Raw genomic sequence first — 72,089 nt, 5'->3', positions numbered from 1 at the left:
TATACTGTTCAACTGGTAACATGTCCCGTATATATTAAACCATCAGGGGAAAGCCCTCTCCTCACTGATACTGTTCAACTGGTAACATGTCCCGTATATATTAAACCATCAGGGGAAAGCCCTCTCCTCACTTATACTGTTCAGCTGGTAACATGTCCCGTCTATATTATACCATCAGGGGAACAACACTCTCCTCACTTATACTGTTCAGCTGGTAACATGTCCCGTCTATATTATACCATCAGGGGAACACACTCTCCTCACTTATACTGTTCACCTGGTAACATGTCCCGTGTATATTAATCCATCAGGGGAACACACCCTCCTCACTTATACTGTTCACCTGGTAACATGTCCCGTGTATATTAAACCATCAGGGGAATTCATTCTCCTCACTTATACTGTTCACCTGGTAACATGTCCTGTTTGTATTAAACCATCAGGGGAACTCACTCTCCTCACCTACACTGTTTACCTGGTAACATGTCCCGTGTGTATTAAACCGTCAGGGGAACACACTCTCTTCACTTATACTCTTCACCTGGTAACATGTCCTGTGTATATTAATCCATCAGGGGAAAGCCCTCTCCTCACTGATACTGTTCAACTGGTAACATGTCCCGTATATATTAAACCATCAGGGGAAAGCCCTCTCCTCACTTATACTGTTCAGCTGGTAACATGTCCCGTCTATATTATACCATCAGGGGAACAACACTCTCCTCACTTATACTGTTCAGCTGGTAACATGTCCCGTCTATATTATACCATCAGGGGAACACACTCTCCTCACTTATACTGTTCACCTGGTAACATGTCCCGTGTATATTAATCCATCAGGGGAACACACCCTCCTCACTTATACTGTTCACCTGGTAACATGTCCCGTGTATATTAAACCATCAGGGGAATTCATTCTCCTCACTTATACTGTTCACCTGGTAACATGTCCTGTTTGTATTAAACCATCAGGGGAACTCACTCTCCTCACCTACACTGTTTACCTGGTAACATGTCCCGTGTGTATTAAACCATCAGGGGAACACACTCTCTTCACTTATACTCTTCACCTGGTAACATGTCCTGTGTATATTAATCCATCAGGGGAACACACTCTCCTCACTTAGACTATTCACCAGCTAACATGTCCCGTGTATATTGAACCATCAGGGGAATACAGTATCCTCACTTATACTCTTCACCTGGTAACATGTCCCGTGTATATTAAACCATCAGGGGAAAGCCCTCTCCTCACTTCCTCTGTTCACCTGGTAATAAGTCCCGTGTATATTAAACCATCAGGGGAAAGCCCTCTCCTCACTTACTCTGTTCACCTGCTAATAAGTCCCGTGTATATTATACCATCAGGGGAACACACTCTCCTCACTTATACTGTTCACCTGGTAACATGTCCCGTGTATATTAAACCATCTGGGGAACACACTCTCCTCACTTATACTGTTCACCTGGTAACATGTCCCGTGTATTTTTAACAATCAGGGGAACACACTCTGCTCACTTATACTGTTCACCTGGTAACATGTCCCGTATATATTGAACCATCAGGGGAATACAGTATCCTCACTTATACTGTTCACCTGGTAACATGTCCCGTATATATTAAACCATCAGGGGAAAGCCCTCTCCTCACTTATACTGTTCAACTGGTAACATGTCCCGTATATATTAAAGCATCAGGGGAAAGCCCTCTCCTCACTGATACTGTTCAACTGGTAACATGTCCCGTATATATTAAACCATCAGGGGAAAGCCCTCTCCTCACTTTTTCTGTTCACCAGCTAACATGTCCCGTGTATATTGAACCATCAGGGGAATACAGTATCCTCACTTATACTGTTCACCTGGTAACATGTCCCGTATATATTAAACCATCAGGGGAAAGCCCTCTCCTCACTTATACTGTTCAACTGGAAACATGTCCCATGTTTATTATACCATCAGGGGAACACACTGTCCTCACTTATACTGTTCACCTGGTAACATGTCCCTTGTATATTAAAACATCAGGGGAAAGCACTCACATCACTTATACTGTTCACCTGGTAACATGTCCCGTGTATATTATACCATCAGGGGAACACTCTCTCCTCACTTATACTGTTCACCTGGTAACATGTCCCGTGCATATTATACCATCATGGGTAAGCCCTCTCCTCACTTATACTGTTCACCTGGTAACATGTCCCGTGTATATTATACCATCAGGGGAACACACTCTCCTCACTTTTGCTGTTCACCTGGTAACATGTCCCGTGTTTATTAAACCATCAGGGGAAAGCACTCTCCTCACTTATACGGTTCACCTGGTAACATGTCCCGTGTATATTTAACCATCAGGGGAACACACTCTCCTCACTTATGCTGTTCACCTGGTATCATGTCCTGTGTATAGTAAACCATCAGGGGAACACACTCTCTTCACTTATACTCTTCACCTGGCAACATGTCCCGTGTGTATTAAACAATCAGGGGAAAGCACTCTCCTCACTTTTACTGTTCACCTGGTAACATGTCCCGTGTATATTAAACCATCAGGGGAACTCACTCTCCTCACTTATACTGTTCACCTGGTAACATGTCCCGTGTATATTATACCATCAGGGGAACACACTCTCCTCACTTTTGCTGTTCACCTGGTAACATGTCCCGTGTTTATTAAACCATCAGGGGAAAGCCCTCTCCTCACTTATGCTGTTCAGCTGGGAACATGTCCCTTGTATATTATACCATCAGGGGAACAAACTCTCCTCCCTTATACTGTTCACCTGGTAACATGTCCCGTGTATATTAAACCATCAGGGGAAGACACTTTCCTCACTTATACTGTTCACCTGGGAACATGTCCCGTGTATATTATACCATCAAGGGAACAAACTCTCCTCACTCATACTGTTCACCTGGTAACATGTCCCGTGTATATTAAACCATCTGGGGAACACACTCTCCTCACTTATACTGTTCACCAGCTAACATGTCCCGTGTATATTGAACCATCAGGGGAATACAGTATCCTCACTTTTGCTGTTCACCTGGTAACATGTCCCGTGTTTATTAAACCATCAGGGGAAAGCACTCTCCTCACTTATACTGTTCACCTGGTAACATGTCCCGGGTATATTAAACAATCAGGGGAACACACTCTCCTCACTTATACTGTTCACCTGTTGACATGTCCTGTTTGTATTAAACCATCAGGGGATCACACTCTCCTCACTTATACTGTTCACCTGGTGACATGTCCCGGGTGTATTAAACCATCAGGGGAGCACACTCGTCTCACTGATACTGTTGACCTGGAAACATGTCCCGTGCATGTTAAACCATCAGGGGAACACACTCTCCTCACTTATACTGTTCACCTGGTAACATGTCCCATGTATATTAAACCATCAGGGGAACACATTCTCCTCACTTATACTGTTCACCTGGTAACATGTCCCGTGTATATTAAACCATCAGGGGAAAGCCCTCTCCGCACTTATTCTGTTCACCTGGTAATAAGTCCCGTGTATATTACACCATCAGGGGAATACATTCTCCTCACTTATACTGTTCACCAGCTAACATGTCCCGTGTATATTGAACCATCAGGGGAATACAGTCTCATCACTTATACTGTTCACCTGGTTACATGTCCCGTGTATATTAAACCATCAGGGGAACACACTCTTCTCACTTATACTGTTCACCTGGTAACATGTCCCGTGTATATTAAACCATCAGGGGAACACACTCTCCTCACTGATACTGTTCACCTGGTAACATGTCCCGTGTATATTAAACCATCAGGGGAACACACTCTCCTCACTTATACTCTTCACCTGGTGACACGTCCCGTGCGTGTTAAACCATCAGGGGAACACACTCTCCTCACTTATACTGTTCACCTGGTAACTTGTCCCGTGTATATTAAACCATCAGGGGAACACACTCTCCTCCCTTATACTGTTCACCTGCTAACATGTCCCGTGTATATTAAACAATCAGGGGAACACACTCTCCTCACTTATACATTTTACCTGGTAACATGTCCCGTGTATATTAAACCATCAGGGGAACACATTCTCCTCACTTATACTGTTCACCTGGTAACATGTCCCGTGTATATTAAACCATCAGGGGAACACACTCTCCTCACTTATACTGTTCACCTGGTAACATGTCCCGTGTATATTAAACCATCAGGGGAACACACTCTCCTCACTAACACTGTTCACCTGGTAACATGTCCCGTGTATATTAAACCATCAGGGGAAAGCCCTCTCCTCACTTATTCTGTTCACCTGGTAATAAGTCCCGTGTATATTAAACCATCAGGGGAACACACTCTCCTCACTTATCCTTTTCACCTGGCAACATGTCCCGTGCATATTAAACCATCAGGGGAACACATTCTCCTCACTTATACTGTTTCCCTGGTAACATGTCCTGTGTATATTAAACCATCAATGGAACACACTCTCCTCACTTATACTGTTCACCTGGTAACATGTCCCGTGTATATTAAACCATCAGGGGAATACATTCGCCTCACTTATACTGTTCACCTGCTACCATGTCCCGTGTATATTAAACCATCAGGGGAACACACTCTCCTCACTTATACTGTTCACCTGCTAACATGTCCCGTGTATATTAAACCATCAGGGGAAAGCCCTCTCCTCACTTATACTGTTCAGCTGGTAACATGTCCCGTCTATATTATACCATCAGGGGAACACACTCTCCTCACTTATACTGTTCACCTGGTAACATGTCCCGTGTATATTAAACCATCAGGGGAAAGCCCTCTCCTCACTTATACTGTTCAGCTGGTAACATGTCCCGTGTATATTAAACCATCAGGGGAATACATTCTCCTCACTTCTACTGTTCACCTGCTAACATGTCCCGTGTATATTAAACCATCAGGGGAATACATTCTCCTCACTTATACTGTTCACCTGCTAACATGTCCTGTTTGTATTAAACCTTCAGGGGAACTCACTGTCCTCACTTACACTGTTTACCTGGTAACATGTCCCGTGTGTATTAAACCATCAGGGGATCACACTCTCTTCACTTATACTCTTCACCTGGTAACATGTCCTGTGTATATTAATCCATCAGGGGAGCACACTCTCCTCACTTATACTGTTCACCTGGTAACATGTCCCGTGTATATTAAACCATCAGGGGAATACATTCTCCTCACTTATACTGTTCACCTGGTAACATGTCCTGTTTGTATTAAACCATCAGGGGAACACACTCTCTTCACTTATACTCTTCACCTGGTAACATGTCCTGTGTATATTAATCCATCAGGGGAACACACTCTCCTCACTTCTACTCTTCACCAGCTAACATGTCCCGTGTATATTGAATCATCTGGGGCATACAGTATCCTCACTTATACTCTTCACCTGGTAACATGTCCCGTGTATATTAAATCATCAGGGGAACACACTCTCCTCACTTATACTGTTCACCTGGTATCATGCCCCGTGTATATTAAACCATCAGGGGAATACATTCTCCTCACTTATACTGTTCACCTGCTAACATGTCCTGTTTGTATTAAACCATCAGGGGAACTCACTCTCCTCACTTACACAGTTTACCTGGTAACATGTCCTGTGTGTATTAAACCATCAGGGGATCACACTCTCTTCACTTATACTCTTCACCTGGTAACATGTCCTGTGTATATTAATCCATCAGGGGAACACACTCTCCTCACTTAGACTGTTCACCAGCTAACATGTCCCGTGTATATTGAACCATCAGGGGAATACAGCATCCTCACTTATACTCTTCACCTGGTAACATGTCCCGTGTATATTAAACCATCAGGGGAACACACTCTCCTCACTTCTACTTTGCACCTGGTAACATGTCCCCTGCCTGTTAAACCATCATGGGAACACACTCTCCTCACTTATACTGTTCACCTGGTAACATGTCCCGTGTATATTAAACAATCATTGGATCACACTCTCCTCACTTATACTGTTCACCTGGTAACATGTCCCGGGTGTATTAAACCATCAGGGGAACACACTCTCCTCACTTATACTGTTCACCCGCTAACATGTCCCGTGTATATTGAACCATCAGGGGAATACAGTCTCATCACTTATAGTGTTCACCTGATAACATGTCCCGTGTATATTAAACCATCAGGGGAAAGCCCTCACCTCACTTATTCTGTTCACCTGGTAATAGGTCCCATGTATATTAAACCATCAGGGGAACACACTCTCCTCACTTATACTGATCACATGGTAACATGTCCCGTGTATATTACACCATCTGGGGAACACACTCTCTTCACTTATACTGTTCACCTGGTAACATCTCCCGTGTATATTAAACCATCAGTGTACACATTCTCCTCACTGATGCTGTTCACCTGCTAACATGTCCCGTGTATATTAAACAATCAGGGGAACTCACTCTCCTAACTTATACTTTTCACCTGGTAACATGTCCTGTGTATATTAAACAATGAGGGGAACACAATTTCCTCACTTATACTCTTCACCTGGTGACACGTCCCGTGCGTGTTAAACCATCAGGGGAACACACTCTCCTCACTTATACTGTTCACCTGGTAACTTGTCCCGTGTATATTAAACCATCAGGGGAACACATTCTCCTCACTTATACTGTTCACCTGGTAACATGTCCCGTGTATATTAAACCATCAGGGGAACACATTCTCCTCACTTATACTGTTCACCTGCTAACATGTCCCGTGTATATTAAACAATCAGGGGAACTCACTCTCCTAACTTATACTTTTCACCTGGTAACATGTCCCGTGTATATTAAACCATCAGGGGAACACATTCTCCTCACTCATACTGTTCACCTGGTAACATGTCCCACGTATATTAAGCAATCAGGGGAACACACTATCCTCACTTATACTGTTCACTTGGTATCATGTCCCGTGTATATTAAACGATTAGGGGAACACACTCTCTTCACATATAATGTTCACCTGGTAACATGTCCCGTGTATATTAGACCATCAGGGGAACACACTCTCCTCACTTCTACTCTTCACCTGGTGACACGTCCCGTGCGTGTTAAACCATCAGGGGAACACACTCTCCTCACTTATACTGTTCACCTGGGAACTTGTCCCGTGTATATTAAACCATCAGGGTAACACATTCTCCTCACTGATACTGTTCACCTGCTAACATGTCCCGTGTATATTAAACAATCAGGGGAACACACTCTCCAAACTTATACTTTTCACCTGGTAACATGTCCCGTGTATATTAAACCATCAGGGGAACACATTCTCCTCACTTATACTGTTCACCTGGTAACATGTCCTGTGTATATTAAACCATCAGGGGAACACAGTCTCCTCACTTATACTGTTCACCTGGTAACATGTCCCGTGTATATTAAACCATCAGGGGAATACATTCTCCTCACTTATACTGTTCACCTGCTAACATGTCCCGTGTATATTAAACCATCAGGGGAACACACTCTCCTCACTTATTCTGTTCACCTGCTAACATGTCCCGTGTCTATTAAACCATCAGGGGAATACATTCTCCTCACTTATACTGTTGACCTGGTAACATGTCCCGTCAGTATTAAACAATCATTGGATCACACTCTCCTCACTTATACTGTTCACCTGGTAACATGTCCCGTGTGTATTAAACCATCAGGGGAACACACTCTCCTCACTTATACTGTTGACCTGGTAACATGTCCCCTGCCTGTTAAACCATCATGGGAACACACTCTCCTCACTTATACTGTTCACCTGGTAACATGTCCCATGTGTATTAAACCATGAGGGGAACACATTCTCCTCACTTATACTGTTCACCTGCTAACATGTCCCGTGTATATTAAACCATCAGGGGAACACATTCTCCTCACTTACACTGTTTCCCTGGTAACATGTCCTGTGTATATTAAACCATCAGGGGAACACATTCTCCTCACTTATACTGTTCACCTGGTAACATGTCCCGTGTATATTAAACCATCAGGGGAATACATTCGCCTCACTTATACTGTTCACCTGCTACCATGTCCCGTGTATATTAAACCATCAGGGGAACAACACTCTCCTCACTTATACTGTTCAGCTGGTAACATGTCCCGTCTATATTATACCATCAGGGGAACACACTCTCCTCACTTATACTGTTCACCTGGTAACATGTCCCGTTTATATTAATCCATCAGGGGAACACACTCTCCTCACTTATACTGTTCACCTGGTAACATGTCCCGTGTATATTAAACCATCATGGGAATACATTCTCCTCACTTATACTGTTCACCTGGTAACATGTCCTGTTTGTATTAAACCATCAGGGGAACTCACTCTCCTCACCTACACTGCTAACCTGGTAACATGTCCCGTGTGTATTAAACCATCAGGGGAACACACTCTCTTCACTTATACTCTTCACCTAGTAACATGTCCTGTGTATATTAATCCATCAGGGGAACACACTCTCCTCACTTAGACTGTTCACCAGCTAACATGTCCCGTGTATATTGAACCATCAGGGGAATACAGTATCCTCACTTATACTCTTCACCTGGTAACATGTCCCGTGTATATTAAACCATCAGGGGAACACACTCTCCTCACTTATACTGTTCACCCGCTAACATGTCCCGTGTATATTGAACCATCAGGGGAATACAGTCTCATCACTTATACTGTTCACCTGGTAACATGTCCCGTGAATATTAAACCATCAGGGGAACAACACTCTCCTCACTTATACTGTTCAGCTGGTAACATGTCCCGTCTATATTATACCATCAGGGGAACACACTCTCCTCACTTATACTGTTCACCTGGTAACATGTCCCGTTTATATTAATCCATCAGGGGAACACACTCTCCTCACTTATACTGTTCACCTGGTAACATGTCCCGTGTATATTAAACCATCATGGGAATACATTCTCCTCACTTATACTGTTCACCTGGTAACATGTCCTGTTTGTATTAAACCATCAGGGGAACTCACTCTCCTCACCTACACTGCTAACCTGGTAACATGTCCCGTGTGTATTAAACCATCAGGGGAACACACTCTCTTCACTTATACTCTTCACCTAGTAACATGTCCTGTGTATATTAATCCATCAGGGGAACACACTCTCCTCACTTAGACTGTTCACCAGCTAACATGTCCCGTGTATATTGAACCATCAGGGGAATACAGTATCCTCACTTATACTCTTCACCTGGTAACATGTCCCGTGTATATTAAACCATCAGGGGAACACACTCTCCTCACTTATACTGTTCACCTGATAACATGTCCCGTGTATATTAAACCATCAGGGGAAAGCCCTCACCTCACTTATTCTGATCACATGGTAACATGTCCCGTGTATATTACACCATCTGGGGAACACACTCTCTTCACTTATACTGTTCACCTGGTAACATCTCCCGTGTATATTAAACCATCAGGGTACACATTCTCCTCACTGATACTGTTCACCTGCTAACATGTCCCATGCATATTAAACAATGAGGGGAACACAATCTCCTCACTTATACTCTTCACCTGGTGACACGTCCCGTGCGTGTTAAATCATCAGGGGAACACACTCTCCTCACTTATACTGTTCACCTGGTAACTTGTCCCGTGTATATTAAACCATCAGGGGAACACATTCTCCTCACTGATACTGTTCACCTGCTAACATGTCCCGTGTTTATTAAACAATCAGGGGAACACACTCTCCTAACTTATACTGTTCACCTGGTAACATGTCCCGTGCATGTTAAACCATCAGGGGAACACACTCTCCTCACTTATACTGTTGACCTGGTAACATGTCCCCTGCCTGTTAAACCATCATGGGAACACACTCTCCTCACTTATACTGTTCACCTGGTAACATGTCCCATGTGCATTAAACCATGAGGGGAACACATTCTCCTCACTTATACTGTTCACCTGCTAACATGTCCCGTGTATATTAAACCATCAGGGGAAAGCCCTCTCCTCACTTATTCTGTTCACCTGGTAATAAGTCCCGTGTATATTAAACCATCAGGGGAACACACTCTCCTCACTTATACTTTTCACCTGGTAACATGTCCCGTGTATATTAAACCATCAGGGGAACACATTCTCCTCACTTATACTGTTTCCCTGGTAACATGTCCTGTGTATATTAAACCATCAGGGGAACACATTCTCCTCACTGATACTGTTCACCTGGTAACATGTCCCGTGTATATTAAACCATCAGGGGAATACATTCGCCTCACTTATACTGTTCACCTGCTACCATGTCCCGTGTATATTAAACCATCAGGGGAACAACACTCCTCACTTATACTGTTCAGCTGGTAACATGTCCCGTCTATATTATACCATCAGGGGAACACACTCTCCTCACTTATACTGTTCACCTGGTAACATGTCCCGTGTATATTAATCCATCAGGGGAACACACTCTCCTCACTTATACTGTTCACCTGGTAACATGTCCCGTGTATATTAAACCATCAGGGGAATACATTCTCCTCACTTATACTGTTCACCTGGTAACATGTCCTGTTTGTATTAAACCATCAGGGGAACTCACTCTCCTCACCTACACTGTTTACCTGGTAACATGTCCCGTGTGTATTAAACCATCAGAGGAACACACTCTCTTCACTTATACTCTTCACCTGGTAACATGTCCTGTGTATATTAATCCATCAGGGGAACACACTCTCCTCACTTAGACTGTTCACCAGCTAACATGTCCCGTGTATATTGAACCATCAGGGGAATACAGTATCCTCACTTATACTCTTCACCTGGTAACATGTCCCGTGTATATTAAACCATCAGGGGAACACACTCTCCTCACTTCTACTTTGCACCTGGTAACATGTCCCCTGCCTGTTAAACCATCATGGGAACACACTCTCCTCACTTATACTGTACACGTGGTAACATGTCCCGTGTATATTAAACAATCATTGGATCACACTCTCCTCACATATACTGTTCACCTGGTAACATGTCCCGGGTGTATTAAACCATCAGGGGAACACACTCTCCTCACTTATACTGTTCACCTGATAAGATGTCCCGTGTATATTAAACCATCAGGGGAAAGCCCTCACCTCACTTATTCTGTTCACCTGGTAATAGGTCCCGTGTATATTACACCATCTGGGGAACACACTCTCTTCACTTATACTGTTCACCTGGTAACATCTCCCGTGTATATTAAACCATCAGGGTACACATTCTCCTCACTGATACTGTTCACCTGCTAACATGTCCCGTGCATATTAAACAATGAGGGGAACACAATCTCCTCACTTATACTCTTCACCTGGTGACACGTCCCGTGCGTGTTAAACCATCAGGGGAACACACTCTCCTCACTTATACTGTTCACCTGGTAACTTGTCCCGTGTATATTAAACCATCAGGGGAACACATTCTCCTCACTGATACTGTTCACCTGCTAACATGTCCCGTGTATATTAAACAATCAGGGGAACACACTCTCCTAACTTATACTTTTCACCTGGTAACATGTCCCGTGTATATTAAACCATCAGGGGAACACATTCTCCTCACTTATACTGTTCACCTGGTAACATGTCCCACGTATATTAAGCAATCAGGGGAACACACTATCCTCACTTATACTGTTCACTTGGTATCATGTCCCGTGTATATTAAACGATTAGGGGAACACACTCTCTTCACATATAATGTTCACCTGGTAACATGTCCCGTGTATATTAGACCATCAGGGGAACACACTCTCCTCACTTCTACTCATCACCTGGTGACACGTCCCGTGCGTGTTAAACCATCAGGGGAACACACTCTCCTCACTTATACTGTTCACCTGGGAACTTGTCCCGTGTATATTAAACCATCAGGGTAACACATTCTCCTCACTGATACTGTTCACCTGCTAACATGTCCCGTGTATATTAAACAATCAGGGGAACACACTCTCCTAACTTATACTTTTCACCTGGTAACATGTCCCGTGTATATTAAACCATCAGGGGAACACATTCTCCTCACTTATACTGTTCACCTGGTAACATGTCCTGTGTATATTAAACCATCAGGGGAACACAGTCTCCTCACTTATACTGTTCACCTGGTAACATGTCCCGTGTATATTAAACCATCAGGGGAATCCATTCTCCTCACTTATACTGTTCACCTGCTAACATGTCCCGTGTATATTAAACCATCAGGGGAACACACTCTCCTCACTTATTCTGTTCACCTGCTAACATGTCCCGTGTCTATTAAACCATCAGGGGAATACATTCTCCTCACTTATACTGTTCACCTGGTAACATGTCCCCTGCCTGTTAATCCATCAGGGGAATACATTCTCCTCACTTATACTGTTGACCTGGTAACATGTCCCGTCAGTATTAAACAATCATTGGATCACACTCTCCTCACTTATACTGTTCACCTGGTAAGATGTCCCGTGTGTATTAAACCATCATGGGAACACACTCTCCTCACTTATACTGTTCACCTGGTAACATGTCCCGTGCATGTTAAACCATCAGGGGAACACACTCTCCTCACTTATACTGTTGACCTGGTAACATGTCCCGTCAGTATTAAACAATCATTGGATCACACTCTCCTCACTTATACTGTTCACCTGGTAACATGTCCCGTGTGTATTTAACCATCATGGGAACACACTCTCCTCACTTATACTGTTCACCTGGCAACATGTCCCGTGTATATTAAACAATGAGGGGAACACACTCTCCTCACTTATACTCGTCACCTTGTAACATGTCCCACGTATATTAAGCAATCAGGGGAACAGGCTCTCCTCACTTCTACCCTTCACCTGGTAACATGTCTTGTGTATATTAAACCATCAGGGGAAAACAGTCTCCTCACTTATACTGTTCACCTGGTAACATGTCCCGTGTATATTAAACCATCAGGGGAACACATTCTCCTCACTTATACTGTTCACCTGCTAACATGTCCCGTGTATATTAAGTCATCAGGGGAACACACTCTCCTCACTTATACTGTTCACCTGCTAAAATGTCCCGTGTATATTAAACCATCAGGGGAAAGCCCTCTCCTTACTTACACTGTTCAGCTGGTAACATGACCCGTGGAGATTATACCATCAGGGGAACACACTCTCCTCACTTATACTGTTCACCTGCTAAAATGTCCCGTGTATATTAAACCATCAGGGGAAAGCCCTCTCCTCACTTACACTGTTCAGCTGGTAACATGTCCCGTGGATATTATACCATCAGAGGAACACACTCTCCTCACTTATACTGTTCACCTGGTAACATGTCCCGTGTATATTAAACCATCAGGGGAAAGCCCTCTCCTCACTTATCCTGTTCAGCTGGGAACATGTCCCGTGTATATTAAACCATCAGGGGAAAGCCCTCTCCTCACTTATACTGTTCACCAGCTAACATGTCCCGTGTATATTGAACCATCAGGGGAATACAGCATCCTCACTTATAGTGTTCACCTGGTAACATGTCCCGTATATATTAAACCATCAGGGGAACACATTACCCTCACTTATATTGTTCACCTGGTAACATGTCCCTTGCTTTTTAAAAAATCATGGGAATACACTCTCCTCACTTATACTTTTCTGCTGGTAACATGTCCCATGTTTATTACACCATCAGGGGAACACACTGTCCTCACTTATACTGTTCACCTGGTAACATGTCCCGTGTATATTAAAACATCAGGGGAAAGCACTCTCATCACTTATACTGTTCTCCTGGTAACATGTCCCGTGTATATTAAACCATCAGGGGAACTCACTCTCCTCACTTATACTGTTCACCTGGTAACAAGTCCCGTGAATATTAAAACATCATGGGTAAGCCCTCTCCTCACTTATACTGTTCACCTGGTAACATGTCCCGTGCATATTAAAACATCATGGGTAAGCCCTCTCCTCACTTATACTGTTCACCTGGTAACATGTCCCGTGTATATTATACCATCAGGGGAACACACTCTCCTCACTTTTGCTGTTCACCTGGTAACATGTCCCGTGTTTATTAAACCATCAGGGGAAAGCACTCTCCTCACTTATACTGTTCACCTGGTAACATGTCCCGTGTATATTAAAACATCAGCGGAACACACTCTCCTCACTTATGCTGTTCACCTGGTATCATGTCCTGTGTATATTAAACCATCAGGGGAACACACTCACCTCACTTATACTGTTCACCTGATGACATGTCCCGGTTATATTAAACAATCAGGGGAACACACTCTCCTCACTTAATCTGTTCACCTGGTATCATGTCCTGTGTATAGTAAACCATCAGGGGAACAGACTCTCCTCACTGATACTGTTCACCTGTTGACATGTCCTGTTTGTATTAAACCATCAGGGGATCACACTCTCCTCACTTATACTGTTGACCTGGTAACATGTCCCGTGCATGTTAAACCATCAGGGGAACACACTCTCCTCACTTTTACTGTTCACCTGGTAACATGTCCCATGTATATTAAACCATCAGGGGAACACAGTCTCCTCACTTATACTGTTGACCTGGTAACATGTCCCGTGCATGTTAAACCATCAGGGGAAGACAATCTCCTCACTTATACTGTTCACCTGGTAACATGTCCCATGTATATTAAACCATCAGGGGAACACACTCTCCTCACTTATACTGTTCACCTGGTAACATGTCCCGTGTATATTAAACCATCAGGGGAAAGCCCTCTCCTCACTTACTCTGTTCACCTGGTAATAAGTCCCGTGTATATTAAACCATCAGGGGAAAGCCCTCTCCTCACTTACTCTGTTCACCTGGTAATAAGTCCCGTGTATATTATACCATCAGGGGAACACACTCTCCTCACTTATACTGTTCACCTGGTAACATGTCCCGTGTATATTAAACCATCTGGGGAACACACTCTCCTCACTTATACTGTTCACCTGGTAACATGTCCCGTGTATTTTTAACAATCAGGGGAACACACTCTGCTCACTTATACTGTTCACCTGGTAACATGTCCCGTATATATTGAACCATCAGGGGAATACAGTATCCTCACTTATACTGTTCACCTGGTAACATGTCCCGTATATATTAAACCATCAGGGGAAAGCCCTCTCCTCACTTATACTGTTCAACTGGTAACATGTCCCGTATATATTAAACCATCAGGGGAAAGCCCTCTCCTCACTTATACTGTTGACCAGCTAACATGTCCCGTGTATATTGAACCATCAGGGGAATACAGTATCCTCACTTATGCTGTTCACCTGGTAACATGTCCCGTGTATATTAAACAATCATTGGATCACACTCTCCTCACTTATACTGTTCAACTGGAAACATGTCCCATGTTTATTATACCATCAGGGGAACACACTGTCCTCACTTATACTGTTCACCTGGTAACATGTCCCGTGTATATTAAACAATCATTGGATCACACTCTCCTCACTTATACTGTTCACCTGGTAACATGTCCCGGGTGTATTAAACGATCAGGGGAACACACTCTCCTCACTTGTACTGTTCACCCGCTAACATGTCCCGTGTATATTGAACCATCAGGGGAATACAGTCTCATCACTTATACTGTTCACCTGGTAACATGTCCCGTGAATATTAAACCATCAGGGGAACACACTCTCCTCACTTATACTGTTCACCTGATAACATGTCCCGTGTATATTAAACCATCAGGGGAAAGCCCTCACCTCACTTATTCTGTTCACCTGGTAATAGGTCCCATGTATATTAAACCATCAGGGGAACACACTCTCCTCACTTATACTGATCACATGGTAACATGTCCCGTGTATATTACACCATCTGGGGAACACACTCTCTTCACTTATACTGTTCACCTGGTAACATGTCCCGTGCGTATTAAACAATCAGGTGAACACACTCTCCTCACTTATACTGTTCACCTGGTATCATGTCCTGTGTATATTAAACCATCAGGGGAACACACTCTCCTCACTATTCTGTTCACCTGGTAACATGTCCCGTGTGAATTTAACAATCAGGGGAACACACTCTCCTCACTTGTACTCTTCACCTGGTAACATGTCCTGTGTGTATTAAACCATCAGGGGAACACACTCTCCTCACTTATACTGTTTACCTGGTAACATGTCCCGTGTGTATTAAACCATTAGGGGAACACACTCTCCTCACTTCTACTGTTCACCTGGTCACATGTCCCGTGTGTATTAAACCATTAGGGGAACACACTCTCCTCACTTATACTGTTCACCTGGTCACATGTCCCGTGTGTATTAAACCATCAGGGGAACACACTCTCCTCACTTATACTGTTTACCTGGTAACATGTCCCGTGTGTATTAAACCATTAGGGGAACAAACTCTCCTCACTTCTACTGTTCACCTGGTCACATGTCCCGTGTGTATTAAACCATTAGGGGAACACACTCTCCTCACTTATACTGTTCACCTGGTCACATGTCCCGTGTGTATTAAACCATTAGGGGAACACACTCTCCTCACTTCTACTGTTCACCTGGTCACATGTCCCGTGTGTATTAAACCATTAGGGGAACACACTCTCCTCACTTATACTGTTCACCTGGTCACATGTCCCGTGTGTATTAAGCCATCAGGGCAACACACTCTCCTCACTTATACTGTTCACCTGGTAACATGTCCCGTGTATATTAAACCATCAGGGGAACACACTCTCCTCACTTATACTGTTCACCTGGTAAAATGTCCCGTGCATGTTAAACCATCAGGGGAACACACTCTCCTCACTTATACTGTTCACCTGGTAACATGTCTCGTGTATATTAAACCATCAGGGGAACTCACTCTCCTCACTTATACTGTTCACCTGGTGACGTGTCCTGTGTATATTAAACCATTAGGGGAACACACTCTCTTCACTTACACTGTTCACCTGGTAACATGTCCTGTGTATATTAAATATCAGGGGAACACACTCTCCTCACTTATACTGTTCGCCTGGTAACATGTCCCGTGCGCATTAAACCATCAGGGGAAAACACTCTCCTCACTATTCTGTTCACCTGGTAACATGTCCCGTGCGTATTAAACAATCAGGGGAACACACTCTCCTCACTTATACTGTTCACCTGGTAACATGTCCTGTGTATATTAAACCATTAGGGGAACACACTCTCTTCACTTACACTGTTCACCTGGTAACATGTCCCATGTATATGAAACCATCAGGGGAACACACTCTCCTCACTTCTACTGTTCCCCTGGTAACATGTCCTGTGTGCATTAAAAAATCAGGGGAACACACTCTCCTCACTTATACTGTTCACCTGGTGACATGTCCCGTGTGTATTAAACCATCATGGGAAAACACTCTCCTCACTATTCTGTTCACCTGGTAACATGTCCCGTGTGAATTAAACAATCAGGGGAACACACTCTCCTCACTTATACTGTTCACCTGGTAACATGTCCTGTGCATATGAACCCATCAGGGGAACACACTCTCCTCACTTATACTGTTTACCTGGTAACATATCCTGTGTATGTTAAACCATCAGGGGCACACACTCTCCACACTTATACTGTTCACCTGGTCACATGTCCCGTGTGTATTAAACCATTAGGGGAACACACTCTCCTCACTTCTACTCTTCACCTGGTAACATGTCCTGTGTATATTAAACCATCAGGGCAACACACTCTCCTCACTTATACTCTTCACCTCGTAACATGTCGCGTGTATATTAAACCATCAGGGCAACACACTCTCCTCACATATCCTGTTCACCTGGTGACATTTCCCGTGTGCATAAAACCATCTGGGGAACACACTCTCCTCACTTATACTGTTCACCTGGTGACATGTCCCGAGTTTATTAAACAATCATGGGAACACACTCTCCTCACTTCTGCTCTTCACCTGGAAACATGTCCCGTGTATATTAAATCATCAGGGCAACACACTCTCCTCACATATACTGTTCACCTGGTAACATGTCTCGTGTATATTAAACCATCAGGGGAACTCACTCTCCTCACTTATGCTGTTCACCTGGTAACATGTCCTGTGTATATTAAACCATCAGGGGAACACACTCTCCTCACTTATACTCTTCCCCAGATAACATGTCCTGTGAATATTAAACCATCAGGGGAACACACTCTCCTCACTTATACTGTTCACCTGGTGACATGTCCCGTGTATATAGAACCATCAGGGGAACACACTCTGCTGACTTATACTGTTCACCTGGTAACATGTCCTGTGTGCATTAAACAATCAGGGGAACACACTCTCCTCACTTATACTGTTCCCCAGGTAACATGTCCTGTGAATATTAAATCATCAGGGGAAAACACTCTCCTCACTATTCTGTTCACCTGGTAACATGTCCCGTGTGTATTAAACAATCAGGGGAACACACTCTCCTCACTTATACTGTTCACCTGGTAACATGTCCTGTGCATATTAAACCATCAGGGGAACACACTCTCTTCACTTATACTGTTCACCTGGTAACATGTCCCATGCATATGAAACCATCAGGGGAACACACTCTCCTCACTTCTACTGTTCACCTGGTAACATGTCCCGTGTGCATTAAAAAATCAGGGGAACACACTCTCCTCACTTATACTGTTCACCTGGTAACATGTCCCGTGTGTATTAAATCATCAGGGGAACACACTCTCCTCACTTATACTGTTCACCTGGTAACATGTCCCGTGTGCATTAAACCATCAGGGCAACACACTCTCCTCACTTATACTGTTCACCTGGTAACATGTCCCGTGTATATTAAACTATCAGGGGAACACACTCTTCTCACTTATACTGTTCACCTGGTAACATGTCCCGTGTATGTTAAACCATCAGGGGAACACACTCTCCTCACTTATACTGTTCACCTGGTGACATGTCCCGTGTATATTAAACAATCAGGGGAACACACTCTCCTCACTTATACTGTTCACCTGGTAACATGTCCTGTGCATATTAAACCATCAGGGGAACACACTCTCTTCACTTATACTGTTCACCTGGTAACATGTCCCATGCATATGAAACCATCAGGGGAACACACTCTCCTCACTTCTACTGTTCACCTGGTAACATGTCCCGTGTGCATTAAAAAATCAGGGGAACACACTCTCCTCACTTATACTGTTCACCTGGTAACATGTCCCGTGTGTATTAAATCATCAGGGGAACACACTCTCCTCACTTATACTGTTCACCTGGTAACATGTCCCGTGTGCATTAAACCATCAGGGCAACACACTCTCCTCACTTATACTGTTCACCTGGTAACATGTCCCGTGTATATTAAACTATCAGGGGAACACACTCTTCTCACTTATACTGTTCACCTGGTAACATGTCCCGTGTATGTTAAACCATCAGGGGAACACACTCTCCTCACTTATACTGTTCACCTGGTGACATGTCCCGTGCGTATTAAACCATCAGGGCAACACACTCTGCTCACTTATACTGTTCACCTGGTAACATGTCCCGTGCGCATTAAACCATCAGGGGAAAACTCTCTCCTCACTATTCTGTTCACCTGGTAACATGTCCCGTGTGTATTAAACAATCAGGGGAACACACTCTCCTCACTTATACTGTTCACCTGGTAACATGTCCTGTGTATATTAAACAATCAGGGGAACAGACTCTCCTCACTTCTGCTCTTCACCTGGTAACATGTCCCGTGTATATTAAATCATCAGGGCAACACACTCACCTCATATGTACTGTTCACCTGGTAACATGTCTCGTGGATATTAAACCATCAGGGGAACTCACTCTCCTCACTTATTCTGTTCACCTGGTAACATGTCCCGTGCATATTAAGCCATCTGGGGAACACACTCTCCTCACTTATACTTTTCACCTAGTGACATGTCCTGTGTATATTAAACCATCAGGGGAACACACTCTCCTCACTTATACTCTTCCCCAGGTAACATGTCCTGTGAATATTAAACCATCAGGGGAACACACTCTGCTCACTTATACTGTTCACCTGGTGACATGTCCCGCGTATATTAAACCATCAGGGGAACGCACTCTCCTCTCTTATACTGTTCACCTGGTGACATGTCCCACGTATATTAAACCATCAGTGGAACACCCTCTCCTCACTTATACTGTTCACCTGGTAACATGTCCCGTGTAAGTTAAACCATCATGGGAATTCACTCTCCTCACTTATAGATTTCACCTGGTAACATGTCCCGTGTGCATTAAACAATCAGGGGAACACACTCTCCTCACTTATTCTGTTCACCTGGTGACATGTCCCGTGCGTAAAAAACAATCAGGGGAACACAATCTCCTCACTCATACTCTTCACCTGGTAACATGTCCCGTGTGTATTAAACAATCAGGGGAACACACTCTCCTCACTTATACTGTTCACCTGTTAACATGTCCTGTGTATATTAAACCATCAGGGGAACACACTCGCTTCACTTATACTGTTCACCTGGTAACATGTCCCATGTATATGAAACCATCAGGGGAACACACTCTCCTCACGTCAACTGTTCACCTGGTAACATGTCCCGTGTGTATTAAACCATCCGGGCAACACACTCTCCTCACTTATACTGTTCACCTGGTAACATGTCCCGTGTATATTAAACCATCAGGCGAACACACTCTACTCACTTATGCTGTTCACCTGGTGACATGTCCTGTGCATGTTAAACCATCGGGGGAAAACACTCTCCTCACTATTCTGTTCACCTGGTAACATGTCCCGTATGTATTAAACAATCAGGGGAACTCACTCTCCTCACTTATCCTGTTCACCTGGTAACATGTCCCGTGCATATTAAGCCATCTGGGGAACACACTCTCTTCACTTATACTCTTCACCAGGTAACATGTCCTGTGAATATTAAACCATCGGGGGAAAACACTCTCCTCACTATTCTGTTCACCTGGTAACATGTCCCGTATGTATTAAACAATCAGGGGAACTCACTCTCCTCACTTATCCTGTTCACCTGGTAACATGTCCCGTGCATATGAAGCCATCTGGGGAACACACTCTCTTCACTTATACTCTTCACCAGGTAACATGTCCTGTGAATATTAAACCATCAGGGGAACACACTCTCCTCACTTATCCTGTTCACCTGGTAACATGTCCCGTGCATATTAAGCCATCTGGGGAACACACTCTCTTCACTTATACTCTTCACCAGGTAACATGTCCTGTGAATATTAAACCATCAGGGGAACTCACTCTCCTCACTTATCCTGTTCACCTGGTAACATGTCCCGTGCATATTAAGCCATCTGGGGAACACACTCTCTTCACTTATACTCTTCACCAGGTAACATGTCCTGTGAATATTAAACCATCAGGGGAACACACTCTCCTCACTTATTCTGTTCACCAGGTGACATGTCCTGTGTGTATTAAACAATCAGGGGAACACACTCTCCTCACTTATAGATTTCACCTGGTAACATGTCCCGTGTGCATTAAACCATCAGGGGAACACACTCTGCTCACCTATACTGTTCACCTGGTGACATGTCCCGTGTATATTAAACCATCATGGGAACACACTCTCCTCACTTATATTGTTCATCTGGTAACAAGTCCCGTGCGCATTAAACAATCAGGGGAACACACTCTCCTCACTTATACTGTTCACCTGGTGACATGTCCCGTGTATATTAAACCATCAGGGGAACACACTCTCCTCACTTATACTGTTTACCTGGAAACACGTACCGTGTATATTAAACCATCAGGGGAACACACTCTCCTCACTTATACTGTTTACCTGGTGACATGTCCCGTGTGTATTAAACAATCAGGGGAACACACTCTCCTCACTTATAGATTTCACCTGGTAACATGTCCCGTGTGCATTAAACCATCATGGGAACACACTCTCCTCACTTATACTGTTCACCTGGTGACATGTCAAGCGGATATTAAACCATCATGGGAACACACTCTCCTCACTTATACTGTTCACCTGGTGACATGTCCCGCGTATATTAAACCATCAGGGGAACACACTCTCCTCACTTATACTGTTCACCTGGTAACATGTCCCGTGTGTATTAAACAAACAGGGGAACACATTCTCCTCACTTATATTGTTCATCTGGTAACATGTCCCGTGCGCATTAAACAATCAGGGGAACACACTCTCCTCACTTATACTGTTCACCTGGTAACATGTCCCGTGTGTATTAAACAATCAGGGGAACACACTCTCCTCACTTATACTGTTCACCTGGTGACATGTCCCGTCTGTATTAAACCATCAGGGGAAAACACTCTCCTCACTTATACTGTTCACCTGGTAACATGTCCCGTGTGTATTAAACAATCAGGGGAACACACTCTCCTCACTTATACTGTTCACCTGGTAACATGGCCCGTGCGTATAAAACAATCAGGGGAACACACTCTCCTCACTTACACTGTTCATCTGATAACATGTCCCGTGTATATTAAACCATCAGGGGAACACACTCTCTTCACTTATACTGTTCACCTGGTAACATGTCCCATATATGTGAAACCATCAGGGGAACACACTCTCCTCACTTCTACAGTTCACCTGGTAACATGTCCCGTGTGCATTAAACCATCAGGGGAAAACACTCTCCTCACTATTCTGTTCACCTGGTAACATGTCCCGTGTGAATTAAACAATCAGGGGAACACACTCTCCTCACTTATACTGTTCACCTGGTAACATGTCCTGTGCATATTAAACCATCAGGGGAACACACTCTCCTCACTTACACTGTTCACCTGGTCACATGTCCCGTGTGTATTAAACCATTAGGGGAACACACTCTCCTCACTTCTACTCTTCACCTGGTAACATGTCCTGTGTATATTAATCCATCAGGGCAACACACTCTCCTCACTTATACTGTTCACCTGGTAACATGTCCCGTGTATATTAAACCATCAGGGGAACACACTCTCCTCACTTATACTGTTCACCTGGTAACATGTCCTGTGTATATTAAACCATCAGGGCAACACACTCTCCTCACTTATACTGTTCACCTGGTGACATGTCCCGTGTATATTAAACCATCATGGGAACACAATCTCCTCACTTATACTGTTCACCTCGTAACATGTCGCGTGTATATTAAACCATCAGGGCAACACATTCTCCTCACATATACTGTTCACCTGGTAACATGTCTCGTGTATATTAAACCATCAGGAGAACACACTCTCCTCACTTATACTGTTCACCTGGTAAAATGTCCCGTGCATGTTAAACCATCAGGGGAACACACTCTCCTCACTTGTACTGTTCACCTGGTGACATGTCCCGTGTATATTAAACCATCAGGGGAACACACTCTCCTCACTTATACTGTTCACCTGGTGACATATCCCGTGTGCATTAAACAATCAGGGGAACACACTCTCCTCACTTATACTCTTCATCAGGTAACGTGTCCCGTGTATCTTAAACCATCAGGGGAACACACTCTCATCACTTATACTGTTCACCTGGTGACATGTCCCGTGCGTATTAAACAATCAGGGGAACACACTCTCCTCACTTCTACTGTTCACCTGGTGACATATCCCGTGTGCATTAAACAATCAGGGGAACACACTCTCCTCACTTATACTCTTCATCAGGTAACGTGTCCCGTGTATCTTAAACCATCAGTGGAACACACTCTCCTCACTTATACTGTTCACCTGGTGACATGTCCCGTGCGTATTAAACCATCAGGGCAACACACTCTGCTCACTTATACTGTTCACCTGGTAACATGTCCCGTGCGCATTAAACCATCAGGGGAAAACTCTCTCCTCACTATTCTGTTCACCTGGTAACATGTCCCGTGTGTATTAAACAATCAGGGGAACACACTCTCCTCACTTATACTGTTCACCTGGTAACATGTCCTGTGTATATTAAACAATCAGGGGAACAGACTCTCCTCACTTCTGCTCTTCACCTGGTAACATGTCCCGTGTATATTAAATCATCAGGGCAACACACTCACCTCATATGTACTGTTCACCTGGTAACATGTCTCGTGGATATTAAACCATCAGGGGAACTCACTCTCCTCACTTATTCTGTTCACCTGGTAACATGTCCCGTGCATATTAAGCCATCTGGGGAACACACTCTCCTCACTTATACTTTTCACCTAGTGACATGTCCTGTGTATATTAAACCATCAGGGGAACACACTCTCCTCACTTATACTCTTCCCCAGGTAACATGTCCTGTGAATATTAAACCATCAGGGGAACACACTCTGCTCACTTATACTGTTCACCTGGTGACATGTCCCGCGTATATTAAACCATCAGGGGAACGCGCTCTCCTCTCTTATACTGTTCACCTGGTGACATGTCCCACGTATATTAAACCATCAGTGGAACACCCTCTCCTCACTTATACTGTTCACCTGGTAACATGTCCCGTGTAAGTTAAACCATCATGGGAATTCACTCTCCTCACTTATAGATTTCACCTGGTAACATGTCCCGTGTGCATTAAACAATCAGGGGAACACACTCTCCTCACTTATTCTGTTCACCTGGTGACATGTCCCGTGCGTAAAAAACAATCAGGGGAACACAATCTCCTCACTCATACTCTTCACCTGGTAACATGTCCCGTGTGTATTAAACAATCAGGGGAACACACTCTCCTCACTTATACTGTTCACCTGTTAACATGTCCTGTGTATATTAAACCATCAGGGGAACACACTCGCTTCACTTATACTGTTCACCTGGTAACATGTCCCATGTATATGAAACCATCAGGGGAACACACTCTCCTCACGTCAACTGTTCACCTGGTAACATGTCCCGTGTGTATTAAACCATCCGGGCAACACACTCTCCTCACTTATACTGTTCACCTGGTAACATGTCCCGTGTATATTAAACCATCAGGCGAACACACTCTACTCACTTATGCTGTTCACCTGGTGACATGTCCTGTGCATGTTAAACCATCGGGGGAAAACACTCTCCTCACTATTCTGTTCACCTGGTAACATGTCCCGTATGTATTAAACAATCAGGGGAACTCACTCTCCTCACTTATCCTGTTCACCTGGTAACATGTCCCGTGCATATTAAGCCATCTGGGGAACACACTCTCTTCACTTATACTCTTCACCAGTTAACATGTCCTGTGAATATTAAACCATGGTGGGAAAACACTCTCCTCACTATTCTGTTCACCTGGTAACATGTCCCGTATGTATTAAACAATCAGGGGAACTCACTCTCCTCACTTATCCTGTTCACCTGGTAACATGTCCCGTGAATATGAAGCCATCTGGGGAACACACTCTCTTCACTTATACTCTTCACCAGGTAACATGTCCTGTGAATATTAAACCATCAGGGGAACACACTCTCCTCACTTATCCTGTTCACCTGGTAACATGTCCCGTGCATATTAAGCCATCTGGGGAACACACTCTCTTCACTTATACTCTTCACCAGGTAACATGTCCTGTGAATATTAAACCATCAGGGGAACTCACTCTCCTCACTTATCCTGTTCACCTGGTAACATGTCCCGTGCATATTAAGCCATCTGGGGAACACACTCTCTTCACTTATACTCTTCACCAGGTAACATGTCCTGTGAATATTAAACCATCAGGGGAACACACTCTCCTCACTTATTCTGTTCACCAGGTGACATGTCCTGTGTGTATTAAACAATCAGGGGAACACACTCTCCTCACTTATAGATTTCACCTGGTAACATGTCCCGTGTGCATTAAACCATCAGGGGAACACACTCTGCTCACCTATACTGTTCACCTGGTGACATGTCCCGTGTATATTAAACCATCATGGGAACACACTCTCCTCACTTATATTGTTCATCTGGTAACATGTCCCGTGCGCATTAAACAATCAGGGGAACACACTCTCCTCACTTATACTGTTCACCTGGTGACATGTCCCGTGTATATTAAACCATCAGGGGAACACACTCTCCTCACTTATACTGTTTACCTGGAAACACGTACCGTGTATATTAAACCATCAGGGGAACACACTCTCCTCACTTATACTGTTCACCTGGTGACATGTCCCGTGTGTATTAAACAATCAGGGGAGCACACTCTCCTCACTTATAGATTTCACCTGGTAACATGTCCCGTGTGCATTAAACCATCATGGGAACACACTCTCCTCACTTATACTGTTCACCTGGTGACATGTCCCGCGGATATTAAACCATCATGGGAACACACTCTCCTCACTTATACTGTTCACCTGGTGACATGTCCCGCGTATATTAAACCATCAGGGGAACACACTCTCCTCACTTATACTGTTCACCTGGTAACATGTCCCGCGTGTATGAAACAAACAGGGGAACACATTCTCCTCACTTATATTGTTCATCTGGTAACATGTCCCGTGCGCATTAAACAATCAGGGGAACACACTCTCCTCACTTATACTGTTCACCTGGTAACATGTCCCGTGTGTATTAAACAATCAGGGGAACACACTCTCCTCACTTATACTGTTCACCTGGTGACATGTCCCGTCTGTATTAAACCATCAGGGGAAAACACTCTCCTCACTTATACTTTTCACCTGGTAACATGTCCCGTGTGTATTAAACAATCAGGGGAACACACTCTCCTCACTTATACTGTTCACCTGGTAACATGGCCCGTGCGTATAAAACAATCAGGGGAACACACTCTCCTCACTTACACTGTTCATCTGATAACATGTCCCGTGTATATTAAACCATCAGGGGAACACACTCTCTTCACTTATACTGTTCACCTGGTAACATGTCCCATATATGTGAAATCATCAGGGGAACACACTCTCCTCACTTCTACTGTTCACCTGGTAACATGTCCCGTGTGCATTAAACCATCAGGGGAAAACACTCTCCTCACTATTCTGTTCAACTGGTAACATGTCCCGTGTGAATTAAACAATCAGGGGAACACACTCTCCTCATTTATACTGTTCACCTGGTAACATGTCCTGTGCATATTAAACCATCAGGGGAACACACTCTCCTCACTTACACTGTTCACCTGGTCACATGTCCCGTGTGTATTAAACCATTAGGGGAACACACTCTCCTCACTTCTACTCTTCACCTGGTAACATGTCCTGTGTATATTAATCCATCAGGGCAACACACTCTCCTCACTTATACTGTTCACCTGGTAACATGTCCCGTGTATATTAAACCATCAGGGGAACACACTCTCCTCACTTATACTGTTCACCTGGTAACATGTCCTGTGTATATTAAACCATCAGGGCAACACACTCTCCTCACTTATACTGTTCAACTGGTGACATGTCCCGTGTATATTAAACCATCATGGGAACACAATCTCCTCACTTATAATGTTCACCTCGTAACATGTCACGTGTATATTAAACCATCAGGGCAACACATTCTCCTCACATATACTGTTCACCTGGTAACATGTCTCGTGTATATTAAACCATCAGGAGAACACACTCTCCTCACTTATACTGTTCACCTGGTAAAATGTCCCGTGCATGTTAAACCATCAGGGGAACACACTCTCCTCACTTGTACTGTTCACCTGGTGACATGTCCCGTGCGCATAAAACCATCAGGGGAATACACTCTCCTCACTTATACTGTTCACCTGGTGACATATCCCGTGTGCATTAAACAATCAGGGGAACACACTCTCCTCACTTATACTCTTCATCAGGTAACGTGTCCCGTGTATCTTAAACCATCAGGGGAACACACTCTCATCACTTATACTGTTCACCTGGTGACATGTCCCACGTATATTAAACCATCAGTGGAACACACTCTCCTCACTTATACTGCTCACCTGGTAACATGTCCCGTGCGTATTAAACAATCAGGGGAACACACTCTCCTCACTTCTACTGTTCACCTGGTGACATATCCCGTGTGCATTAAACAATCAGGGGAACACACTCTCCTCACTTATACTCTTCATCAGGTAACGTGTCCCGTGTATCTTATACCATCAGTGGAACACACTCTCCTCACTTATACTGCTCACCTGGTAACATGTCCCGTGCGTATTAAACCATCAGGGGAACACACTCTCATCACTTATACTGTTCACCTGGTAACATGTCTCGTGTATATTAAACCATCAGGGGAACTCACTCTCCTCACATATACTGTTCACCTGTTAACATGTCTCGTGTATATTAAACCGTCAGGGGAACTCACTCTCCTCACTTATGCTGTTCACCTGGTAACATGTGCCGTGCATATTAAGCCATCAGGGGAACACAATCTCCTCACTTATACTTTTCACCTAGTGACATGTCCTGTGTATATTAAACCATCAGGGGAACACACTCTCCTCACTTATACTCTTCCCCAGATAACATGTCCTGTGAATATTAAACCATCAGGGGAACACACTCTCCTCACTTATACTGTTCACCCGGTGACATGTCCCACGTTTATTAAACCATCAGTGGAACTCACTCTCCTCACTTATACTGTTCACCTGGTAACATGTCCTGTGTGCATTAAACAATCAGGGGAACACACTCTCCTCACTTATACTGTTCCCCAGGTAACATGTCCTGTGAATATTAAATCATCAGGGGAAAACACTCTCCTCACTATTCTGTTCACCTGGTAACATGTCCCGTGTGTATTAAACAATCAGGGGAACACACTCTCCTCACTTATACTGTTCACCTGGTAACATGTCCTGTGCATATTAAACCATCAGGGGAACACACTCTCTTCACTTATACTGTTCACCTGGTAACATGTCCCATGCATATGAAACCATCAGGGGAACACACTCTCCTCACTTCTACTGTTCACCTGGTAACATGTCCCGTGTGCATTAAAAAATCAGGGGAACACGCTCTCCTCACTTATACTGTTCACCTGGTAACATGTCCTGTGTATATTAAACCATCAGGGCAACACACTCTCCTCACTTATACTGTTCACCTGGTAACATGTCCCGTGTGTATTAAATCATCAGGGGAACACACTCTCCTCACTTATACTGTTCACCTGGTAACATGTCCCGTGTGCATTAAACCATCAGGGCAACACACTCTCCTCACTTATACTGTTCACCTGGTAACATGTCCCGTGTATATTAAACTATCAGGGGAACACACTCTTCTCACTTATACTGTTCACCTGGTAACATGTCCCGTGTATGTTAAACCATCAGGGGAACACACTCTCCTCACTTATACTGTTCACCTGGTGACATGTCCGTGCGTATTAAACCATCAGGGCAACACACTCTGCTCACTTATACTGTTCACCTGGTAACATGTCCCGTGCGCATTAAACCATCAGGGGAAAACACTCTCCTCACTATTCTGTTCACCTGGTAACATGTCCCGTGTGTATTAAACAATCAGGGGAACACACTCTCCTCACTTATACTGTTCACCTGGTAACATGTCCTGTGTATATTAAACAATCAGGGGAACACACTCTCCTCACTTCTGCTCTTCACCTGGTAACATGTCCCGTGTATATTAAATCATCAGGGCAACACACTCTCCTCACATATACTGTTCACCTGGTAACATGTCTCGTGTATATTAAACCAGCAGGGGAACACACTCTCCTCACTTATACTGTTCACCTGGTAACATGTCCCGTGCATATTAAGCCATCTGGGGAACACACTCTCTTCACTTATACTTTTCGCCTGGTAACATGTCCTGTGTATATTAAACCATCAGGGGAACACACTCTCCTCACTTATACTCTTCACCAGGTAACATGTCCTGTGAATATTAAACCATCAGGGGAACACACTCTCCTCACTTATACTGTTCACCTGGTGACATGTCCTGTGTGCATTAAACCATCATGGGAAAACACTCTCCTCACTATTCTGTTCACCTGGTAACATGTCCTGTGTATATTAAACCATCAGGGGAACACACTCTCCTCACTTATACTCTTTACCTGGTAACATATCGTGTGTATGTTAAACCATCAGGGGCACACACTCTCCTCACTTATACTGTTCACCTGGTCACATGTCCCGTGTGTATTAAACCATTAGGGGAACACACTCTCCTCACTTATACTGTTCATCTGGTGACATGTCCCGTGCGTATTAAACCATCAGGGGAACACACTCTCCTCACTTATACTGTTCACCTGGTAACATGTCCCGTGTATATTAAACCATCAGGGGAACACACTCTCCTCACTTATACTGTTCACCTGGTGACATGTCCCGTGTCTATTAAACCATCAGGGGAACACACTCTCCTCACTTATACTGTTCACCTGGTGACATGTCCCGTGTATATTAAACCATCAGGGGAACACACTCTCCTCACTTATACTCTTCACCTGGTGACATGTCCCGTGCACATAAAACCATCAGGGGAATACACTCTCCTCACTTATACTGTTCACCTGGTGACATATCCCGCGTGCATTAAACCATCAGGGGAACACACTCTCCTCACTTATACTGTTCACCTGGTGACATGTCCCGAGTTTATTAAACAATGAGGGGAACACACTCTCCTCACTTCTGCTCTTCACCTGGTAACATGTCCCCTGTATATTAAATCATCAGGGCAACACACTCACCTCATATGTACTGTTCACCTGGTAACATGTCTCGTGGATATTAAACCATCAGGGGAACTCACTCTCCTCACTTATTCTGTTCACCTGGTAACATGTCCCGTGTATATTAAACCATCAGGGGAACACACTCTCCTCACTTGTACTTTTCACCTAGTGACATGTCCTGTGTATATTAAACCATCAGGGGAACAAACTCTCCTCACTTATACTCTTCCCCAGGTAACATGTCCTGTGAATATTAAACCATCAGGGGAACACACTCTCCTCACTTATACTGTTCACCTGGTGACATGTCCCGTGTATATAGAACCATCAGGGGAACACACTCTGCTCACTTATACTGTTCACCTGGTGACATGTCCCGCGTATATTAAACCATCAGGGGAACGCACTCTCCTCTCTTATACTGTTCACCTGGTGACATGTCCCACGTATATTAAACCATCAGTGGAACACCCTCTCCTCACTTATACTGTTCACCTGGTAACATGTCCCGTGTAAGTTAAACCATCATGGGAATTCACTCTCCTCACTTATAGATTTCACCTGGTAACATGTCCCGTGTGCATTAAACAATCAGGGGAACACACTCTCCTCACTTATTCTGTTCACCTGGTGACATGTCCCGTGTGTATTAAACAATCAGGGGAACACACTCTCCTCACTTATACTGTTCACCTGGTGACATGTCCCGTGCGTAAAAAACAATCAGGGGAACACAATCTCCTCACTTATACTCTTCACCTGGTAACATGTCCCGTGCGCATTAAACCATCAGGGGAAAACACTCTCCTCACTATTCTGTTCACCTGGTAACATGTCCCATGTGTATTAAACAATCAGGGGAACACACTCTCCTCACTTATACTGTTCACCTGTTAACATGTCCTGTGTATATTAAACCATCAGGGGAAAACACTCGCTTCACTTATACTGTTCACCTGTTAACATGTCCTGTGTATATGAAACCATCAGGGGAACACACTCTCCTCACGTCAACTGTTCACCTGGTAACATGTCCCGTGTGTATTAAACCATCCGGGCAACACACTCTCCTCACTTATACTGTTCACCTGGTAACATGTCCCGTGTATATTAAACCATCAGGGGAACACACTCTACTCACTTATGCTGTTCACCTGGTGATATGTCCTGTGCATGTTAAACCATCGGGGGAAAACACTCTCCTCAATATTCTGTTCACCTGGTAACATGTCCCGTATGTATTAAACAATCAGGGGAACTCACTCTCCTCACTTATCCTGTTCACCTGGGAACATGTCCCGTGCATATTAAGCCATCTGGGGAACACACTCTCTTCACTTATACTCTTCACCAGGTAACATTTCCTGTGAATATTAAACCATCGGGGGAAAACCCTCTCCTCACTATTCTGTTCACCTGGTAACATGTCCCGTATGTATTAAACAATCAGGGGAACTCACTCTCCTCACTTATCCTGTTCACCTGGTAACATGTCCCGTGCATATGAAGCCATCTGGGGAACACACTCTCTTCACTTATACTCTTCACCAGGTAACATGTCCTGTGATTATTAAACAATCAGGGGAACACACTCTCCTCACTTATCCTGTTCACCTGGTAACATGTCCCGTGCATATTAAGCCATCTGGGGAACACACTCTCTTCACTTATACTCTTCACCAGGTAACATGTCCTGTGAATATTAAACCATCAGGGGAACTCACTCTCCTCACTTATCCTGTTCACCTGGTAACATGTCCCGTGCATATTAAGCCATCTGGGGAACACACTCTCTTCACTTATACTCTTCACCAGGTAACATGTCCTGTGAATATTAAACCATCAGGGGAACACACTCTCCTCACTTATTCTGTTCACCAGGTGACATGTCCTGTGTGTATTAAACAATCAGGGGAACACACTCTCCTCACTTATAGATTTCACCTGGTAACATGTCCCGTGTGCATTAAACCATCAGGGGAACACACTCTGCTCACCTATACTGTCCACCTGGTGACATGTCCCGTGTATATTAAACCATCATGGGAACACACTCTCCTCACTTATAGATTTCACCTGGTAACATGTCCCGTGCGCATTAAACAATCAGGGGAACACACTCTCCTCACTTATACTGTTCACCTGGTGACATGTCCCGTGTATATTAAACCATCAGGGGAACACACTCTGCTCACTTATACTGTTCACCTGGTGACATGTCCCGTGTGTATTAAACAATCAGGGGAACACACTCTCCTCACTTATAGATTTCACCTGGTAACATGTCCCGTGTGCATTAAACCATCATGGGAACACACTCTCCTCACTTATACTGTTCACCTGGTGACATGTCCCGCGTATATTAAACCATCATGGGAACACACTGTCCTCACTTATACTGTTCACCTGGTGACATGTCCCGCGTATATTAAACCATCAGGGGAACACATTCTCCTCACTTATATTGTTCATCTGGTAACATGTCCCGTGCGCATTAAACAATCAGGGGAACACACTCTCCTCACTTATACTGTTCACCTGGTAACATGTCCCGTGTGTATTAAACAATCAGGGGAACACACTCTCCTCACTTATACTGTTCACCTGGTGACATGTCCCGTCTGTATTAAACCATCAGGGGAAAACACTCTCCTCACTTATACTGTTCACCTGGTAACATGTCCCGTGTGTATTAAACAATCAGGGGAACACACTCTCCTCACTTATACTGTTCACCTGGTAACATGGCCCGTGCGTATAAAACAATCAGGGGAACACACTCTCCTCACTTACACTGTTCATCTGATAACATGTCCCGTGTATATTAAACCATCAGGGGAACACACTCTCTTCACTTATACTGTTCACCTGGTAACATGTCCCATATATGTGAAACCATCAGGGGAACACACTCTCCTCACTTCTACTGTTCACCTGGTAACATGTCCCGTGTGCATTAAACCATCAGGGGAAAACACTCTCCTCACTATTCTGTTCACCTGGTAACATGTCCCGTGTGTATTAAACAATCAGGGGAACACACTCGCCTCACTTATACTGTTCATCTGGTGATGTGACCCGTGTGTATTAAACCATTAGGGGAACACACTCACCTCACTTCTACTCTTCACCTGGTAACATTTCCCGTGCGCATTAAACCATCAGGGGAAAACACTCTCCTCACTATTCTGTTCACCTGGTAACATGTCCCGTGTGTATTAAACAATCAGGGGAACACACTCGCCTCAATTATACTGTTCACCTGGTAACATGTCCTGTGTATATTAAACCATCAGGGGAACACACTCTCTTCACTTATACTGTTCACCTGGTAACATGTCCCGTGTATATTAAAACATCAGGGGAACACACTCTCCTCACTTATACTGTTCACCTGGTAACATGTCCCGTGTGTATTAAACCATCAGGGCAACACACTCTCCTCACTTACACTGTTCATCTGGTAACATGTCCCGTGTATATTAAACCATCAGGGGAACACACTCTCCTCACCTATACTGTTCACCTGGTGACATGTCCCGCGTATATTAAACCATCAGGGGAAAACACTCTCCTCACTATTCTGTTCACCTGGTAACATGTCCTGTGTATATTAAACAATCAGGGGAACACACTCTCCTCACTTCTGCTCTTCATCTGGTAACATGTAATGTGAATATTAAACCATCAGGGGAACACACTCTCCTCACTTATACTGTTCACCTGGTGACATGTCCCGTGTATATTAAACCATCAGGGGAACACACTCTGCTCACTTATACTGTTCACCTGGTGACATGTCCCGCGTATATTAAACCATCATGGGAACGCACTCTCCTCACATATACTGTTCACCTGGTAACATGTCCCGTGTGCATTAAACAATCAGGGGAACACACTCTCCTCACTTATACTGTTCACCTGGTGACATGTCCCGTGCGCATTAAACCATCAGGGGAACACACTCGCCTCACTTATACTGTTCACCTGGTAACATGTCCTGTGTATATTAAACCATCAGGGGAACACACTCTCTTCACTTATACTGTTCACCTGGTAACATGTCACATGTATATGAAACCATCAGGGGAACACACTCTCCTCACTTATACTGTTCATCTGGTGATGTGACCCGTGTGTATTAAACCATCAGGGGAACACACTCTCCTCACTTCTACTCTTCACCTGGTAACATGTCCCGTGTGTATTAAACCATCAGGGCAACACACTCTCCTCACTTATACTGTTCACCTGGTAACATGTCCCGTGCATATTAAACCATCAGGGGAACACACTCTCCTCACTTATACTGTTCACCTGGTGACATGTACCGTGCGTATTAAACCATCAGGGCAACACACTCTCCTCACTTATACTGTTCACCTGGTAACATGTCCCGTGCGCAATAAACCATCAGGGAAAAACACTCTCCTCACTATTCTGTTCACCTGGTAACATGTCCCATGTATATTAAACCATCATGGGAACACACTCTCCTCAGTTATACTGTTCACCTGGTGACATGTCCCATGTATATTAAACCATCAGGGGAACACACTCTGCTCACTTATACTGTTCACCTGGTGACATGTCCCGCGTATATTAAACCATCAGGGGAACACACTCTCCTCAGTTATACTGTTCACCTGGTGACATGTCCCATGTATATTAAACCATCATGGGAACACACCCTCCTCACATATACTGTTCACCTGGTATCATGTCTCGTGTATATTAAAACATCAGGGGAACACACTCTCCTCACTTATACTGTTCACCTGGTAACATGTCCCTTGCATATTAAGCCATCTGGGGAACACACTCTCCTCACTTATACTCTTCACCAGGTGACATGTCCTGTGAATATTAAACCATCAGGGGAACACACTCTGCTCACTTATACTGTTCACCTGGTGACATGTCCCGCGTATATTAAACCATCATGGGAACACACTCTCCTCAGTTATACTGTTCACCTGGTGACATGTCCCATGTATATTAAACCATCAGTGGAACACCCTCTCCTCACTTATACTGTTCACCTGGTAACATGTCCCGTGTAAGTTAAACCATCATGGGAACTCATTCTCCTCACTTATAGATTTCACCTGGTAACATGTCCCGTGTGCATTAAACAATCAGGGGAACACACTCTCCTCACTTATTCTGTTCACCTGGTGACATGTCCCGTAAGTATTAAACAATCAGGGGAACACACTCTCCTCTCCTATACTGTTCATCTGTTAACATGTCCCGTGCGTATTAAACAATCAGGGGAACACACTCTCCTCACTTCTACTGTTCACCTGGTGACATATCCCATCTATATTAAACCATCAGGGGAACACACTCTCCTCACTTATACTCTTCACCAGGTAACATGTCCTGTAAATATTAAACCATCAGGGGAACACACTCTCCTCACTTATACTGTTCACCTGGTAACATGTCCCTTGCATATTAAGCCATCTGGGGAACACACTCTCATCACTTATACTCTTCACCAGGTAACATGTCCTGTGAATATTAAACCATCAGGGGAACACACTCTCCTCACTTATACTGTTCACGTGGTGACATGTCCCATGTATATTAAACCATCAGTGGAACACCCTCTCCTCACTGATACTGTTCACCTGGTAACATGTCCCGTGTAAGTTAAACCATCATGGGAACTCATTCTCTTCACTGATAGATTTCACCTGGTAACATGTCCCGTGTGCATTAAACAATCAGGGGAACACACTCTCCTCACTTATTCTGTTCACCTGGTGACATGTCCCGTGTGTATTAAACAATCAGGGGAACACACTCTCCTCTCTTATACTGTTCATCTGTTAACATGTCCCGTGCGTATTAAACAATCAGGGGAACACACTCTCCTCACTTATACTGTTCACCTGGTAACATGTCCCATGTGTATTAAACCATCAGGGGAACACACTCTCCTCACTTATACTGTTCACCTGGTGACGTGTCCCGTGTGCATTAAACAATCAGGGGAACACACTCTCCTCACTTATACTCTTCATCAGGTAACGTGTCCCGTGTATATTAAACCATGAGGGGAACACAATCTCCTCACTTATACAGTTCAACTGGCAACATGTCCTGTGTATATTAAACCTTCAGGGGAATACACTCTCCTCACTTATACTGTTCACCTGGTGACATGTCCCGAGTGTATTAAGCAATCAGGGAAACACACTCTCCTCACTTCTGCTCTTCACCTGGTAACATGTCCCGTTTATATTAAATCATCATTGCAACACACTCTCCTCACATATGCTGTTCACCTGGTAACATGTCTCGTGTATATTAAACCATCAGGGGAACTCACTCTCCTCACTTATACTGTTCACCTGGTAACATGTCCCGTGCATATTAAGCCATCTGGGGAACACACTCTCCTCACTTATACTTTTCACCAAGTAACATGTCCTGTGTATATTAAACCATCAGTGGAACACTGTCTCCTCACTTATACTGTTCACCTGGGAACATGTCCCGTGTGAGTTAAACCATCATGGGAACTCACTCTCCTCACTTATAGAGTTCTCCTGGTAACATGTCCCGTGTGCATTAAACAATCAGGGGAACACAGTCTCCTCACTTATTCTGTTCACCTGGTGAGATGTCCCGTGTGTATTAAACAATCAGAGGAACACACTCTCCTCACTTATACTGTTCATCTGGTAACATGTCCCGTGTGTATTAAACAATCAGGGGAACACACTCTCCTCACTTATACTGTTCACCTGGTGACATGTCCCGTGCGTAAAAAACAATCAGGGGAACACACTCTCCTCACTATTCTGTTCACCTGGTAACATGTCCCGTGTATATTAAACCATCAGGGGAACACACTCTCCTCACTTATACTGTTCACCTGGTGACATGTCCCGTGCGCATTAAACCATCAGGGGAAAACACTCTCCTCACTATTCTGTTCACCTGGTAACATTTCCCGTGTGTATTAAACAATCAGGGGAACACACTCTCCTCGCTTATACTGTTCACCTGGTAACATGTCCTGTTTCTTAAACCATCAGGGGAACACACTCGCTTCACTTATACTGTTCACCTGGTAACATGTCCCATGTATATGAAACCATCAGGGGAACACACTCTCCTCACTTCTACTGTTCACCTGGTAACATGTCCCGTGTGCATTAAAAAATCAGGGGAACACACTCTCATCACTTATACTGTTCATCTGGTGATGTGACCAGTGTGTATTAAACCATTAAGGGAACACACTCTCCTCTCTTCTACTCTTCACCTGGTAACATGTCCTGTGTATATTAAACCATCAGGGCAACACACTCTCCTCACTTATACTGTTCACCTGTTAACATGTCCCGTGTATATTAAACCATCAGGGGAACACACTCTCCTCACTTATACTGTTCACCTGGTAACATGTCCCGTGTGTATTAAACCATCAGGGCAACACACTCTCCTCACTTATACTGTTCACCTGGTAACATGTCCCGTGTATATTAAACCATCAGGGGAACACACTCTCCTCACTTATACTGTTCACCTGGTGACATGTCCTGTGCATGTTAAACCATCGGGGGAAAACACTCTCCTCACTATTCTGTTCACCTGGTAACATGTCCCGTGTGTATTAAACAATCAGGGGAACACACTCGCCTCACTTATACTGTTCACCTGGTAACATGTCCTGTGTATATTAAACCATCAGGGGAACACACTCTCTTCACTTATACTGTTCACCTGGTAACATGTCCCGTGTATATTAAAACATCAGGGGAACACACTCTCCTCACTTATACTGTTCACCTGGTAAAATGTCCCGTGCGCAATAAACCATCAGGGGAAAACACTCTCCTCACTATTCTGTTCATCTGGTAACATGTCCAGTGTATATTAAACAATCAGGGGAACACACTCTCCTCACTTCTGCTCTTCACCTGGTAACATGTAATGTGAATATTAAACCATCAGGGGAACACACTCTCCTCACTTATACTGTTCACCTGGTGACATGTCCCGTGTATATTAAACCATCAGGGGAACACACTCTGCTCACTTATACTGTTCACCTCGTGACATGTCCCGCGTATATTAAACCATCAGTGGAACACCCTCTCCTCACTTATACTGTTCACCTGGTAACATGTCCCGTGCAAGTTAAACCATCATGGGAACTCATTCTCCACACTTATAGATTTCACCTGGTAACATGTCCCGTGTGCATTAAACAATCAGGGAACACACTCTCCTCACTTATACTGTTCACCTGGTAACATGTCCCGTGCGCATTAAACCATCAGGGGAAAACACTCTCCTCACTATTCTGTTCACCTGGTAACATGTCCCGTGTGTATTAAACAATCAGGGGAACACACTCGCCTCACTTATACTGTTCACCTGGTAACATGTCCTGTGTATATTAAACCATCAGGGGAACACACTCTCTTCACTTATACTGTTCACCTGGTAACATGTCCCATGTATAAGAAAACAACAGGGGAACACACTCTCCTCACTTATACTGTTCATCTGGTGATGTGACCCGTGTGTATTAAACCATTAGGGGAACACACTCTCCTCACTTCTACTCTTCACCTGGTAACACGTCCCGTGTGTATTAAACCATCAGGGCAACACACTCTCCTCACTTATACTGTTCACCTGGTAGCATGTCCCGTGTATATTAAACCATCAGGGGAACACACTCTCCTCACTTATACTGTTCACCTGGTAACATGTCCCGTGCGCAATAAACCATCAGGGAAAAACACTCTCCTCACTTATACTGTTCACCTGGCAGCATGTCCCGTGTATATTAAACCATCAGGGGAACACACTCTCCTCACTTATTCTGTTCACCTGGTAACATGTCCCGTGTGTATTAAACAATCAGGGGAACAGACTCTCCTCACTTATACTGTTCACATGGTAACATGTCCCATGTATATTAAATCATCAGGGCAAGACACCGTCCTCACATATACAGTTCACCTGGTAACATGTCTCGTGTATATTAAACCATCAGGGGAACTTACTCTCCTCACTTATACTCTTCACCAGGTAACATGTCCCATGTATATGAAACCATCAGGGGAACACACTCTCCTCACTTCTACTGTTCACCTGGTAACATGTCCCGTGTGCATTAAAAAATCAGGGGAACACACTCTCATCACTTATACTGTTCATCTGGTGATGTGACCCGTGTGTATTAAACCATTAAGGGAACACACTCTCCTCTCTTCTACTCTTCACCTGGTAACATGTCCTGTGTATATTAAACCATCAGGGCAACACACTCTCTTCACTTATACTGTTCACCTGTTAACATGTCCCGTGTATATTAAACCATCAGGGGAACACACTCTCCTCACTTATACTGTTCACCTGGTAACATGTCCCGTGTGTATTAAACCATCAGGGCAACACACTCTCCTCACTTATACTGTTCACCTGGTAACATGTCCCGTGTATATTAAACCATCAGGGGAACACACTCTCCTCACTTATACTGTTCACCTGGTGACATGTCCTGTGCATGTTAAACCATCGGGGGAAAACACTCTCCTCACTATTCTGTTCACCTGGTAACATGTCCCGTATGTATTAAACAATCAGGGGAACTCACTCTCCTCACTTATACTGTTCACCTGGTAACATGTCCCGTGCATATTAAGCCATCTGGGGAACACACTCTCTTCACTTATACTATTCACCTAGTGACATGTCCTGTGTATATTAAACCATCAGGGAAACACACTCTCCTCACTTATACTCTTCACCAGGTAACATGTCCTGTGAATATTAAACCATCAGGGGAACACACTCTCCTCACTTACACTGTTCACCTGGTGACATGTCCCGTGTATATTAAAACATTAGGGGAACAAACTCTGCTCACTTATACTGTTCACCTGGTGACATGTCCCGCGTATATTAAACCATCATGGGAACACACTCTCCTCACTTATACTGTTCACCTGGTGACATGTCCCATGTATATTAAACCATCAGTGCAACACCCTCTCCTCACTTATACTGTTCACCTGGTAACATGTCCCGTGCGCATTAAAGAATCAGGGGAACACACTCTCCTCACTTATACTGTTCACCTGGTAACATGTCCCGTGTGTATTAAACAATCAGGGGAACACACTCTCCTCACTTATACTGTTCACCTGGTAACATGTCCCGTGCGCATTAAACCATCAGGGGAAAACACTCTCCTCACTATTCTGTTCACCTGGTAACATGTCTCGTGTGTATTAAACAATCAGGGGAACACAATCTCCTCACTTACATCGTTCACCTGGTAACATGTCCCGTGTATATTAAACCATCAGGGGAACACACTCTCTTCACTTATACTGTTCACCTGGTAACATGTCCCATATATGTGAAACCATCAGGGGAACACACTCTCCTCACTTCTACTGTTCACCTGGTAACATGTCCCGTGTGCATTAAAAAATCAGGGGAACACATTCTCCTCACTTATACTGTTCATCTGGTGATGTGACCCGTGTGTATTAAACCATTAGGGGAACACACTCTCCTCACTTCTCCTCTTCACCTGGTAACTTGTCCCGTGCGCATTAAACCATCAGGGGAAAACACTCTCCTCACTATTCTGTTCACCTGGTAACATGTCCCGTGTGTATTAAACAATCAGGGGAACACACTCGCCTCACTTATACTGTTCACCTGGTAACATGTCCTGTGTATATTAAACCATCAGGGGAACACACTCTCTTCACTTATACTGTTCACCTGGTAACATGTCCCGTGTATATTAAAACATCAGGGGAACACACTCTCCTCACTTATACTGTTCACCTGGTAAAATGTCCCGTGCGCAATAAACCATCAGGGGAAAACACTCTCCTCACTATTCTGTTCACCTGGTAACATGTCCAGTGTATATTAAACAATCAGGGGAACACACTCTCCTCACTTCTGCTCTTCACCTGGTAACATGTAATGTGAATATTAAACCATCAGGGGAACACACTCTCCTCACTTATACTGTTCACCTGGTGACATGTCCCGTGTATATTAAACCATCAGGGGAACACACTCTGCTCACTTATACTGTTCACCTGGTGACATGTCCCGCGTATATTAAACCATCAGTGGAACACCCTCTCCTCACTTATACTGTTCACCTGGTAACATGTCCCGTGCAAGTTAAACCATCATGGGAACTCATTCTCCACACTTATAGATTTCACCTGGTAACATGTCCCGTGTGCATTAAACAATCAGGGAACACACTCTCCTCACTTATACTGTTCACCTGGTAACATGTCCCGTGCGCATTAAACCATCAGGGGAAAACACTCTCCTCACTATTCTGTTCACCTGGTAACATGTCCCGTGTGTATTAAACAATCAGGGGAACACACTCGCCTCACTTATACTGTTCACCTGGTAACATGTCCTGTATATATTAAACCATCAGGGGAACACACTCTCTTCACTTATACTGTTCACCTGGTAACATGTCCCATGTATAAGAAAACAACAGGGGAACACACTCTCCTCACTTATACTGTTCATCTGGTGATGTGACCCGTGTGTATTAAACCATTAGGGGAACACACTCTCCTCACTTCTACTCTTCACCTGGTAACATGTCCCGTGTGTATTAAACCATCAGGGCAACACACTCTCCTCACTTATACTGTTCACCTGGTAGCATGTCCCGTGTATATTAAACCATCAGGGGAACACACTCTCCTCACTTATACTGTTCACCTGGTAACATGTCCCGTGCGCAATAAACCATCAGGGAAAAACACTCTCCTCACTTATACTGTTCACCTGGCAGCATGTCCCGTGTATATTAAACCATCAGGGAAAAACACTCTCCTCACTTATACTGTTCACCTGGCAGCATGTCCCGTGTGTATTAAACAATCAGGGGAACAGACTCTCCTCACTTATACTGTTCACATGGTAACATGTCCCATGTATATTAAATCATCAGGGCAAGACACCGTCCTCACATATACAGTTCACCTGGTAACATGTCTCGTGTATATTAAACCATCAGGGGAACTTACTCTCCTCACTTATACTGTTCACCTGGTAAAATGTCCCTTGCATATTAAGCCATCTGGGGAACACACTCTCCTCACTTATACTCTTCACCAGGTAACATGTCCCATGTATATTAAACCATCAGGGGAACACACTCTGCTCACTTATACTGTTCACCTGGTAAAATGTCCCGTGCATATTAAACAATCAGGGGAACACACTCTCCTCACTTATACTCTTCACCAGGTAACATGTCCTGTGAATATTAAACCATCAGGGGAACACACTCTCCTCACTTATACTGTTCACCTGGTAACATGTCCCTTGCATATTAAGCCATCTGGGTAACACACTCTCTTCACTTATACTTTTCACCTAGTGACATGTCCTGTGTATATTAAACCATCAGGGGAACACACTCTCCTCACTTATACTCTTCACCTGATGACATGTCCCGCGTATATTAAACCATCATGGGAACACACTCTCCTCACTTCTACTGTTCACGTGGTGACATGTCCCATGTATATTAAACCATCAGTGGAACACACTCTCCTCACTGATACTGTTCACCTGGTAACATGTCCCGTGCAAGTTAAACCATCATGGGAACTCATTCTCCTCACTTATAGATTTCACCTGGTAACATGTCCCGTGTGCATTAAACAATCAGGGGAACACACTCTCCTCACTTATACTGTTCACCTGGTGACATGTCCCGTGTGTATTAAACAATCAGGGGAACACACTCTCTTCACTTATACTATTCACCTAGTGACATGTCCTGTGTATATTAAACCATCAGGGAAACACACTCTCCTCACTTATACTCTTCACCAGGTAACATGTCCTGTGAATATTAAACCATCAGGGGAACACACTCTCCTCACTTACACTGTTCACCTGGTGACATGTCCCGTGTATATTAAAACATTAGGGGAACAAACTCTGCTCACTTATACTGTTCACCTGGTGACATGTCCCGCGTATATTAAACCATCATGGGAACACACTCTCCTCACTTATACTGTTCACCTGGTGACATGTCCCATGTATATTAAACCATCAGTGCAACACCCTCTCCTCACTTATACTGTTCACCTGGTAACATGTCCCGTGCGCATTAAAGAATCAGGGGAACACACTCTCCTCACTTATACTGTTCACCTGGTAACATGTCCCGTGTGTATTAAACAATCAGGGGAACACACTCTCCTCACTTATACTGTTCACCTGGTAACATGTCCCGTGCGCATTAAACCATCAGGGGAAAACACTCTCCTCACTATTCTGTTCACCTGGTAACATGTCTCGTGTGTATTAAACAATCAGGGGAACACAATCTCCTCACTTACATCGTTCACCTGGTAACATGTCCCGTGTATATTAAACCATCAGGGGAACACACTCTCTTCACTTATACTGTTCACCTGGTAACATGTCCCATATATGTGAAACCATCAGGGGAACACACTCTCCTCACTTCTACTGTTCACCTGGTAACATGTCCCGTGTGCATTAAAAAATCAGGGGAACACATTCTCCTCACTTATACTGTTCATCTGGTGATGTGACCCGTGTGTATTAAACCATTAGGGGAACACACTCTCCTCACTTCTCCTCTTCACCTGGTAACTTGTCCCGTGCGCATTAAACCATCAGGGGAAAACACTCTCCTCACTATTCTGTTCACCTGGTAACATGTCCCGTGTGTATTAAACAATCAGGGGAACACACTCGCCTCACTTATACTGTTCACCTGGTAACATGTCCTGTGTATATTAAACCATCAGGGGAACACACTCTCTTCACTTATACTGTTCACCTGGTAACATGTCCCGTGTATATTAAAACATCAGGGGAACACACTCTCCTCACTTATACTGTTCACCTGGTAAAATGTCCCGTGCGCAATAAACCATCAGGGGAAAACACTCTCCTCACTATTCTGTTCACCTGGTAACATGTCCAGTGTATATTAAACAATCAGGGGAACACACTCTCCTCACTTCTGCTCTTCACCTGGTAACATGTAATGTGAATATTAAACCATCAGGGGAACACACTCTCCTCACTTATACTGTTCACCTGGTGACATGTCCCGTGTATATTAAACCATCAGGGGAACACACTCTGCTCACTTATACTGTTCACCTGGTGACATGTCCCGCGTATATTAAACCATCAGTGGAACACCCTCTCCTCACTTATACTGTTCACCTGGTAACATGTCCCGTGCAAGTTAAACCATCATGGGAACTCATTCTCCACACTTATAGATTTCACCTGGTAACATGTCCCGTGTGCATTAAACAATCAGGGAACACACTCTCCTCACTTATACTGTTCACCTGGTAACATGTCCCGTGCGCATTAAACCATCAGGGGAAAACACTCTCCTCACTATTCTGTTCACCTGGTAACATGTCCCGTGTGTATTAAACAATCAGGGGAACACACTCGCCTCACTTATACTGTTCACCTGGTAACATGTCCTGTATATATTAAACCATCAGGGGAACACACTCTCTTCACTTATACTGTTCACCTGGTAACATGTCCCATGTATAAGAAAACAACAGGGGAACACACTCTCCTCACTTATACTGTTCATCTGGTGATGTGACCCGTGTGTATTAAACCATTAGGGGAACACATTCTCCTCACTTCTACTCTTCACCTGGTAACATGTCCCGTGTGTATTAAACCATCAGGGCAACACACTCTCCTCACTTATACTGTTCACCTGGTAGCATGTCCCGTGTATATTAAACCATCAGGGGAACACACTCTCCTCACTTATACTGTTCACCTGGTAACATGTCCCGTGCGCAATAAACCATCAGGGAAAAACACTCTCCTCACTTATACTGTTCACCTGGCAGCATGTCCCGTGTATATTAAACCATCAGGGAAAAACACTCTCCTCACTTATACTGTTCACCTGGCAGCATGTCCCGTGTGTATTAAACAATCAGGGGAACAGACTCTCCTCACTTATACTGTTCACATGGTAACATGTCCCATGTATATTAAATCATCAGGGCAAGACACCGTCCTCACATATACAGTTCACCTGGTAACATGTCTCGTGTATATTAAACCATCAGGGGAACTTACTCTCCTCACTTATACTGTTCACCTGGTAAAATGTCCCTTGCATATTAAGCCATCTGGGGAACACACTCTCCTCACTTATACTCTTCACCAGGTAACATGTCCCATGTATATTAAACCATCAGGGGAACACACTCTGCTCACTTATACTGTTCACCTGGTAAAATGTCCCGTGCATATTAAACAATCAGGGGAACACACTCTCCTCACTTATACTCTTCACCAGGTAACATGTCCTGTGAATATTAAACCATCAGGGGAACACACTCTCCTCACTTATACTGTTCACCTGGTAACATGTCCCTTGCATATTAAGCCATCTGGGTAACACACTCTCTTCACTTATACTTTTCACCTAGTGACATGTCCTGTGTATATTAAACCATCAGGGGAACACACTCTCCTCACTTATACTCTTCACCTGATGACATGTCCCGCGTATATTAAACCATCATGGGAACACACTCTCCTCACTTCTACTGTTCACGTGGTGACATGTCCCATGTATATTAAACCATCAGTGGAACACACTCTCCTCACTGATACTGTTCACCTGGTAACATGTCCCGTGCAAGTTAAACCATCATGGGAACTCATTCTCCTCACTTATAGATTTCACCTGGTAACATGTCCCGTGTGCATTAAACAATCAGGGGAACACACTCTCCTCACTTATACTGTTCACCTGGTGACATGTCCCGTGTGTATTAAACAATCAGGGGAACACACTCTCCTCTCTTATACTGTTCATCTGTTAACATGTCCCGTGCGTATTAAACAATCAGGGGAACACACTCTCCTCTCTTATACTGTTCATCTGTTAACATGTCCCGTGCGTATTAAACAATCAGGGGAACACACTCTCCTCACTTATACTGTTCACCTGGTGACATGTCCCGTGTGTATTAAACAATCAGGGGAACACACTCTCCTCTCTTATACTGTTCATCTGTTAACATGTCCCGTGCGTATTAAACAATCAGGGGAACACACTCTCCTCACTTATACTGTTCACCTGGTAACATGTCCCGTGTATATTAAACCATCAGGGCAACACACACTCCTCACATATACTGTTCACCTGGTAACATGTCTCGTGTATATTAAACCATCAGGGGAACTCACTCTCCTCACTTATACTGTTCACCTGGTAACACGTCCCGTGCATTTTAAGCCATCTGGGGAACACACTCTCCTCACTTATACTTTTCACCAAGTAACATGTCCTGTGTATATTAAACCATCAGGGGAACACACTCTCCTCACTTATACTCTTCACCAGGTAACATGTCCTGTGAATATTAAACCATCAGGGGAACACACTCTCCTCACTTATAATGTTCACCTGGTGAGATGTCCCGTGTGTATTAAACAATCAGGGGAACACACTCTCCTCACTTATACTGTTCATCTGGAAACATGTCCCGTGCGTATTAAACAATCAGGGGAACACACTCTCCTCACTTATACTGTTCATCTGGAAACATGTCCCGTGCGTATTAAACAATCAGGGGAACACACTCTCCTCACTTATACTGTTCACCTGGTAACATGTCCTGTGTATATTAAACCATCAGGGGAACACATTCTCTTCACTTATACTGTTCACCTGGTAACATGTCCTGTGTATATTAAACCATCAGGGGAACACATTCTCTTCACTTATACTGTTCACCTGGTAACATGTCCTGTGTATATTAAACCATCATGGAACAAACTCTCCTCACTTATACTGTTCATCTGGAAACATGTCCCGTGCGTATTAAACAATCAGGGGAACACACTCTCCTCACTTATACTGTTCATCTGGTGATGTGACCCGTGTGTATTAAACCATTAGGGGAACACACTCTCCTCACTTCTACTCTTCACCTGGTAACATGTCCCGTGCGCAATAAACCATCAGGGGAAAACACTCTCCTCACTATTCTGTTCACCTGGTAACATTACCCGTGTGCATTAAACAATCAGGGGAACACACTCTCCTCACTTATACTGTTCACCTGGTAACATGTCCCATGTATATTAAATCATCGGGGCAACACACTCTCCTCACATATACAGTTCACCTGGTAACATGTCTCGTGTATATTAAACCATCAGGGGAACACACTCTGCTCACTTATACTGTTCAACTGGCAACATGTCCCGTGTGTATGAAACAATCAGGGGAACACACTCTCCTCACTTATACTGTTCACCTGGTAACATGTCCCGTGTGAGTTAAACCATCAGGGGAACACACTCTCCTCACTTATTCTGTTCACCTGGTGAGATGTCCCGTGTGTATTAAACCATCAGGGGAAAACACTCTCCTCACTTATACTGTTCACCTGGTGACATGTCCCCTGCATATTAAACCATCAGGGGAACAACCTCTCCTCACTTATACTGTTCACCTGGTGACATGTCCCGTGTATATTAAACCATCATGGGAACACACTCTCCTCACTTATACTGTTCACCTGGTGACATGTCCCCTGCATATTAAACCATCAGGGGAACACACTCTCCTCACTTATACTGTTCACCTGGTGACATGTCCCGTGTATATTAAACCATCAGGGGAAAACACTCTCCTCACTTATACTGTTCACCTGGTGACATGTCCCGAGTGTATTAAACAATCAGGGAAACACACTCTCCTCACTTCTGCTCTTCACCTGGTAACATGTCCCGTTTATATTAAATCATCAGGGCAACACACTCTCTTCACATATACTGTTCACCTGGTAACATGTCTCGTGTATATTAAACCATCAGGGGAACACAATCTCCTCACTTATACTGTTCAACTGGCAACATGTCCTGTGTATATTAAACCATCAGGGGAATACACTCTGCTCACTGATACTGTTCACTTGGTAACAGTTCCCGTTTATATTAAATCATCAGGGCAACACACTCTCTTCACATATACTGTTCACCTGGTAACATGTCCCGTGTATATTAAACCATCAGGGGAACACACTCTCCTCACTTATACTGTTCATCTGGTGATGTGACCCGTGTGTATTAAACCATTAGGGGAACACACTCTCCTCACTTCTACTCTTCACCTGGTAACATGTCCCGTGTGTATTAAACCATCAGGGCAACACACTCTCCTCACTTATACTGTTCACCTGGTAGCATGTCCCGTGTATATTAAACCATCAGGGGAACACACTCTCCTCACTTATACTGTTCACCTGGTAACATGTCCCGTGCGCAATAAACCATCAGGGAAAAACACTCTCCTCACTTATACTGTTCACCTGGCAGCATGTCCCGTGTATATTAAACCATCAGGGAAAAACACTCTCCTCACTTATACTGTTCACCTGGCAGCATGTCCCGTGTGTATTAAACAATCAGGGGAACAGACTCTCCTCACTTATACTGTTCACATGGTAACATGTCCCATGTATATTAAATCATCAGGGCAAGACACCGTCCTCACATATACAGTTCACCTGGTAACATGTCTCGTGTATATTAAACCATCAGGGGAACTTACTCTCCTCACTTATACTGTTCACCTGGTAAAATGTCCCTTGCATATTAAGCCATCTGGGGAACACACTCTCCTCACTTATACTCTTCACCAGGTAACATGTCCCATGTATATTAAACCATCAGGGGAACACACTCTGCTCACTTATACTGTTCACCTGGTAAAATGTCCCGTGCATATTAAACAATCAGGGGAACACACTCTCCTCACTTATACTCTTCACCAGGTAACATGTCCTGTGAATATTAAACCATCAGGGGAACACACTCTCCTCACTTATACTGTTCACCTGGTAACATGTCCCTTGCATATTAAGCCATCTGGGTAACACACTCTCTTCACTTATACTTTTCACCTAGTGACATGTCCTGTGTATATTAAACCATCAGGGGAACACACTCTCCTCACTTATACTCTTCACCTGATGACATGTCCCGCGTATATTAAACCATCATGGGAACACACTCTCCTCACTTCTACTGTTCACGTGGTGACATGTCCCATGTATATTAAACCATCAGTGGAACACACTCTCCTCACTGATACTGTTCACCTGGTAACATGTCCCGTGCAAGTTAAACCATCATGGGAACTCATTCTCCTCACTTATAGATTTCACCTGGTAACATGTCCCGTGTGCATTAAACAATCAGGGGAACACACTCTCCTCACTTATACTGTTCACCTGGTGACATGTCCCGTGTGTATTAAACAATCAGGGGAACACACTCTCCTCTCTTATACTGTTCATCTGTTAACATGTCCCGTGCGTATTAAACAATCAGGGGAACACACTCTCCTCTCTTATACTGTTCATCTGTTAACATGTCCCGTGCGTATTAAACAATCAGGGGAACACACTCTCCTCACTTATACTGTTCACCTGGTGACATGTCCCGTGTGTATTAAACAATCAGGGGAACACACTCTCCTCTCTTATACTGTTCATCTGTTAACATGTCCCGTGCGTATTAAACAATCAGGGGAACACACTCTCCTCACTTATACTGTTCACCTGGTAACATGTCCCGTGTATATTAAACCATCAGGGCAACACACACTCCTCACATATACTGTTCACCTGGTAACATGTCTCGTGTATATTAAACCATCAGGGGAACTCACTCTCCTCACTTATACTGTTCACCTGGTAACACGTCCCGTGCATTTTAAGCCATCTGGGGAACACACTCTCCTCACTTATACTTTTCACCAAGTAACATGTCCTGTGTATATTAAACCATCAGGGGAACACACTCTCCTCACTTATACTCTTCACCAGGTAACATGTCCTGTGAATATTAAACCATCAGGGGAACACACTCTCCTCACTTATAATGTTCACCTGGTGAGATGTCCCGTGTGTATTAAACAATCAGGGGAACACACTCTCCTCACTTATACTGTTCATCTGGAAACATGTCCCGTGCGTATTAAACAATCAGGGGAACACACTCTCCTCACTTATACTGTTCATCTGGAAACATGTCCCGTGCGTATTAAACAATCAGGGGAACACACTCTCCTCACTTATACTGTTCACCTGGTAACATGTCCTGTGTATATTAAACCATCAGGGGAACACATTCTCTTCACTTATACTGTTCACCTGGTAACATGTCCTGTGTATATTAAACCATCAGGGGAACACATTCTCTTCACTTATACTGTTCACCTGGTAACATGTCCTGTGTATATTAAACCATCATGGAACAAACTCTCCTCACTTATACTGTTCATCTGGAAACATGTCCCGTGCGTATTAAACAATCAGGGGAACACACTCTCCTCACTTATACTGTTCATCTGGTGATGTGACCCGTGTGTATTAAACCATTAGGGGAACACACTCTCCTCACTTCTACTCTTCACCTGGTAACATGTCCCGTGCGCAATAAACCATCAGGGGAAAACACTCTCCTCACTATTCTGTTCACCTGGTAACATTACCCGTGTGCATTAAACAATCAGGGGAACACACTCTCCTCACTTATACTGTTCACCTGGTAACATGTCCCATGTATATTAAATCATCGGGGCAACACACTCTCCTCACATATACAGTTCACCTGGTAACATGTCTCGTGTATATTAAACCATCAGGGGAACACACTCTGCTCACTTATACTGTTCAACTGGCAACATGTCCCGTGTGTATGAAACAATCAGGGGAACACACTCTCCTCACTTATACTGTTCACCTGGTAACATGTCCCGTGTGAGTTAAACCATCAGGGGAACACACTCTCCTCACTTATTCTGTTCACCTGGTGAGATGTCCCGTGTGTATTAAACCATCAGGGGAAAACACTCTCCTCACTTATACTGTTCACCTGGTGACATGTCCCCTGCATATTAAACCATCAGGGGAACAACCTCTCCTCACTTATACTGTTCACCTGGTGACATGTCCCGTGTATATTAAACCATCATGGGAACACACTCTCCTCACTTATACTGTTCACCTGGTGACATGTCCCCTGCATATTAAACCATCAGGGGAACACACTCTCCTCACTTATACTGTTCACCTGGTGACATGTCCCGTGTATATTAAACCATCAGGGGAAAACACTCTCCTCACTTATACTGTTCACCTGGTGACATGTCCCGAGTGTATTAAACAATCAGGGAAACACACTCTCCTCACTTCTGCTCTTCACCTGGTAACATGTCCCGTTTATATTAAATCATCAGGGCAACACACTCTCTTCACATATACTGTTCACCTGGTAACATGTCCCGTGCGCAATAAACCATCAGGGAAAAACACTCTCCTCACTTATACTGTTCACCTGGCAGCATGTCCCGTGTATATTAAACCATCAGGGGAATACACTCTGCTCACTGATACTGTTCACTTGGTAACATGTCCCGTTTATATTAAATCATCAGGGCAACACACTCTCTTCACATATACTGTTCACCTGGTAACATGTCTCGTGTATATTAAACCATCAGGGGAACACAATCTCCTCACTTATACTGTTCAACTGGCAACATGTCCCGTGTGTATGAAACAATCAGGGGAACACACTCTCCTCACTTATACTGTTCACCTGGTAACATGTCCCGTGTGAGTTAAACCATCAGGGGAACACACTCTCCTCACTTATTCTGTTCACCTGGTGAGATGTCCCGTGTGTATTAAACAATCAGGGGAACACTCTCTCCTCACTTATACTGTTCACCTGGTAACATGTCCCGTGTGCATTAAACAATCAGGGGAACACACTCTCCTCACTTATTCTGTTCACCTGGTGAGATGTCCCGTGTATATTAAACAATCAGGGGAACACACTCTCCTCACTTATACTGTTCACCTGCTGACATGTCCCGTGTGTATTAAACAATCAGGGGAACACACTCTCCTCACTTATTCTGTTCACCTGGTGAGATGTCCCGTGTATATTAAACAATCAGGGGAACACACTCTCCTCACTTACACTGTTCACCTGGTAACATGTCCTGTGCATATTAAACCATCAGGGAAAAACACTCTCTTCACTCATACTGTTCACCTGTTAACATGTCCCATGTATAAGAAACCATGAGGGGAACACACTCTCCTCACTTCTACTGTTCACCTGGTAACATGCCCCGTGTGCATTACAAAATCAGGGGATCACACTCTCCTCAATTACACTGTTTACCTGGCAACATGTCCCGTGCGTTTTAAACAATCAGGGAACACACTCTCCTCACTTATACTGTTCACCTGGTAACATGTCCCGTGCGTATCAAACAATCAGGGGAACACACTCTCCTCACTTATACTGTTCACCTGGTAACATGTCCCGTGTGCATTAAACCATCAGGGAACGCATTCTCCTCACTGACACTGTTCACCTGGTAACACGTCCCGTGCGTATCAAACAATCAGGGGAACACACTCTCCTCACGTATACTGTTCACCTGGTAACATGTCCCGTGTGCATTAAACCATCAGGGGAACACACTCTCCTCACTTCTACTGTTCACCTGGTGACATTTCCCGTGTATATTAAACCATCAGGGGAATACACTCTCCTCACTTATACTGTTCACCTGGTGACATGTCCCGACTGTATTAATCAATCAGGGAAACACACTCTCCTCACTTCTGCTCTTCACCTGGTAACATGTCCCGTTTATATTAAATCATCAGGGGAACTCACTCTCCTCACTTATACTGTTCACCTGGTAACATGTCCCGTGCATATTAAGCCATCTGGGGAACACACTCTCCTCACTTATACTTTTCACCAAGTAACATGTCCTGTGTATATTAAATCATCAGGGGAACACACTCTCCTCACTTATACTCTTCACCAGGTAACATGTCTTGTGAATATTAAACCATCAGGGGAACACACTCTCCTCACTTATACTGTTCACCTGGTGACATGTCCCACGTATATTAAACCATCAGTGGAACACTCTCTCCTCACTTATACTGTTCACCTGGTAACATGTCCCGTGTGAGTTAAACCATCATGGGAACACACTCTCCTCACTTATAGAGTTCACCTGGTAACATGTCACGTGTGCATTAAACAATCAGGGGAACACACTCTCCTCACTTATTCTGTTCACCTGGTGAGATGTCCCGTGTGTATTAAACAATCAGGGGAACACACTCTCCTCACTTATACTGTTCACCTGGTAACATGTCCCGTGTGAGTTAAACCATCATGGGAACTCACTCTCCTCAGTTATGGAGTTCACCTGGTAACATGTCCCGTGTGCATTAAACAATCAGGGGAACACACTCTCCTCACTTATTCTGTTCACCTGGTGAGATGTCCCGTGTGTATTAAACAATCAGGGGAACACACTCTCCTCACTCATACTGTTCACCTGGTAACATGTCCCATGTATAAGAAACCACCAGGGGAACACACTCTCCTCACTTACACTGTTCACCTGGTAACATGTCCTGTGTATATTAAACCATCAGGGGAACACACTCTCTTCACTCATACTGTTCACCTGGTAACATGTATCATGTATAAGAAACCATCAGGGGAACACACTCTCCTCACTTACACTGTTCACCTGGTAACATGTCCTGTGTATATTAAACCATCAGGGGAACACATTCTCTTCACTCATACTGTTCACCTGGTAACATGTCCCATGTATAAGTAACCATCAGGGGAACACACTCTCCTCACTTACACTGTTCACCTGGTAACATGTCCTGTGTATATTAAACCATCAGGGGAACACATTCTCTTCACTCATACTGTTCACCTGGTAACATGTCCCATGTATAAGTAACCATCAGGGGAACACACTCTCCTCACTTACACTGTTCACCTGGTAACATGTCCCGTGTGCATTACAAAATCAGGGGAACACACTCTCCTCACTTATACTGTTCATCTGGCAACATGTCCCGTGCGTTTTAAACAATCATGGAACACACTCTCCTCACTTATACGGTTAATCTGGTAACATGTCCCGTGTGCATTAAACCATCAGGGGAACACATTCTCCTCACTTACACTGTTCACCTGGTAACATGTCCTGTGTATATTAAACCATCAGGGGAACACACTCTCCTCACTTAGACTGTTCACCTGGTGTCATTTCCCGTGTATATTAAACCATCAGGGGAACACACTCTCCTCACTTATACTGTTCACCTGGTAACATGTCCCATGCGCATTAAACAATCAGGGGAACACACTCTCCTCACTTCTACTGTTCACCTGGTGACATGTCCCGTGTGCATTAAACAATCTGGGGAACACATTCTCCTCACTTATACTCTTCATCAGGTAACGTGTCCCGTGTATATTAAACCATCAGGGGAACACACTCTCCTCACTTCTGCTCTTCACCTGGTAACTTGTCCCCTGTATATTAAATCATCGGGCAACACACTCTCCTCACATATACTGTTCACCTGGGAACATGTCTCGTGTATATTAAACCATCAGGGGAACACACTCTCCTCACTTATACAGTTCACCTGGTAACGTGTGCCGTGCATATTAAGCCATCAGGGGAACACACTCTCCTCACTTATACTCTTCACCTGGTGACATGTCCCACGTATATTAAACCATCAGTGGAACACCCTCTCCTCACTTATACTGTTCACCTGGTAACATGTCCCGTGTAAGTTAAACCATCATGGGAACTCAATCTCCTCAATTATAGATTTCACCTGGTAACATGTCCCGTGTGCATTAAACAATCAGGGGAACACACTCTCCTCACTTATACTGTTCACCTGGTGACGTGTCCCGTCTGCATTAAACAATCAGGGGAACACACTCTCCTCACTTATACTGTTCACCTGGTAACATGTCCCGTGTATATTAAACCATCAGGGGAACACACTCTCCTCACGAAAACTGTTCACCTGGTGACATGTCCCGTGCGCATAAAACCATCAGGGGAATACACTCTCCTCACTTATACTGTTCACCTGGTGACATATCCCGTGTGCATTAAACAATCAGGGGAACACAATCTCCTCACTTATACTGTTCACCTGGTGACGTGTCCGGTCTGCATTAAACAATCAGGGGAACACACTCTCCTCACTTATACTGTTCACCTGGTAACATGTCCCGTGTATATTAAACCATAAGGGGAACACACTCTCCTCACGAAAACTGTTCACCTGGTGACATGTCCCGTGCGCATTAAACCATCAGGGGAACACACTCTCCTCACTTCTACTGTTCACCTGGTGTCATTTCCCGTGTATATTAAACCATCAGGGGAACACACTCTCCTCACTTATACTGTTCACCTGTTGACATGTCCCGTGTGCATTAAACAATCAGGGGAACACAATCTCCTCACTTATACTCTTCATCAGGTAACGTGTCCCGTGTATATTAAACCATCAGGGGAACACACTCTCCTCAATTCTGCTCTTCACCTGGTAACATGTCCTGTGTATATTAAATCATCAGGGCAACACACTCTCCTCACTTATACTGTTCACCTGGTAACATGTCCCGTGCATATTAAGCCATCAGGGGAACAAACTCTACTCACTTACACTGTTCACCTGGTAACATGTCCCGTGTATATAGAACCATCAGGGGAACACACTCTCTTCACTTATGCTGTTCACCTGGTGACATGTCCCACGTATATTAAACCATCAGTGGAACACCCTCTCCTCACTTATACTGTTCACCTGGTAACATGTCCCGTGTAAGTTAAACCATCAGGGGAACACACTCTTCACTTATACTGTTCACCTGGTGACATGTCCCGTCTGCATTAAACAATCAGGGGAACACACTCTCCTCAATTATACTGTTCACCTGGTAACATGTCCCGTGCGCATTAAACCATCAGGGGAAAACACTCTCCTCACTGTTCTGTTCACCTGGTAACGTGTCCCGTGTATATTAAACCATCAGGGGAACACACTCTCCTCACTTCTACTGTTCACCTGGTGACAGGTCCCGTGTACATTAAACCATCAGGGGAACATACTCTGCTCACTTATACTGTTCACCTGGTAACATGTCCTGTGTATATTAAACCATCAGGGGAACACACTCTCCTCACTTATACTGTTCACCTGGTAACATGTCCCTTGCGTATTAAACAATCAGGGGAACACACTCTCCTCACTTATACTGTTCACCTGGTAACATGTCCCGTGTATATTAAACCATCAGGGTAACACACTCTCCTCACTTATACTGTTTACCTGGTAACATATCCTGTGTATGTTAAACCATCAGGGGCACACACTCTCCTCACTTATACTGTTCACCTGGTCACATGTACCGTGTGTATTAAACCATCAGGGGCACACACTCTCCTCACTTATACTTTTCACCTGGTAACATGTCCCGTGTATATTAAACAATCAGGGGAACACACTCTCCTCACTTATACTGTTCATCTGGTGACATGTCCCGTGCGTATTAAACAATCAGGGGAACACACTCTCCTCACTTCTACTGTTCACCTGGTGACATATCCCGTGTGCATTAAACAATCAGGGGAACACACTCTCCTCACTTATACTGTTCACCTGGTAACATGTCCCGTGTGTATTAAACTATCAGGGGAACACACTCTCCTCACTTATACTGTTCACCTGGTAACATGTCCCGTGTATATTAAATCATCAGGGCAACACACTCTCCTCACATATACTGTTCACCTGGTAACATGTTTCATGTATATTAAACCATCAGGGGAACTCACTCTCCTCACTTATACTGTTCACCTAGTGACATGTCCTGTGCATATTAAGCCATCTGGGGAACACACTCTCCTCACTTATACTTTTCACCTAGTGACATGTCCTGTGCATATTAAACCATCAGCAGGACACACTCTCCTCACTTATACTCTTCACCAGGTAACATGTCCTGTGAATATTAAACCATCAGGGGAAAACACTCTCCTCACTTATACTGTTCACCTGCTGACATGTCCCGTGTATTTAGAACCATCAGGGGAACACACTCTGCTCACTTATACTGTTCACCTGGTGACATGTCCCGTGTGTATTAAACAATCAGGGGAACACACTCTCCTCACTTATACTGTACACCTGGTGACATGTCCCGTGTGTATTAAAAAATCAGGGGAACACACTCTCCTCACTGATACTGTTCACCTGGTGACATGTCCCGTGTGTATTAAATAATCAGGGGAACACACTCTCCTCACTTATACTGTTCACCTGGTGACATGTCCCGTGTGTATTAAATAATCAGGGGAACACACTCTCCTCACTTATACTGTACAGCTGGTAACATGTCCCGTGTGAGTTAAACCATCATGGGAACTCACTCTCCTCACTTATAGAGTTCACCTGGTAACATGTCCCGTGTGCATTAAACAATCAGTGGAACACACTCTCCTCACATATTCTGTTCACCTGGTGACATGTCCCGTGTGTATTAAACAATCAGGGGAACACACTCTCCTCACATATTCTGTTCACCTGGTGACATGTCCCGTGTGTATTAAACAATCAGGGGAACACACTCTCCTCACTTATACTGTTCATCGGGAAACATGTCCCGTGCATATTAAACAATCAGGGGAACACACTCTCCTCACTTATACTGTTCACCTGGTGACATGTCCCGTGCGCATTAATCAATCAGGGGAAAACACTCTCCTCACTTATTCTGTTCACCTGGTGACATGTCCCGTGTGTATTAAACAATCAGGGGAACACACTCTCTTCACTTATACTGTTCACCTGGTAATATGTCCCATGTATAAGAAAACATCAGGGGAACACACTCTCCTCACTTCTACTGTTCACCTGGTAACATGTCCCGTGTGCATTACAAAATCAGGGGAACACACTCTCCTCACTTCTACTGTTCATCTGGTAACATTTCCCGTGCGTTTTAAACAATCAGGGAACACACTCTCCTCACTTATACGGTTAATCTGGTAACATGTCCCATGTGCATTAAACCATAATGGGAAAACACTCTCCTCACTATTCTGTTCACCTGGTAACACGTCCTGTGTATATTAAACCATCAGGGTAACACAGTCTCCTCACTTATACTGTTTACCTGGTAACATATCCTGTGTATGTTAAACCATCAGGGGCACACACTCTCCTCACTTATACTTTTCACCTGGTCACATGTCCCGTTTGTATTAAACCATCAGGGGCACACACTCTCCTCACTTATACTTTTCACCTGTTCACATGTCCCGTGTGTATTAAACCATCAGGGGCACACACTCTCCTCACTTATACTTTTCACCTGGTAACATGTCCCGTGTATATTAAACAATCAGGGGAACACACTCTCCTCACTTATACTGTTCACCTGGTGACATGTCCCGTGCGTTTTAAACAATCAGGGGAACACACTCTCCTCACTTCTACTGTTCACCTGGTGACATATCCCGTGTGCATTAAACAATCAGGGGAACACACTCTCCTCACTTATACTCTTCATCAGGTAACGTGTCCCGTGTATATTAAACCGTCAGGGGAACACAATCTCCTCACTTATATTGTTCACCTGGTGACATGTCCCGAGTTTATTAAACAATCAGGGGATCACACTCTCCTCACTTCTGCTCTTCACCTGGTAACATCTCCCATGTATATTAAATCATCAGGGCAACACACTCTCCTCACATATAATGTTCACCTGGTAACATGTTTCATGTATATTAAACCATCAGGGGAACTCACTCTCCTCACTTATACTGTTCACCTGGTAACATGTCCTGTGTATATTAAACCATCAGCAGGACACACTCTCCTCACTTATACTCTTCACCAGGTAACATGTCCTGTGAATATTAAACCATCAGGGGAAAACACTCTCCTCACTTATACTGTTCACCTGCTGACATGTCCCGTGTATTTAGAACCATCAGGGGAACACACTCTGCTCACTTATACTGTTCACCTGGTGACATGTCCCGTGTGTATTAAACAATCAGGGGAACACACTCTCCTCACTTATATTGTACACCTGGTGACATGTCCCGTGTGTATTAAAAAATCAGGGGAACACACTCTCCTCACTTATACTGTTCACCTGGTGACATGTCCCGTGCGTATTAAATAATCAGGGGAACACACTCTCCTCACTTATACTGTACAGCTGGTAACATGTCCCGTGCGTATTAAACAATCAGGGGAACACACTCTCCTCACTTATACTGTTCACCTGGTGACATGTCCCGTGTGTATTAAACAATCAGGGGAACACACTCTCCTCACTTATACTGTACACCTGGTAACATGTCCCGTGCGTATTAAACAATCAGGGGAACACACTCTCCTCACTTATACTGTACACCTGGTGACATGTCCCGTGCGCATTAAACCATCAGGGGAACACACTCTCCTCACTTCTACTGTTCACCTGGTGTCATTTCCCGTGTATATTAAACCATCAGGGGAACACACTCTCCTCACTTATACTGTTCACCTGGTGACATGTCCCGTGTGCATTAAACAATCAGGGGAACACAATCTCCTCACTTATACTCTTCATCAGGTAACGTGTCCCGTGTATATTAAACCATCAGGGGAACACACTCTCCTCAATTCTGCTCTTCACCTGGTAACTTGTCCCGTGTATATTAAATCATCAGGGCAACACACTCTCTTCACTTATGCTGTTCACCTGGTGACATGTCCCACGTATATTAAACCATCAGTGGAACACCCTCTCCTCACTTATACTGTTCACCTGGTAACATGTCCCGTGTAAGTTAAACCACCAGGGGAACACACTCTTCACTTATACTGTTCACCTGGTGACATGTCCCGTCTGCATTAAACAATCAGGGGAACACACTCTCCTCAATTATACTGTTCACCTGGTGACATGTCCCGTGCGCATTAAACCATCAGGGGAAAACACTCTCCTCACTGTTCTGTTCACCTGGTAACGTGTCCCGTGTATATTAAACCATCAGGGGAACACACTCTCCTCACTTCTACTGTTCACCTGGTGACAGGTCCCGTGTACATTAAACCATCAGGGGAACATACTCTGCTCACTTATACTGTTCACCTGGTAACATGTCCTGTGTATATTAAACCATCAGGGGAACACACTCTCCTCACTAATACTGTTCACCTGGTAACATGTCCCTTGCGTATTAAACAATCAGGGGAACACACTCTCCTCACTTATACTGTACACCTGGTGACATGTCCCGTGTGTATTAAAAAATCAGGGGAACACACTCTCCTCACTTATACTGTTCACCTGGTGACATGTCCCGTGTGTATTAAATAATCAGGGGAACACACTCTCCTCACTTATACTGTTCACCTGGTGACATGTCCCGTGTGTATTAAATAATCAGGGGAACACACTCTCCTCACTTATACTGTACAGCTGGTAACATGTCCCGTGTGAGTTAAACCATCATGGGAACTCACTCTCCTCACTTATAGAGTTCACCTGGTAACATGTCCCGTGTGCATTAAACCATCAGGGGAACACACTCTCCTCACATATACTCTTCACCAGGTAACATGTCCTGTGAATATTAAACCATCAGGGGAAAACACTCTCCTCACTTATACTGTTCACCTGCTGACATGTCCCGTGTATTTAGAACCATCAGGGGAACACACTCTGCTCACTTATACTGTTCACCTGGTGACATGTCCCGTGTGTATTAAACAATCAGGGGAACACACTCTCCTCACTTATATTGTACACCTGGTGACATGTCCCGTGTGTATTAAAAAATCAGGGGAACACACTCTCCTCACTTATACTGTTCACCTGGTGACATGTCCCGTGTGTATTAAATAATCAGGGGAACACACTCTCCTCACTTATACTGTTCACCTGGTGACATGTCCCGTGCGTATTAAATAATCAGGGGAACACACTCTCCTCACTTATACTGTACAGCTGGTAACATGTCCCGTGCGTATTAAACAATCAGGGGAACACACTCTCCTCACTTATACTGTTCACCTGGTGACATGTCCCGTGTGTATTAAACAATCAGGGGAACACACTCTCCTCACTTATACTGTTCACCTGGTAACATGTCCCGTGCGTATTAAACAATCAGGGGAACACACTCTCCTCACTTATACTGTAAACCTGGTGACATGTCCCGTGCGCATTAAACCATCAGGGGAACACACTCTCCTCACTTCTACTGTTCACCTGGTGTCATTTCCCGTGTATATTAAACCATCAGGGGAACACACTCTCCTCACTTATACTGTTCACCTGGTGACATGTCCCGTGTGCATTAAACAATCAGGGGAACACAATCTCCTCACTTATACTCTTCATCAGGTAACATGTCCCATGTATATGAAACCATCAGGGGAACACAGTCCCCTCACTTCTACTGTTCACCTGGTAACATGTCCAGTGTGCATTAAAAAATCAGGGGAACACACTCTCCTCACTTATGCTGTTCACCTGGTAACATGTCCCGTGCGTATTAAACAATCAGGGGAACACACTCTCCTCTCTTATACTGTTCTTTTGGTGATGTGACCCTTGTATGTTAAACCATTAGGGGAACACACTCTCCTCACTTCTACTCTTCACCTGATAACATGTCCTGTGTATATTAAACCATCAGGGGAACACACTCTCCTCACTTATACTGTTCACCTAGTGACATGTCCCGTGCGCGTTAAACAATCAGGGGAAAACACTCTCCTCACTTATACTGTACAGCTGGTAACATGTCCCGTGCGTATTAAACAATCAGGGGAACACACTCTCCTCACTTATACTGTTCACCTGGTAACATGTTCTGTGTGTATTTAACAATCAGGGGAACACACTCTCCTCACTATTCTGTTCACCTGGTAACAAGTCCTGTGTATATTAAACAATCAGGGGAACACACTCTCCTCACATATACTGTTCACCTGGTAACATGTCTCGTGTATATTAAACCATCAGGGGAACTCACTCTCCTCACTTATACTGTTCACCTGGTAACATGTCCCGTGCATATTAAGCCATCTGGGGAACACAATCTCTTCACTTATACTTTTCACCTAGTGACATGACCTGTTTATATTAAACCATCAGGGGAACACACTCTCCTCACTTATACTGTTCACCTGGTGACATGTCCCGTGTATATTAAACCATCAGGGGAACACACTCTGCTCAATTATACTGTTCACCTGGTGACATGTCCCGCGTATATTAAACCATCATGGGAACACACTCTCCTCACTTATACTGTTCACCTGGTGACATGTCCCGTGTATATTAAACAATCAGGGGAACACACTCTCCTCACTTATACTGTACAGCTGGTAACATGTCCCGTGCGTATTAAACAATCAGGGGAACACACTCTCCTCAATTATACTGTTCACCTGGTGACATGTCCCGCGTATATTAAACCATCAGTGGAACACCCTCTCCTCACTTATAGATTTCACCTGGTAACATGTCCCGTGTGCATTAAACAATCAGGGGAACACACTCTCCTCACTTATACTGTTCATCTGGTAACATGTCCCGTGCGTATTAAACGATCAGGGGAACACACTCTCCTCACTTATGCTGTTCACCTGGTGACATGTGCCGTGTGTATTAAACAATCAGGGGAACACACTCTCCTCACTTATACTTTTCACCTGGTAACATGTCCCGTGCGCATTAAACTATCAGGGGAAAACACTCTCCTCACTATTCTGTTCACCTGGTAACATGACCCGTGTGTATTAAACATTCAGGGGAGCACACTCTCCTCACTTATACTGTTCACCTGGTAACATGTCCTGTGTATATTAAACCATCAGGGGAACACACTCTCCTCACTGTTCTGTTCACCTGGTAACATGTCCCGTGTATATTAAACCATCAGGGCAACACACTCTCCTCACTTATACTGTTCACCTGGTAACATTTCCCGTGTATATTAAACCATCAGGGGAACACACTCTCCTCACTTCTTCTGTTCACCTGGTGACATGTCCCGTGTATATTAAACCATCAGGGCAACACACTCTCCTCACTTATACTGTTCACCTGATAACATCTCCCGTGTATATTAAACCATCAGGGGAACACACTCTCCTCACTTATACTGTTCAACTGGCAACATGTCCTGTGTATATTAAACAATCAGGGGAACACACTCTCCTCACTTATACTGTTCACCTGGTAACATGTCCTGTGTGTATTAAACAATCAGGGGAACACACTCTCCTCACTTCTACTGTTCACCTGGTGACATGTCCCGTGTATATTAAACCATCAGGGGAGCACAATCTCCTCACTTATACTGTTCACCTGGTAACATGTCCTGTGTGTATTAAACCATCAGGGGAACACACTCTCCTCTCTTCTGCTGTTCACCTGGTGACATGTCCCGTGTATATTAAACCATCAGGGGAGCACAATCTCCTCACTTATACTGATTACCTGGTAAAATGTCCCGTGTATGTTAAATCATCAGGGGAACACACTCTCCTCACTTATACTGTTCACCTGGTGACATGTCCCGTGTATATTAAGCGATCAGGGAACACACTCTGCTCACTTATACTGTTCACCTGGTGACCTGTCCCGCGTATATTAAACCATCAGTGGAACACCCTCTCCTCACTTATACTGTTCACCTGGTAACATGTCCCGTGTGCATTAAACAATCAGGGGAACACACTCTCCTCACTTATTCTGTTCACCTGGTAAAATGTCCCGTATGTAATAAACAATCAGGGGAACACGCTCTCCTCACTTATTCTGTTCACCTGGTGACATGTCCCGTGTGTATTAAACAATCAGGGGAACACACTCTCCTCACTTATACTGTTCACCTGGTAACATGTCCCGTGTGTACTAAACAATCAGGGGAACACACTCTCCTCTCTTATACTGTTCTTTTGGTGATGTGACCCTTGTATGTTAAACCATTAGGGAACACACTCTCCTCACTTCTACTCTTCACCTGGTAACATGTCCTGTGTATATTAAACCATCAGGGGAACACACTCTCCTCACTTATACTGTTCACCTAGTGACATGTCCCGTGCGCGTTAAACAATCAGGGGAAAACACTCTCCTCACTATTCTGTTCACCTGGTAACATGTTCTGTGTGTATTTAACAATCAGGGGAACACACTCTCCTCACTATTCTGTTCACCTGGTAACAAGTCCTGTGTATATTAAACAATCAGGGGAACACACTCTCCTCACATATATTGTTCACCTGGTAACATGTCTCGTGTATATTAAACCATCAGGGGAACTCACTCTCCTCACTTATACTGTTCACCTGGTAACATGTCCCGTGTATATTAAACCATCAGGGGAACACACTCTCCTCACATATACTGTTCACCTGGTAACATGTCTCGTGTATATTAAACAATCAGGGGAAAACACTCTCCTCACTATTCTGTTCACCTGGTAACAAGTCCTGTGTATATTAAACAATCAGGGGAACACACTCTCCTCACATATACTGTTCACCTGGTAACATGTCTCGTGTATATTAAACAATCAGGGGAAAACACTCTCCTCACTATTCTGTTCACCTGGTAACATGTTCTGTGTGTATTTAACAATCAGGGGAACACACTCTCCTCACATATACTGTTCACCTGGTAACATGTCTCGTGTATATTAAACCATCAGGGGAACACACTCTCCTCACTTATACTGTTCACCTGGTAACATGTCCCGTGCATATTAAGCCATCTGGGGAACACACTCTGCTCAATTATACTGTTCACCTGGTGACATGTCCCGCGTATATTAAACCATCATGGGAACACACTCTCCTCACTTATACTGTTCACCTGGTGACATGTCCCGTGTATATTAAACAATCAGGGGAACACACTCTCCTCACTTATACTCTTCACCAGGTAACATGTCCTTTGAATATTAAACCATCAGGGGAACACACTCTGCTCACTTATACTGTTCACCTGGTGTCATGTCCCGTGTATATTAAACCATCAGGGGAACACACTCTGCTCAATTATACTGTTCACCTGGTGACATGTCCCGCGTATATTAAACCATCATGGGAACACACTCTCCTCACTTATACTGTTCACCTGGTGACATGTCCCGTGTATATTAAACAATCAGGGGAACACAATCTCCTCACTTATACTGTACAGCTGGTAACATGTCCCGTGCGTATTAAACAATCAGGGGAACACACTCTCCTCACTTATACTGTTCACCTGGTAACATGTCCCGTGTGTATTAAACAATCAGGGGAACACACTCTCCTCACTTATGCTGTTCACCTGGTGACATGTGCCGTGTGTATTAAACAATCAGGGGAACACACTCTCCTCACTTATCCTTTTCACCTGGTAACATGTCCCGTGCGCATTAAACTATCAGGGGAAAACACTCTCCTCACTATTCTGTTCACCTGGTAACATGTCCCGTGTGTATTAAACAATCAGGGGAGCACACTCTCCTCACTTATACTGTTCACCTGGTAACATGTCCTGTGTATATTAAACCATCAGGGGAACACACTCTCCTCACTGTTCTGTTCACCTGGTAACATGTCCCGTGTATATTAAACCATCAGGGGAACACACTCTCCTCACTTCTTCTGTTCACCTGGTGACATGTCCCGTGTATATTAAACCATCAGGGCAACACACTCTCCTCACTTATACTGTTCACCTGATAACATGTCCCGTGTATATTAAACCATCAGGGGAACACACTCTCCTCACTTATACTGTTCAACTGGCAACATGTCCTGTGTATATTAAACAATCAGGGGAACACACTCTCCTCACTTATACTGTTCACCTGGTAACATGTCCTGTGTGTATTAAACAATCAGGGGAACACACTCTCCTCACTTCTACTGTTCACCTGGTGACATGTCCCGTGTATATTAAACCATCAGGGGAGCACAATCTCCTCACTTATACTGTTCACCTGGTAACATGTCCTGTGTATATTAAACAATCAGGGGAACACACTCTCCTCACTTATACTGTTCACCTGGTAACATGTCCTGTGTGTATTAAACAATCAGTGGAACACACTCTCCTCACTTCTACTGTTCACCTGGTGACATGTCCCGTGTATATTAAACCATCAGGGGAGCACAATCTCCTCACTTATACTGTTCACCTGGTAACATGTCCTGTGTGTATTAAACCATCAGGGGAGCACACTCTCCTCACTTCTGCTGTTCACCTGGTGACATGTCCCGTGTATATTAAACCATCAGGGGAGCACAATCTCCTCACTTATACTGTTTACCTGGTAAAATGTCCCGTGTATGTTAAATCATCAGGGGAACACACTCTCCTCACTTATACTCTTCACCTGGTGACATGTCCCGTGCGCATAAAACCATCAGGGGAACACACTCTCCTCACTTATACTCTTCACCAGGTAACATGTCCTGTGAATATTAAACCATCAGGGGAACACACTCTCCTCACTTATACTGTTCACCTGGTGACATGTCCCGTGTAAGTTAAACCATCATGGGAACTCACTCTCCTCAGTTATAGATTTCACCTGGTAACATGTCCCGTGTGCATTAAACAATCAGGGGAACACACTCTCCTCACTTATTCTGATCACCTGGTAACATGTCCCGTGTGTATTAAACAATCAGGGGAACACACTCTCCTCACTTATTCTGTTCACCTGGTAACATGTCCCGTGTAAGTTAAACCATCATCGGAACTCACTCTCCTCACTTATAGATTTCATCTGGTAACATGTCCCGTGTGTATTAAACAATCAGGGGAACACACTCTCCTCACTTATACTGTTCACCTGGTAACATGTCCTGTGTATATTAAACAATCAGGGGAACACACTCTCCTCACTTATACTGTTCACCTGGTAACATGTCCTGTGTGTATTAAACAATCAGTGGAACACACTCTCCTCACTTCTACTGTTCACCTGGTGACATGTCCCGTGTATATTAAACCATCAGGGGAGCACAATCTCCTCACTTATACTGTTCACCTGGTAACATGTCCTGTGTGTATTAAACCATCAGGGGAGCACACTCTCCTCACTTCTGCTGTTCACCTGGTGACATGTCCCGTGTATATTAAACCATCAGGGGAGCACAATCTCCTCACTTATACTGTTTACCTGGTAAAATGTCCCGTGTATGTTAAATCATCAGGGGAACACACTCTCCTCACTTATACTCTTCACCTGGTGACATGTCCCGTGCGCATAAAACCATCAGGGGAACACACTCTCCTCACTTATACTCTTCACCAGGTAACATGTCCTGTGAATATTAAACCATCAGGGGAACACACTCTCCTCACTTATACTGTTCACCTGGTGACATGTCCCGTGTAAGTTAAACCATCATGGGAACTCACTCTCCTCAGTTATAGATTTCACCTGGTAACATGTCCCGTGTGCATTAAACAATCAGGGGAACACACTCTCCTCACTTATTCTCATCACCTGGTAACATGTCCCGTGTGTATTAAACAATCAGGGGAACACACTCTCCTCACTTATTCTGTTCACCTGGTAACATGTCCCGTGTAAGTTAAACCATCATCGGAACTCACTCTCCTCACTTATAGATTTCATCTGGTAACATGTCCCGTGTGTATTAAACAATCAGGGGAACACACTCTCCTCACTTATACTGTTCACCTGGTAACATGTCCCGTGTATATTAAACAATCAGGGGAACACACTCTCCTCACTTATACATTTCACCTGGTGACATGTCCCGTGTGTATTAAACAATCAGGGGAACACACTCTCCTCACTTATACTGTTCACCTGGTAACATGTCCTGTGTGTATTAAACAATCAGGGGAACACAATCTCCTCACTTATACATTTCACCTGGTGACATGTCCCGTGTGTATTAAACAATCAGGGGAACACACTCTCCTCACTTATACATTTCACCTGGTGACATGTCCCGTGTGTATAAAACCATCACGGGAACACACTCTCCTCACTTATACATTTCACCTGGTGACATGTCCCGTGTGTATTAAACAATCAGGGGAACACACTCTCCTCACTTATACTGTTCACCTGGTAACATGTCCCGTGTGTATTAAACAATCAGGGGAACACACTCTCCTCACTTATACTGTTCACCTGGTAACATGTCCCGTGTGTATTAAACAATCAGGGGAACACACTCTCCTCACTTATACTGTTCACCTGGTAACATGTCCCGTGTGTATAAAACCATCACGGGAACACACTCTCCTCACTTATACATTTCACCTGGTGACATGTCCCGTGTGTATTAAACAATCAGGGGAACACACTCTCCTCACTTATACTGATCACCTGGTAACATGTCCCATGTGTATAAAACCATCACGGGAACACACTCTCCTCACTTATACTGTTCACCTGGTAACATGTCCCGTGTGTATAAAACCATCACGGGAACACACTCTCCTCACTTATACTGTTCACCTGGTAACATGTCCCGTGTATATTAAACAATCAGGGGAACACACTCTCCTCACTTATTCTGTTCACCTGGTGACATGTCCCTTGTGTATTAAACAATCAGGGGAACACACTCTCCTCACTTATACTGTTCACCTGATAACATGTCCTGTGTTGTTAAACCATCAGGGGAACACACTCTCTTCACTTATACTGTTCACCTGGTAACATGTCCCATGTATATGAAACCATCAGGGGAACACACTCTCCTCATTTCTCCTGTTCACCTGGTAACAAGTCCCGTGAGCATTAAAAAATCAGGGGAACACACTCTCCTCACTTCTACTGTTCACCTGGTAACATCTCGCGTTTGCATTAAACAATCAGGGGAACACACTCTCCTCACTTATACTTTTCACCTGGTAACATGTCCCGTGGGCTTTAAACCATCATGGGAAAACACTCTCCTCACTATTCTGTTCACCTGGTAACATGTCCCGTGTGAGTTAAACCATCATGGGAACACACTCTCCTCACTTATAGAGTTCACCTGGTAACATGTCACGTGTGCATTAAACAATCAGGGGAACACACTCTCCTCACTTATACTGTTCACCTGATAACATGTCCCGTGTATATTAAACCATCAGGGGAACACGCTCTCCTCACTTATACTGTTCACCTGGTAACATGTCCCGTGTATATTAAACAATCAGGGGAACACACTCTCCTCACTTATACTGTTCACCTGGTAACATGTCCCGTGTATATTAAACCATCAGGGGAACACACTCTCCTCACTTATACTGTTCAACTGGTGACATGTCCCGTGCGTATTAAACAATCAGGGGAACACACTCTCCTCACTTATACTGTTCACCTGGTAACATGTCCCGTGTATATTAAACCATCAGGGGAACACACTCTCCTCACTTATACTGTTCACCTGGTAACATGTCCCGTGTATATTAAACCATCAGGGGAACACACTCTCCTCACTTATACTGTTCACCTGGTAACATGTCCCGTGTGTATTAAACATCAGGGGAACACACTCTCCTCACTTATACTGTTCACCTGGTAACATGTCCCGTGTATATTAAACCATCAGGGGAACACACTCTCCTCACTTATACTGTTCACCTGGTAACATGTCCCGTGTATATTAAACCATCAGGGGAACACACTCTCCTCACTTATACTGTTCACCTGGTGACATGTCCCGTGCGTATTAAACAATCAGGGGAACACACTCTCCTCACTTATACTGTTCACCTGGTAACATGTCCCGTGTATATTAAACCATCAGGGGAACACACTCTCCTCACTTATACTGTTCACCTGGTAACATGTCCTGTGTGTATTAAACAATCAGGGGAACACACTCTCCTCACTTCTACTGTTCACCTGGTGACATGTCCTGTGTATATTAAACCATCAGGGGAACACAATCTCCTCACTTATACTCTTCACCAGGTAACATGTCCTGTGAATATTAAACCATCAGGGGAACACAGTCTCCTCACTTATACTTTTCACCTGGTGACATGTCCCACGTATATTAAACCATCAGGGGAACACACTCTCCTCACTTATACTGTTCACCTGGTAACATGTCCCGTGTGAGTTAAACCATCAGGGGAACACACTCTCCTCACTTATAGAGTTCACCTGGTAACATGTCCCGTGTGCATTAAACAATCAGGGGAACACACTCTCCTCACTTATACTGTTCATCTGGAAACATGTCCCGTGCGTATTAAACAATCAGGGGAACACACTCTCCTCACTTCTACTGTTCACCTGGTGACATGTCCCTTGTGCATTAAACCATCAGGGGGACACAATCTCCTCACTTATACTGTTCACCTGGTAAAATGTTCCGTGTATGTTAAACCATCACGGGAACACACTCTACTCACTTACACTGTTCACCTGGTGACATGTCCCGTGTGCATTAAACAATCAGGGGAACACACTCTCCTCACTTATACTGTTCATCTGGAAACATGTCCCGTGCATATTAAACAATCAGGGGAACACACTCTCCTCACTTATACTCTTCACCTGGTGACATGTCCCGTGCGCATAAAACCATCAGGGGAACACACTCTCCTCACTTATACTGCTCACCTGGTAACATGTCCCGTGTGCATTAAACAAACAGGGGAACACACTCTCCTCACTTATACTTTTCACCTGGTAACATGTCCCGTGCATATTAAGCCATCTGGGGAACACAATCTCCTCACTTATACTTTTCACCAAGTAACATGTCCTGTGTATATTAAACCATCAGGGGAACACACTCCCCTCACTTCTACACTTCACCAGGTACCATGTCCTGTGAATATTAAACCATCAGGGGAACACACTCTCCTCACTTATACTGTTCACCTGGTGACATGTCCCACGTATATTAAACCATCAGTGGAACACTCTCTCCTCACTTATACTGTTCACCTGGTAACATGTCCCGTGCGTATTAAACAATCAGGGGAACAGACTCTCCTCACTTATACTGTTCACCTGGTAACATGTCCCGTGCGCATAAAACCATCATGGGAATACACTCTCCTCACTTCTACTGTTCACCTGGTGACATGTCCCGTGCTCATAAAACCATCAGGGGAATACACTCTCCTCACTTATACACTTCATCAGGTAACGTGTCCCGTGTATATTAAACCATCAGGGGAACACAATCTCCTCACTTATACAGTTCAACTGGCAACATGACCTGTGTATATTAAACCATCAGGGGAACACACTCTCCTCACTGATAGATTTCACCTGGTTACATGTCCCGTGTGCATTAAACAATCAGGGGAACACACTCTCCTCACTTATACTGTTCACCTTGTGACATGTCCCGTGCACGTTAAACCATCAGGGGAAAAAACTCTCCTCACTTCTACTGTTCACCTGGTAACATGT

This window comes from Heterodontus francisci, unplaced genomic scaffold, assembly GCF_036365525.1.
Source record: "Heterodontus francisci isolate sHetFra1 unplaced genomic scaffold, sHetFra1.hap1 HAP1_SCAFFOLD_148, whole genome shotgun sequence".
NCBI classification, from domain to species: Eukaryota; Metazoa; Chordata; class Chondrichthyes; order Heterodontiformes; family Heterodontidae; genus Heterodontus; species Heterodontus francisci.
Note: the sequence above shows the minus strand (reverse complement) of the source record.